Raw genomic sequence first — 60,948 nt, forward strand, 5'->3', positions numbered from 1 at the left:
TCATCTTTTTTACTCCATCTTGGCAGATATATTTTCTCACAATACAAGACATCAATCCTTAAAACACATCAATCTCAAAGAACAATATCACATAAGGAAGAAAAGGAAACGAAGCAATCAATCATAGAGGGAAAGAGAAGAGAGAAGAGAGAGAGAGTTAATGAGTAAGTTTTATCTTCTCAAAGAAAACAAAATTAGATATTTGTATACAATCAACTATTCACATCTAATCTTATTGGCACATTAAGATCCTGAATCTCTTAGCAAAATTCAACAATATATAAACATTAGATAAATGAATATAGCTGGGATTTTCCGATCAAAATTAGTAAAAAAAAAATACTTTACGGGCTTTGAGGCAAAACAATTTCAACAGATTATTCGTCCAATTTGATCTCCTTCATGTTAATCAATACTACTTCAAATTGATCAATTTTCTCACAGACAAAAGTTCAAACATTATAAGGACATGTAATGATAGATCAAGGCACAATAACTAATGATACAATGATCAAAATATAATAGAACATTATTTTCATTTCTCTGATGTGTGAACAACAGATAAATGATATAATTTGATGAAGAGGTTTGGAGATAATCTATACTAGATTGGATCACAACATTCTAATCAAATTTGTTTATCACCCAGTAGTAATTTCATCTAAAAATAATAAAAAGGATAGCACTTAAACTGATAACATAATGCTCGTTATATGTTATAAAACATGGCAGCAAAGTAGTTCATTTTTTTATAGTTCAACCTTGCTGGAAATATATTGCCAATGATACGGCAACCATTTTCATTAAAAAATCATTAAGAAATTAAGATTAAAACTTCATATTTATTGGGGTTTTCCGTTGAGAAAAACTAGTAGAAAAACGCATAAATTAGATCGAAATAATGGTTCAATTTATAGTTGGATCTTGCTGTAAATTTATTTATGAATGTTGTCAATCAATTTAATGTCATAATCAGTAGGATCAATGGAATATTCATCGCTGAACTTCGAGGAATTTTTTTAACCCTATGAGACATCCAAGATTTCACATTTGATGGCTGAGGGTAATTGTAATCTCTTTGTATTAAAAATGAATGATCTTATAATATATAAACCCTTTTAAAAATCGCGGCGATTTCCTTGTTATATTGTTGGTGCCTTTTATTTTGAATTACTTTTCTGACCCATATACCATCTTTTTTTTTTTCTTTTTCTTTTTTTTATAATCAAAAGTAGACCTTCTTGATTGTTTTTGGCTCCTCTATGAGATATATACTCATAATTTTCTCCCTTTTTTTTTTTTTGCGATCTAAGCCCATGTATGACAAAATGAAAAGATCAAAATTGTGGAGGTTTTGAACGCTTTACTTAAGTATGATTTAAATCTATGTATGCCAGATTTGAAACAATTTTTCAAAACAATTGATTTAAAACAAATTTTAAATATGATTTCAATCATTGTATTTCTTAAATGATTGTTTTGTTCTTTAAAAAAGATCATTTTTTTATCTCAGTGGTCACTAAAACTTTGATTTAATATAAATTTAAATTCATTAGTTTGTTGGTTGTTCAAAAACTTAATCTAATCGGATCTAAATCAATTTTTTACTTTGGTTTTTCACTTTCAAAATGTACAATAACACCGTTCATTTAAAACTTTTCTCTGGAGTTTTATAATTGAATTAAATCAAATTTTAAATGTTTTGGAAGTTTTGGATCAAAACACTTGATTAAAGGGAAATTTATTAACAAAAAAACGTAAACTACCATTATTTAAGTTTAAGAAAAATTTGAAGAAAAAATCCCAAATTATTTTTGAAGTTTAAAAGTATCCCTTACATTCATTTTACACTCAAGTCCTACATTTGATAATGTCTAATTTTATTTTAAAAATCTAAAAATCAAAACACGTGATTAAAGGGAAACATATCCCAAAAAAAATAATTTACGATATCTTTCACCCATTATTTAAGTTTAAAGAAAATTTAAGGAAAAACTCCCATTTTATTTTTGAAGTTTAAAAGCATCCCTTATATTTTGCATTTTAAACTCGAGTCCTACTTTTTGAAAATGTATAATTTTATTTAATTTTAATATATTATATCACACTCAATACTTCTCACAATCACACATGTAGAAAATACAAAAAAAAAAAAATTGAAAGACATACAATTATCAAAATATTTTTGAATTTTGTGAGCACAATTTGGATAATTTTTATTATTGAATTATTTTTGTTTTATATTGAGAAGTATGGAACCCCAAATTTGAGCTTAATCTGATTATAGAGATAAAATTAAAACTTAAATATAGATATATAAAAGTGGGACTTGTCCGACTATATTTAAATTTTAAAATAAAATAGGTTTCTTGTGTAAATTTCCTTAAATTTAATTTCAAAAGGCTCATGTCTAACCTAGAAATTTCATCTAAGGAAAAATATAATTCTAAGGAGGAGCACTTTTCAATTTTTCCCTTAGGGAAACCATGACTTCTACTTTTATAAATTCAAGATATTAGTTTGCCCCTACTTTTATAACCATGACTTCTGCTTTTTTTTTTTTTTTCTTTGTTTTTTCGTTTCTAGGTTAGTCTCTATTTTTTATTTTTTCTTTTTTTTATCTGTACTAGGTTGGTCTCTAGCTTGAGTACATCATATGCCAAAAATTTGGGATCGATAAAATACTCGCAGTTAAGGTTTTTACATAGAGGGTAGGCCGCACAATAAAGCTCAAAGAGCATGGAACAACTAATGCTTGAAAATTAACCTGGAAGGAGGGCCAACTTTTGAAAGTACCCTCGAGAACTTCCAATATATTATAAGTGTTGTTTTGCAAAAATTTTAAAATAAATATGGACTATTTTTAAATTAAATTTAAAAATGTATATAATGTTAAGTAGTTAGTAGACACTTTTTATCGATTTCCCTTGACTTAAAATTAGTTTTAAATGAATTTTTGAAATTTTTTTGGTATAGAAAGGTCGAGCAGAACCAGAAGATTGATTATTTTGAAATAGACCTTGATTTTTTTGTGAGAAACAAGAGGGTTTGTGAATACATTTCCCAAACAAAAGATCGATTTTTTTAAAAAAACTAATTTTCTATGCAAAAAATAAAACATAAACTAACCCATCCCAAAACTATTTAAGTCCAAGTCCCTGTATTTCACTGTAGATATTTCGGGACGTATGCTATTTAGATCTCTCTCTCTTTAGAGAGACCAATATTATGTCATATTTGATATGGAGGATGGAGAGAAAGCAAACCCGACTATAGCACAAAGCTTCACCCGAAAAGCCTCGTGCCCTACACGTGAAAATAAGTTGGCCCCCCACTGTACCTTAAATAAACCATAGTTATCGAGACTTGACCGAACCGATGATATGACCAGTCAGACTATTTATATGTGCCTTAGTCTCATCCGTTGTAAGAATTAAATTTGGTAAACAAAACCAAGACAAAGCCAATATTTGATCAATTTTGGTCGGTTTGACTAGTCGGTTTTAACGGTTCAAATGCTAAACAAAGAGGACAAATTCTTTTTCTAATATATTATATATTTTTTAACTATTATGCATAATTTTTTAATGAGTAATGATCTTATGAGACCCTCCCACACCATGTGAATAGAACTTCAAAAGATCACTATTAAATTTGGCACAGCTATATAAAAAAGTCAAGTCACATACTTATGTGATAATTTTTTTAGAGATCTGTGCCAAATTTAATAGTGATCCTTTGAAATCTTACACATGGGTGTGGAAAGGTCTCATAAGATCATCACCCTTTTTTAATATATTTTAAAATCCAATCAAAACCGTTCATCCCACAATTTTTACTGGATTAAACCTCCTCATCTATTTGATGTCCTAATAATAGTTCTAAGATTATGATATTTGTAAGGTTGTTGAGGTCCCGGATCCTTAATCTCACAGTGTTTGCTTGACCATTTCTTAGTATCCCTAGTTTCAAGCCCCTTTGAAAGGGTTGCATTATTCAAAAGATGGTGACAACTATGGCTATTGAAAACATTGAAAAAAATTATTAAGATAACTTGTCTCAATATTATGTTGAGACTTTCTTCTTACTATTTGGTCTTTCTTTTTTTTCAATTGCATAATATAAGACTATTTATTTTTAATACATAGAGGTCACAATCAATTCTAACCATTGGATATAAGTTTAAGAAATTTTATTTTAGACTTTGTGTCCATTTAGTGACACACCCTCAAATACCCAATTTCACATCTAATGATGAATAAGATTTATAACTTCCTTGTACTAAAAAAAAAATAGTTTTATTGCTGTCACACCCCAAGAATTTATAATACTGATATTCTTGAGATGTGGCAGTCAAAACATATATATACATCTCTTTTTAGGAAAAATTTACAATGGCGAATTTTTAAAAAGTAACAAAAGAAAGTTTAAGCACAACTTCAATATCTTCCCAAAGTTGATCCTGACGAGCACTCAAATGAAACCGCAGTTATCCTGAAAAATGTTTATCATAGTTTGATGAGTTTGGTTACTCAGTAAGTGATCATCATAATCCTAAAAATAATCATGATTGAAAGATATCAATATTTTCCAAGATGAAATCTATTAACAGAAATGCATCAACAGTTTCACTTTCAATAAATGCATAATTAAGTATAATCCAAGTAATTGAAATGCTTATAACACTTTTAACGGCAGTGCATAATTCAAAGGATTTCACAAAATACCCTACTGGCGTCCCAAGTAGGTCACCTATATACCCCATCAGCGTCCTGATGGGTCCACTTAATCCCTATCGGCGTCCCAGATAGGTCCACTTAATCCCTGCAGGTCCACTTATACCTCACCGGCGTACCGGATGAGTCCACTTAATCCCTACCGGTGTCCCAGATAGGTCCACGTATACCTCACCGGCGAACCGGATGAGTCCACTTGCATACTTAAATTATTTCTAAATCCCTTTAAACATTCGAAAGCAGCAATATCATGTACTCAACATATCACTGAAATCATTAATATGAATTTCATTTAAACCATTAATAACAGTCACTCTCTATAACATTTCAAAAATAACCAATCAAATATTTTGGGCTGAAATTTAGAAAGGTAGCAATTTGTAAAGGCATTCTAGCAGAATTGCCAATTTAATATGTATAGAAAAACCCTTATAGAAATTCAAGAATACGGAATTATCACAATTTATGGGATATCAATCTACAAATAAACATTTCACAACAATACTATAATCAATTGTAAAAATGTCAATTTTTAAATAATAAGGCAGTCATTTGCACATGAATTTTACAATGTCTAAATATTCAAAACAGTAGAAAGAAATATCACAATTTTACTAAAAGCAGAAATATCACATTTATTTCTAATAATTTGATAGTATCTAAAATTTTCTAACAATAGCCAAGAAAAATAAATAAATTTATTTTCCTAAGAATTTACAGCATTTAAAATTTCTAACATAGATAAAATATCACAATTTTTTTTTGAAAGATTATTTTTCAAGATAATGAGGTCGTGTGCGCATAAAATTTATCGCACCTAAAATTCATGATAATAAGCAGAAATAATTATTTCATTTTATTTTTAAAAAGAATGGATTATTTTTCGAGACAATGGGGTCAATTACACACAAAACTTATAAAATAACGATCCTGGAGGGAAATATCACTATTTATTAAAAACAGACTATTTTTCAGGAAGACGATGTCACTTACTCACAAATATTTGATAGGGAGCTTCCGATAAAAATTCGGCTCGAGAGAGGAGTTCACTGTGTTTCGACCAGAGAAAAAATCTCAAAAGTTTTCTATGGTAGGAGTCTTCACCTCTCTGAATTTAAATTCTACTAATATGTTATTTTATTCTTTTATTACGTTACAGGTGTGAGCGTTAGTTTACGCTTTAAACACCTCAAGCTTTTATTACGTTACAGGTGTGAGCGTTAGTTTACGCTTTAAACACCTAAAGCCCACATCCTTTAGTGGACGTGGCAAGAGCAAGGAAGCACAAAGCTTTTCAACGAAAGGCTTTGAAAAGTAGCGATGGTCCCTAAACACCATCATGTTCAAACGAATCATCATGTATTAAAAGTTTATTTTTTTTTTTTTTTTTTTTTTTTTTTTCGAAAGTTTAGGATTGTTACAATTGCGTACTTTCTTTTTTTTTGCCTTTTTTCCTCTCTCCTACCTTTCCCTCTAATTTATTTTCCAAATGCATAAATCTTTTTGCAAATTTTCCTTTGAATGATTAGTCTTACTATTGAAGAATGGGATTGTTTAGAAGAAGACCATTTATCTTTTTGTACATCAAGGTCACAACATTCTCACTCATTAAATGTCAAATTGGATAGTTTGTGGTGAGTCACAAAGTCTTAGAATATGTTTTTTTGGAACTTTGTCTATTCAATGACACTCTTATAACCATTCATTTTGAAATTCAAGAGACAAGAATACTTATGACCGCTATGTGCAAAACATAATTGATGTAGATAATCCCTTAAAAAATTCCCTCATAAAACATTAAAAAATGTTTAGGAAAGATTTTTCTTCGGATGTGGAAAAACTGTGAATGACTTTGACTGTGACCTACAAAAAGAGAAAAGGAGGCTTTGAATTTGAACATATGGCTAGAAACTCTCTTGTTAAAACCGGTCCTAATCGTTAACATAAAACATGTCAATATCTTATTCCCACTTTGCATCTCTCTCTCTATATATACATATATATAAACCACTACACAATGTTTATGGATGAAAATGAACAATGTTTTCATCCATATGCTTGGTGCTGTCCGATTGTTTTGGACGGTATGGATTAAAAGACCGCAACGGATATAGTAGGTCCATTGCAGCAGTAAAAAAACACGTGGAAACGGCCACAGACTACACGCTGTCTATTGCGGCCCCGTTCAATAAACCGCCATGGACAGAATGTCCGTGACAGGGCGAAACATTATTTAAAATCGTCTATGTGCCTTCATGAGAAAAACATACTCCTAAAATTTCACGTGATTTGGATTTGTACAAAGGAAAAAGTTTATATAAGGATGCTACCTTAAAATGTAGAACTACGGATGCCCTTCAAAAATCCATCGAAAAAAGTAGTTTTAATGTTGAAAAACCCTTTGATTGGTCATCTCGACATCGAGATGTATGACTATGAAAAATAAAAAGATTTTAAGTCTCAGAAATAGTGCATTTTACAACATATTATCGACACCGTCCATTTTCATGATTTTCATATGTTAAAGATCTACTTGATTTTAACCACTTTTTAAAATTTAAATTTTATAATTAGATATAAAAATAGATTTTGAGATAATCTTAAGAATATTTTACATCAAAATTATACACCATGATAAAATTTGAAGGTGCACCTTACCTCTTCACCTACAGATGCATCCGTATGCAAACTGCACACTTGTACAAAACGAATTAAAATTCAAATACAAAATGGGGTCGTGTCCATCAGATCGACCCAGATTGAATCTGGACCGATGGGCTCATATATGGTTGTAGGCCCAATGGCCTATGCTATAGCCCACTAGCTCATATGAACATATGAGCCCAACGGCCCAGATTGAATCTGAGCCGATCTAACGATCACAGATATCCGGTAGTATTTGAATTTTATTTATTTTTATACAAATCCAAATTACTTGAAATTTTAGGCATGTGTTTATCAAAAATAGGTGAATCTTGAAAAATATCAAAAAACTATTTTACATGAAATAAATTGATCAAAATACTCTCGAAAGTTTTTAAAAGGTATTTTGGTCATTTTTTTCATGAATAATTGTTTTTATATTTTTATTATATATATATAGAGAGAGAGAATTATTGAATAGGTTTAATTAAGATTATCGTTGATACGTATAGAGTTGTCATTCTTAATCATTTATTTAGCCTCTTCAATGTAGGGCCATCTTTAACTATGGAATCCAAGAAGACGGATTTCACTTAAATTATTTATTAGATTATACTAATATCATATAAAGTTTAGATATATCAAGAACGTAAAACATTACTCGTTCAACCGTTTTTATGGAAGTCTTTGGATTTCAAATTCTCGTACTAAAGAGAAAAAATAAATATTTGATCATAATTCTCTTCTCTTTTAGCAACAGTGGGTAAATACCAAGTTGCAAGGCAAGAACGGTAGTCTTAAGGAGAAGTAAACAAACATAGTATTATTTTTTGTTGAGAGACCGTTTATATATGACTCACAATCACTTTTATATGTTAGATTTTAAATTGGATGGTTTTAAATTGGATGGTTGTAAGAGTATTATTGACTAGTTTTAACCGATACCCAAATAAAATTCCGAAAAGAGCCGCACCAAAGAATCTTATGCCTAAAATTCAAGAAATGGCACCTCCATGAATTTCGACTTTTCATGAATTCTTTAACCGCAAATGGTTGGCAACGCAAAACTCCATCTTGGAGATAGATTAAGGCGAATTACTTCATTTAGGGTTCCAACTATTTTCTTTTCCGGATCCAAAGATGTGGAGGTCCATAGAATAGGTTTTTGTCCTTAACTTATCTCATCTCTCTCTCTCTCTCTAATCCCAAGTCCAATATACATACCTAATTTCCAGGAAAATAGGCACATTAGTATGAGGCTGCTCAAGGGCATTATAGTCAAATTTATCGATGATTTGGCGTGGGAATTATAATTTACAAGCTCATATACCATGCTCTAGCAAGAGCTTTACAAGCTCACATACCATGCTCCAGCAAGAGCTTTACAAGCTCACACACCATGCTCCAGCAATAGCATATTGTGCACTTACTCCCTCAATTGGGGAGGAATTTTCCAGTTTGAAATTAACGGATCCACCTAAGAATTTGGAAATTGGCATGGCGATTTGAGTTTTCATTTTATTCTTTTTTTGGTTTTACAGATTAACCATTAAGTTGAAGATAACTCTGACAGGGCCAATCCCAAGCGGGTCATACATGGTCCAAAATTCGGATAAAAGAAGAGCGTTTTGTTAGGTAAAGTAGCTAATGTAAAACTTTGCCACATCTTTTCATGAATATTTGGTCACTAGGTTGAAGATGTCTTAGGAACTAAAAATCAATATTATCTTATTCTCTTCAGAGTACTATTCGTTTTGGATTGAAAAGGAGGTACTTTGGTTCTTCTATTACTTTGGTTCTTCAATGTGCGCTCCGGCAATAAAGTCTCTAGAGTCACAGCACTCCGGTAATGGAAGACTGTGCTCCAGCAGTATAAACAAGCGCTCCGGCATTCTGAATGTGCGCTCAGGTAATGCAGGTCTGAACCACAACGCTCTAGCATTATGAGAAAGCGCTCCAGCAGTGCAAAGGCACGCTCCGACAGTGCAAAGACGCTCTCTGACAGTACGCTACTTGGGACCCGCTAATTGATTTGGTTTGTACGGGAAGGGCATTTCTGTCCAAAAATTAACGACTTTTTACCTTGGGGGTTTTTGCAAGGAAAGGTTGTTTTGGGGAAAAAAGCAAGAGAAAAGATTGGGGTGGGGTTAAGTTGCATAGATAGTCCATTTTAAGGTGTTTTTAATAATTTTCTCTTAAATTAACAAAAGAATATCATTTTAAAATAAGGGGTTGTGTACTTTAAGACCAATTACTTTTTCTACGGCCTCGATTTAAATGGCCACATTAGACAATAGAATATCATTTCAAGATATGGGGTTGTCTAGTCCAAGATCATTTCCTTTCGGTATATGGAAGTCACAATCATTCTTAACTATCATATGTGAAATATTACACCTTAGGATGTGTTACAAAATTCAAAAAAAATATTTGGGAGTTCTAGTAACAGTCATTGGTACTCCATTTCACATAAAACATTGAGGGTGAATGTAACTTCCTTATACAAAAGGTACTAGTAATATGCATGTGTGTTGTACGTGATATTTAATATTAATCACTGAAACATATTTATCATTGAATAATATTTTCAATAAAATATTTATAGGTTTCATATTATCTATTTTTCTTCCTTTCACGTAGCAAGGTTTTGCGCTTTCTTTTTTTAAGTTTTTCGGTTACTTTTTTGGAACAAAACTTAGTTATAATTATAATATCGTTATAAAATTCGAACAAAAATTAAATTATCTTTACCAGTATCTAATTTTTATAATTATTATAGAAATATATGTGTATCGAAATCGTACTTAGACTTTAGGGAATCAAGGAAACATTATAAATGTAATATTCTAATAAGAATAAATTATTCTCACGTAAATTTAATTTATTATTTACTATACCTATAGTTACATTACATTATTTTACAATTTATTTATTATAAAATAATAAATATACTATATATCATATTCATTATCCAATCATGAAGATAAAGAGGACAGAGAGTACACATGAAAAAGTAATAAATTTTTAAAGATTAAAAGTTTTAAAATAATATCATTTGTAATTGCAATTATAGAATCTAATTATAACTGTAACATTCTAATAAAAATAAATTATTATTACTAATACTTACTTTTTACAATTATTGTAGAACCTTTCATGTAGTAAGTTTTTTGTTTTTTTATTTTATTTTTTGAATTACTTTTTGGGGACAAATATTAGTTATAATTATAAGATTCTAAAAAAAAAAAAAATATTTTTACTAATATATAATTTGATAATAATTATAAAAATTGAACTGGGACTTGAGGGAATCAAGGAAAAATTATAAATATAATATTCTAATAAGAATAAATTATTCTACTTAAATTTAATTTATTATTTATAATAATTATAATTACATTACATTATTTTATAATTTATTTATTACAAAATAATAATTGTAAATATAATATGTATATCATATTTATTATTCAATCATGAAGATAAAGAGGAGAGAGAGAGAGAGAGAGAGTATGTATGAAATAATAATAAATTAAACTTTTAAAAATAATAAAATTTGTAATTAGAATTTATAATGGTATCATTCTAATGAAAATAAATTATTCTTACTAATACCTACTTTTTACAATTATTATAGAAATACAATATAAAACACTCATCTAAAACACAGGAACACATAGATTTCTTAAATTCAAATCATACATAGTTGGAACTTTAGGGTTCGTTTGGGTTCCTAGAGAAGCATGTCCTGGGATAGAGTTGTTTGCAGTTTGGATAGCATGTGATAATAAATATGATGTGCATGTCCACTGTTTGGATTGCCTAGAATAAGTGAATCCATGGAAATTCAGCTGTAGTTTTTGTATTATTACTCTTCATTTAATTTTTTATATTAACTAACTTTGCACACTCATTCCAAACTTCAATATTATTTCTTAACTATGATGAAATCTTTATTTTTTTTGTTATTCATTTCCATTGTATCTTTATATATAAATATTTGACGTACCAAATATTCAATTAACGTCAATGTTTTGGAAAATCATGAAGTTATATACTTTACTATTTTGAGACTTAGAATGAAATTATCTCTAATTCTTGTAGGGCAAACAATGCAGCTTGTGAAAAAGAAAGAAGAAATAAATTTATTCCAATATTTATTAGATGAACAATTGAAATTCCTATTCATAATTTTTGTTTTAATTGCAAAACATCCATCACAAAACACGTGATTGTTTTTTTTTTAGGGATACATATTTTGATAATGTTCCTCAAAAAAGATTGTGGTTCTCCCAAGGGATAAGCATATTTTTATAAGATGATTAAAAGATGGTATAGATTCTCAATCAACCGAAAGAGCTCCAACCTTGTTGCATTGGTGTACTCTCCCCCTCTCCCTCTCCCTCTCCCTCTCCCTCTCTGTCTCTGTCTCTCTCAGAACGGACGATTTAAATAATTGAATGTTATTTGTAATAAATTTCTAAGTATTAAAGTCAATAGAAGTACAATCACAATGAGAAAAGGCAAGAAGGGAAGAGAGAAGTATATCACAATCAAATTTATAAATATTAAAATCAATGGTAGCACAATCAAACCACAACATAACTATTTCACTTGAGATCTGAGTAGTTCAATAAGTTGCATCCATTCCTAGTATAGTAAAATAAAATAATTTATGATAAATGAAAAATACAATATGATAACACACATATGCATATAAAAACTACTGCGAATGTGATTGTCTTCGATGCACTCCCACTGGTATGACGAATTACACGGCCCCAACCTGTAGGCCTAACTACATGTCCATGGCGACTTTGATAATCTCGAAATCATTCCACTATCTCCTCTATAGTGGGGTAGGAGCAATGCACAATATTTGAGTAGCCTAGCACTTGCTTAGAGCATTTTGCCCACATCATATACACCCTGGGGTTGTGGCCGACATACACAACATATACTCTTGGCATTTTCTGCAAGATTTACCAATGTAAACACAACAGTCAAACAAGATGGACACCAAAACTAACTTAGATTTTATTGCTGACCTTTTATAAGGTCCAAGACTTTCCAGAGAAATGAATGTGGATGAATGCGCAGTTGGCGCGGGTAGACGAGTGCACATGGAGCATGGGTGGATAAGTGTGCCGTTGGGCACGTGTGGTGTTTGGTGGGTTTAGGGTATTTCTCCCCTCTCGTACTCATTCTCTCTCCTTATGTATGATTACTTGAATGCCATGTGATATATACATGCTTCCACCCCTACCATTGTGCTTCTCAAGCATGCCTTCTCTCTCCTCATTCATGATCACTTGGGTGCCATGTGGCACATGCACGCTTCCACCCCCATCATTGTGCTCCTCAAGCATACCTTCTCTCTCCTCATGCATAATCACTTAGGTGTCATGTGACACATGTATGGTGTCATGTGACACATGTATGCTTATACCCCCCATGCTTATATCTACCCCTCATCCACTCATAAATTTGGTTTTCTCTCTCTTTCCTCACCTCTTCACATCCTCGCTTGCCCCTCTTTCCCCCTTGGCCTGCCCTTAATATTTAAAGCTTGAACCCAATCCACTTGAAACTTGGCAACAAAAGTGGAACTTATTGAACATTTCATCTTGGGAGTTTCTATTGGAGTAGGTAAGTAGATTTAGTTTCCATGATTTCATGATTACGAGAATGCATGTTTCGTTACGCAATTAAAATGTAAAATTCGAGTGTGGGTGTATGCTACTAAAATTTTGTTAAAATGTATTCTAATTTTCAGAAGTATGGTCGTTGTTTGAGAGATTGTTAGGATACCTTAAACATTGCCTTAGACTATGAATTTTCGTGGGTCAGTAGTATATTAGATTTATTTCCACATGGAAAACACCCCTTGTTAATATCTAATTTAATTTGAGAGCTATTAACTATTTATTGAAGCAACCAGATCTGTGAAATGAAATTCTAGGGATTTAACATGCTTTTGCGTGAAGCTTTTAACTAACCAAATTTTACTATAACGAGGCCAAACTACTTTTAAATTTTAGATATATGAGTCTATTTTAAAATCGGTTTTGGACTCGTAATAAAATTTCTTATGGTTTGAAAGTTATGGTCATTTTTCAAGTAGGGTGTCACCCTGGACTTTTCTGCTGCGTAAAACAAAAATTTCATCCGAGAACATCAAATAGTTTGATAAAATTTAGACCAATATTTAGTGTTATTTCTTATATGAAAGTTGTCTTTTTATGAGTCTAGATTGTCATAAAATTTATTGCAAGGTTAAGTGATCTTTAAACTTAATGATATGCTCTTAAGGGTTGACAATATTCATCTTGAAAAACTAGAAATATGACAAAGTGATGTTTATTACATTGATATATAGCATGCTATCGGCATGATAATGTCTCTTGAGATGATAAACTTAATAATATGACATAGTGATTATTCTTATGATTATATGTATAGCATGCTCTGGATATATGGATATTTTTGTGATTATATGTATGATGTGCTTCTAATCAGATATGTGTGCATGGCAACATGCTTCTGATAAGATATGTGTTCATGGCAACATGCTTCTGATAAGATATGTGTGCATTACAACATGCTTCTGATAAGATATGTGTGCATGGCAACATGCTTCTGATAAGATATAAGTGCATGACAACATGCTTCCGATAAGATATTTGTGCATGGCAACATACTTCCAATAAGATATGTGTGCACGACAACACGCTTCTGATAAAATATGTGTGCATGGCAATATGCTTCCGATAAGATATGTGTGCATGACAACATGCTTTCGATAAGATATGTGTACATGGTAACATGCTCCTGATAAGATATGGGCGTATGGAGACATGCCCCTGTAATGATATAATGAGATATTTGTACTGACAGTTGGGACTGTTCCCTAACTCTCTATGACAGGATGAGATTTACGAGTGTGTGTGTTTGGGTGGTCACTCCCCAAAAAATTTTGTGAGGCACTACTCATTGGGACCCCTTTGGTAGTGTAACGCTCTCTCGCCATAAGGGCACATAAGAGGGTCGTGTCTTGCAAGGCCATTACCTATCAAAAGCCCCAAAGCACTGGGGACCGTGCCTGTGTGTGAGGCACTACGCAACAAATTTACCCATTGGTGATGCTTCCCTCCTGGTTGTGATGGTAGAGGCTCTACGCATCAGGATTGACTAGCCTGATGGGTGGGGCTTCTACTTAAGGAGTTAGTTGGTATCTCTTGATCTTGATTATGCTTATTACATACATGCCTAACTGTTTTGAGTTGTTATGACATTCATGCCCGAATGATTTGATCGACTTCTTATTACATTCATATCTGGTGAATCTGATTTATTATTTCTCCACCATGAAACAAATCATGCATGACACATTTGTTTAAATGTGAATTTGACACATGACTTCGTGTTTGTAAGATTTGCATAAAACCTTGATTATTATCATGATATTGTAAGCAGGATTGCATGGCACCTAGATCTATTTATTGGGCTTTACAGCTCACTCTTTTAAATTTTTCATCCATGTAGAGTGATACCTAACATGTTTGGAGTGACGTGTCTTGGTGGTCGCGCGCTTAGGTCCCTTACTCCCTTTCTGTTGAAGCTCCATTTTGCAATATACATTTTGGTTGGTTGTCTAGCCATATAGTCCTTTCTAATTTGGGTATATGTTTTGATGTTGGGCTTTTTGTGCCTTGGACCTATATGTATTATCTTGGACTATCACGACCCCGCCCCCGACCGCCTTGCCACTCGCGACGAAGGGTTATCGGGGTGAACTCAATGCCATTATTTTGGTAATCAAAGCAAACCATGGAAAGATAAATACATCAATAATACTATATACAGGGGCAACTTTTTATTTGAAGCTCCATACATTAACAAAAGGGCTTTACATAACATTCTTCCAAAAATATTACATTTGAGTCTAGTGCATCAAGGCCTAAAATTTCAGATTCATGCAAAAAGAAAAAAACAAAATCTAGGGCTAGACTGCCCAACCACATACAAGGTCAAGATCCCACCTCCAAAAAGTCTGGCTTCAACCTTCTTCAGGAATCCCTTTCGTTCCAACTCTTGACCTGTTGTTATCAGTCTACAAGGAGGGGAGTAAGAAATGAGATGAGCTATACAGCCCGGCAAGTAGGTCTAAGCTCTATGCATCAATAATGAGCCTTCTCATGAATCATAAACAATTTATTTAACTATACATAATTTCAGTGCAGTAGTCATCAGAATCAACGATCATGTCAATGCATCAATTATAAGCATTATATCCATATAGTAGTTATCATTCAATCGATTCAATTATCGACATTCACAATTACTATTCAATCATTACCCACTCATTCCCTAGCTCACCTACTCCTGCAGTAGAGGCTCTATCCATCGGGTTAAGCCAATCCTATTGCTTAGGACCTCTACCATCTCCCAAAAGGGAGGGCAATGACAAGTGGGGAAATCCACTTCGTAACGCCCTCATACTCACACACACAGCCCCTCAGCATGTATTGGGGGTTCGATAGGCACTTACCTTGCAAGGCGTCAGCCTCTAGTCCCATTTCAGTAAATCTCGGGGGGTGCGATCCTCCCATTTCACTTTCTCCTAACTCCATCCTATCATTCAACAAGTTATGGGAAATAGCCGGCATCACTTTCCTTAGAATAGAAATCCTCACTATTGATGGGTGCCCCATCGCGCAGCGAGCAGTACCAGTAAAACAATATCCACTTCCGATGGATGCCCTATCGCATAGCGACCAATATCAATGAACCAATGGCTAGTATCATAATATTATTATAGAACAGTGCCCACTACCAATGGGTGTCTCATTGCGTAGTGGTCATTATTATGGCCTCTTATCGTGCTCAAGCATTTAATTTCATTCATACTAAATCAATGGATTACAACAGACAAATTAAATTTTCATCATGCAAGAATGAAGTCTTACTCGGAATCATCCAGCATTCACCAAACATTATAACATTTATCATGAAGCATCCATTGCATGAGCTATCACATGACATTTACGCTTAGACATCATTAGTAGCAATTCGACACTTATTATGTAACATTCATCACAGAATAATCACATTAGCTTTGCACTTACCCATTTATCACATCACACATAGTTGCGTAGCACCGTCCACATAGCACTATGGCATTCGCATGAAAATCATTACATAATACTCACATTTATTACTTATCAAAGATGTTACATAGCTACTTACATAGCTTAATGAGTAATTCTGAGAAAGGTGGCAGAAGACGAGCATAACACTAATTCTGTGAAGTGTAACAGTGACATACCCCTCTTCTCGGGGGTGTAATTTCCCAATCTAAGGAGAATTTTGAAACACTTTAAACATAAAACATTAAATTCGTGCTCGGAGCTTTAAAATGGCAGTGATTTCAAAGAATTTGAACAACTTCTGATAGGTCAAAAGCCCGGCTCAAAACGATTGAGAGTTGCTGGAAATTTCCTGCAATAGTGGGCAATGACGTACCCACACATTTCGGGGCATAACTCTCAATCTACGGAGAATTTCAAAATTATCAAAACATGCAACTTTAAGCTTATTCACTGATCTTTCAAATGGTAGTAGTTTGAAGACGTTTGGACACCGTTTGATAGGCCAAAAGTATGGCACAAAAGAGTCACAGTTGCTGGAAAATCCATTTATCCCACGTTTTACCATGCTATCCAAATGATACACACCATTCTCGAGCCAAAATAAAACCCAACACAAGCCTTATTCTTGTCAAGCGATTTAAGCAAGTTTTATAAGGAAACTACTCTATAAATTTATCAAGCTCATCACTCAATACTCAAGCACTCATTCAGACCCCTTTTTATTCATTTATACTCAGACACCTCATTCTATCATCTTGCTCTTCATATCAACTTAAATTTAAATTCGATGGAGTGAAATGATTCAAGGCACTAAACCCACTTACATGTTCCTCAAGGTATCTTCAACCCTACTCACTTCCTTCTCAGGCTTCACGAGCTTCACAAGGGGCTCCCTTCCACTGGTGGCAGTAACCTCCTTGGAGAGAGAGAGAGAGAGAGAGAGAGAGAGGGAGAGATGAAAAATGAGGAAAAACAACGTTGGCAGGGGAGGAGAGGGACTTATATACTCGTGGTGGTTGAAGAACATTGTGGCTAATGTCACCGTGCGCGACGCTAACAGGTACGTCAAGGCGCTGACACGTACGGCGGCCGTACGCTTGACTAAGACATTCACGGTGCTACCCTCAACTCACGCATGACATTGCTCATTTGTTGCCTTCACAGGCGGCGATAGCTACCTACACACGCGGCGATGCTCCAAATGGCACTACACTCATGGCGATGCTAAAATTTTCACTCGCGACGTTGGTCTTCTGTCTCTCTCTTCACAACAAACGGCAATGCTCATCCATATCTTTACGCGCAGCACTGACTTTTCATGCACGGCGCTGGTTCTCTCTCCTCTTCACTTCACAGACGGCGCTAAGCTCTTATACATGCGTGGCGATGCTCCAAACGGTGCTAGGCCTCTATTTCACCCTCCATCGTCGTGCGCATCTCTGGACTGGGAGAAAATTGGGGTCCTTACATGAACTGTTATATGTATTTTGGGACTTGTTTGTCCAGCAGACTATGGTTACATGTATTGTGTTTTATTTTTCGTTTCTTTTGTGGTTGGTTTTGACACTTGAAATTCTTTCTCTTCATAGGACACTATGAGCACTCCAGCCCAAGTGGCACTCGCTACCTGTGGTCGTGACCCCACACCCTATTGTCCTTCGGTGGGCCCAGGCCTAGCCCTTTGTAGGTTTGGAGGGGACGGTAGGGAGCAGGGTCGTGACAAGTAATTATGGTATCAGAGCAGCCAGGATAGGATTCTTGGTCTAGAGTCTTAGATTGGCCCTTAAGGTATTATAGGGATAGGCTACTAACTAGCATCTGAGTATTCCTGTTTTAGGTCAAGATATCGAGGGCTCGTTCCAGCAATTCAAGTGCAAGTAATGGGAACACTGAGGTTTTTGGGGAATTCTTTAGGACGCTCGGGGCCATGACTCAAGTTATGAAGGATTGTATGCCGGCACGGGCCGTCCCTGCCCTAGGTCATGTAGATCGTGGAATAGTTGAAAGGTTTAAGAGATATGTACCACCAGCATTCTCTAGGCAAGGAGGGGCAGAAAAGGCCGATAGACGGAGGAGGCAAGTATAGAAGATCTTTGAGGTCTTACAATGCTCGGATAAACAAAAAGTAAGATTGGGCAACTTCATGCTGGAAGGGGATGCTAAGCATTGGTGGAATTCATTAAAGCAGTCTTGGATGGAGTCAGGGACGATGGCCACATGGGAGAATTTCCTTATGGAATTTGACAAGAAGTACTTCCCCGACTCCGTCCGAGAAGGGAAGGAAGTAGAATTCATTGAGTTACAGCAAGGGAGGATGTCGGTAGAGCAGTACGCAACCAAGTTTATAAAACTTTCTCGGTATGCGTCGCATATTATCAACACAGAGGCGCGTAAGGCTAGCAAATTTGAGAGGGGCCTCAAACCAGATATCAGGGGGAGAGTGATAATAGCCAATCTTAAGGTGTTCTCCCCATTAATGGACCTAGCTATGAAGATCAAGAAGGACTATGAGGAGCACACCGACTAAGGAAGGAATGGAGAGTAAGGACCCCACCATCTGGTAATTATGGGAGGAAGGTTCGGCCACCGCCTAAGAGAGACTTTAGGGGAAAGACTAAGTAGGGCAATGTGAAGACCCATAAGACTTTCCTAGGCGATGTGAGGAAGAACCAGTGTCCGACATGCTTGTATTGTGGGATGAGCAACCGCTTTGCAACTGAATGCTACAATAAGACAAGAGCGTGTTTTGGATGTGACAAGTTTGGCCACCTGATCAAGGACTGTCCTATGATGAAGCTGGAGAACAAACCAAAGACTTAGGGTCGGGTGTTCACACTCACGAAGCAGGAGGCTAAGGCTTCTACCTCAGTAATCCAAGGTATACTATTTGTTTGTGATAGAGAAGCTAGAATTTTGATAGACCTTGGTTCTCATTCTTTTGTTGTACCTCATTTTGCATGTCATCTAAATGTTGAACCGTCACTTGTTGACTATACTTTAGAAGTGTGCATGCCTATGGGGGACTCTATGGAGACTGATACGGTGTACAAACAGTGTGGAGTTTTGCTTAAGGGGTGTGCCCTACCTATAGACTTGATACTCGTAGATATTCAGGACTTTGATGTTATTTTGAGCATGGACAAGTTGTCCACACACCATGCCACCATTGACTGTTATAATAACAATGTGACCTTTAGACCCCCTACTCAGCCTGAGCTGCACTTTGTTGGTGCCAAAGATGCTTCTTGAGTACCCTTTATTTGAGCCCTTCGGGCTCATCTTTTTCTAGCTAGAAGAGGCGTCGGGTACTTAGCCTATATGATAGAAAATCAGGGCATCCAGTCTGAGCTGGAGGAGGTCCCAGTAGTAAGGGAGTACTCCGAGGTTTTTCCCAAGTAGTTGTCCTCTCTGCCCCCAGTTAGAGAGATAGAGTTTGTTTGAGATAGACTTGGTCCCTAACACTTCTTCCACCTCTAAGGCCCCATATCGGATGGCCCAACAGAATTGAAGGAGCTGAAAGTGCAATTGTAAGAGTTGTTAGAGAGGGGGTTCATTCGATCCAGTGTAGCTCTTTGGGGTGCACCAATCCTTTTTTTGAAGAAGAAGGATGGGTCCATGAGGCTTTGCATCGATTATAGGTAGTTGAACCAAGTAACAGTGAAAAATAAGTACCGTGTGCCTAGGTTTGATGACCTTTTTTATCAGCTTCAAGGGGCTCAAGTGTTCTCTAAGATTGACCTCCGAACGGGTTATCATTAATTGTGTGTCAAGGAGAGAGACGTTCACAAGACCGCATTCTAAACCTGATATGGTCACTATGAGGTTCTTGTGATGTCGTTTGAGTTGACCAATGCCCCCGACTGTTTTCATGGACCAGATGAATATGATATTTAGACCCTTCTTGGATAGATTTGTAGTGGTCTTCATTGACGATATTTTGGTGTGTTCGAAGAGTCAAGAGGAGCATGAGCAGCATCTGAGAGTAGTCCTTCAGACTATAAGGTCAGAAAAGCTGTACACCAAGCTAAGCGATGTGAGTTCTGGCTTCCTAGTGTGGCACATTATTTCTAAGGACGGCATTGCAGTTGACCCTTTTAAGATTGAAGTTGTGATCAAGTGGGGGAGACTGACAAACGTTACAGAAGTCCATAGCTTTCTAGGGCTAGCAGGATATTACAAGCATTTTGTATAATGATTTTCGAAGATAACGCTCCCTCTAACTCGAATGACCCAAAAGAGTGTGAAGTTTGTGTGGACTGATGATTGTGAGAAGAGCTTCCAGGAACTAAAGAAGAGGTTGACCACAGCTCCGATACTAACCTTCCCCAAAGGAAATGAGGATTTTGTAGTTTACACCGATGCCTGTCACAAAGGGCTCGGATGTGTACTTATGCACCAAGGGAAGGTCATTGCATATGCCTCCAGACAGTTGAAATTGTATGAGTAGAATTATCCAAACCATGATTTGGAGCTTTCGCCCATAGTATTCGCCATCAAAATCTGGAGACACTATCTCTATGGAGCCAAATTTAAGGTGTTAACGAACCATAAGCGCCTCAAGTACTTGTTCTCCCAAAAGGAGTTGAACATGAGGCAAAGGAGATGGATGGGCCTATTAAAAGATTACGATTGTACCATCCAATATCACCCGGGCAAGACTAATGTGGTAGCAGACGCTCTGAGTAGAAAGCCCGTGGCATCAATGGCTCATCTAATGATCTGAGAGATGAAGTTGTTAGAAGATATAGTGAGTTGATATCCGACTCTGCCCCTTAGTCGTGTGGTGGGTATGACTGCTTGCATAAGGGTGGAACCCATCTAATTCAACGGGTTCGGCTAGCATAAAAGAAAGACCGTCAACTCATGAAGATAGTGGAAGAGATGAAGCTGGAAAAGAGAGATGAATTCTCTATGTAATGATGACTTGATGCGATTCAGAGATCGAGTCTTCATCCCGAATGATGAGGGTGTAAAGAAAGCTATATTAGATAGAAGAAGCACACCACTCCCGTTATACTATACATCTCGAAAGTACTAAGATGTACCAAGACCTGAAGAAAACGTTCTAGTGGAATGACATGAAAAGGGAGGTGGCATTATTTATGTCTAAGTGCCTTAACATGCCAGCAAGTGAATGCTGAGCATTAGAAGCCTGTTAGGCTGTTGCAGCCCTTACCAGTGCCAGAATGGACATGGGAGCACATTTCAATGGATTTTGTCTCCAGCTTTCCCAAAACAAGTTCAGGACATGACAGCATCTAGGTTATTGTGGATCGGCCGACCAAAGCTGCCCACTTCTTATCGATCCACATGACTTACATTTTGGACCGACTGGCTCAATTGTACATCAAGGAGATAATGAGGATGCATGGAATTTCGGTCGGTATTGTGTCCGACAAAGACACTCATTTTACCTCCAGATTTTGGGCTAGTCTGCAGTCTGCAGTCAGCCTTGGGGATGAGATTTATCTTTAACACTGCCTTTCACCCCCAGACTGATGAGCAATCGGAGAGGGCCATCCAAACCTTGGAAGATATGCTAAGGGCTTGTGTCACTGACTTTATGGGAAGTTGGGATGACCATTTACCCTTGATTGAGTTTTCCTATAATAACAGCTTCCAAGCCAGTATTCAGATGGCACCATTTGAGTCCTTGTATGGAAGGAAGTGCAGGTCACCCATTTGTTGGGACCAGATTGGTGAAAGAAGGCTTTTAGGGCCAAAAATCATCTAGGTGACCTCAGATAAAATAGCCTTGATTCAAAAGAAGCTAAGGATACCTCAAAGTCAGTAGAAGAGTTACACCGATAACCGAAGAAGAGACCTCGAGTTTAAAGTGGGTAATCGGGTCTTTCTGAAGGTGTTGCCAACAAATGGCATCATGAGGTTCGGCAAAAAAGGGAAGCTAAGCCTGTGCTATATCGCACCCTTTGAGATCCTGGAGAGGATCAGAAGCATGGCATATCGACTTGCCTTACCGGTCGAGTTGACAAACATCCATAATACCTTTCATGTATCATTATACCCATGTCCTAAGATATAAGCCTATACCGATCAGAGAGGACCTGACCATCATTGAGCAGCTAGTTCAGATACTGGATAGAAAGGTGCAGGTGTTGCGCAACAAAAGAGAGCCCTCTGGTCCATGTATTGTGGCAGTATCATGCGATGGAGGAGTCGACCTGGGAATGGGGAGATGAGATCCAGGAAAAGTACCCTCAATTATTTGAATAGTAGATGTATGATTTGGACGACTAAATCATTTTCAAATGGGGGAATGATGTAAGGTCCGGGATTTTTTTGGAGAAATGAATGTGGATGAATGCGCAGCTGGCACGGATAGACGAGTGCACGTGGAGCGCTGGTGGATAAGTGTGCGGTTGAGCACGAGTGGCGTTTGGTGGGCTTAGGGTATTTCTCCCCTCTCATGCTCTTTTTCTCTCATGCATACCTTCTCTCTCTTCATGCATGATCACTTGAGTGTCATGTGGCATACGCATGCTTCCACCCCCATCATTATGTTCCTCAAGTATGCCTTCTCTCTCTTCATGCATGATCACTTGAGTGCAATGTGGTACATGCATGCTTCCACCCCCATCATTGTGTTTCTCAAGCATGTCTTTTCTCTCCTCATGTATAATTATACATGTATGCTTCCACCACAATGCTTATCTCTACCACCCATCCATTAATAAATTTGGTTTTCTCTCTCTCTCCTGACCTCTTCACGTCCTCACTTTCCCCTCTTTCACCCTTAGCCTTAAAACCCCTCCTAAGCCCTTAACCTCTAAAGCAAACCCAATTTACTTGAAGCTTAGCAACCGGAGTGGAACTTGTTGAACATTCCATCTTAGGAGCTTCTATTAGAGTATGTAAGTAGATTTAGTTTCCATGGTTTCATGCTTATGTGAATGCATTTTTCCTTACCCAATTAAAATGTGAAATTCGAGTGTGGGTGCATGCTACTAAAATTCTGTTAAAATGTATTCAGATTTCTAAAAGTGTGCTTCATGTTTGAGAAATTGTTAAGATACCTTAAGCCTTGCCTTAGACTATGAATTTTGGTAGGTCAGTAGTATATTGAATGTATTTCAACATGAAAAAGACCCCTCGTTAATATCTAATTTAAGTTGAGAGCTATTAGCTATTTATTGAAGCATCCCAGATCTGTAAAATGAAATTCCATGGATTTAACATGTTTTTGTGTAAAGCTTTTAACTGACCAAAATTTACTATAATGAGGCTAAACCAATTTTAAATTTTATATATATGAGTCTATTTTAAAATAGGGTTTGGACTCATGATAAAATTCCTTATAGTTTGAACGTTATTATCATTTTTCAAGTAGGGTGTCACCCTGGATTTTCTGCCGCGCAAAACAGAAATTCCATTAGAGAACATCAAATAGTTTGACAAACTTTAGATCAATGTTTGAGGTTACTTCCTATATGAAAGATGTCTTTTTATGAGTCTAGATTGTCATAAATTTTATTGCAGGGTTAAATGATCTTTAAATTTAATGATATGCCCTTAAGAGTGGACATTGGACATCCTAAAAAACCAAAAATATATCATAGTGATGTACATTGATATATAGCATGTTATCGACATGACAATGTCTTTTGAGCTGATAAGAATGATAATATGACATAGTGATGGTTCTTGTAATTATATGTATAGCATGCTCTTGACATGTTGACATTTTTGTGATTATAAGTATAATGTCCTTCGGATAAAATATGTATGCATGACAACATGCTTCTGATAAGATATGTGTGCATGGCAACATGATTCTGATAAGATATGTGTGTATGACAATATGCTTTTGATAAGATATGTGTGCATGGCAACATGCTTCTGATAAGATATGTGTCGTGGTAACATGCTTCTGATAAGATATGTTTGCATGACAACATGCTTCTGATAAGATATGTGTGCATGGCAACATGCTTCCAAGGCGTTAGATACAACCAAGATTCTTGCAAAGACAAAGAAATAGGAAATATTAAGGAACACACTTAAATCTTAAATACTTGCAAATGACTCTAACATAAAAAATTATTGGGTGAGAAAAAAGATTGAATATTAAGAATAATCAAAAAAATTATGCAATATAAGCTACATTACCTTTGGATGGGTGGGTCGCAATAAAATTAATGGTTTCCCATATAGTAAAATCTAGCCGAGATAGCAACCAAAAAGATTTTTTACCTATAATGAAATAGAGAATGAGAAATCAGCAGAGAGGGAGAGAATTTGAGAAAAACGTAGAGAGAAGAGAGAAATTTAAGACGATGATATAAATAAGAGGGAGAACGTAGGAGAGAGAAAAAAATTTAGAGAGGGAGAGAGAGATTTCTAGAGTTTGTTGGAGAGGAAAAAACTTCCAAATTTTGTGAGAGATTTAATAAAAGAGATGAGAGAGAGAGAGGACGTGAGAGAGATAAATTAGAGAAATATGAGAGAGAGGAGATTTTATGAGTAGAGAAAAAGCGAATTAGAGAGAGAGGAAGAGAGATGCATGGAGAGAGAATTATAGAGAGGGGGCGAGAGAGATTTTAGGAAAGAGAGAGTGAGAGAGAAAGATATATACAAATTATAATCTTTAACGTCTATATCTATCAAGAAAAGATGGAAAAAGGGGAGTGGATGAGACATTTTAAAAAGAAGAGAGAGGAAAATAATGTTTATTTTTATTAAAAAAAATAAGAGAGAGTTAGAGAGAGGGAGAGAGATGCGTGGAGAAAGAGTTATAAATAGGGGGGAAGAGAGATTTTAGGAAAGAGATAAGAGAGATTTTAGAAAATAAGGAGTGAGAGATATAGAAAAACCATAGAGAGGAAGAGAGAAAAATATGGTGGAAAAAAAGTGAGAGTGGGAAAGAGGAGATTATAGGAAAGATTATCTAATATAAAATTAGAAATCATGCTTATCTTTTGATAAAGAGATGGAGAGAGATACATGGGATAGAGAGAGGGATAGATGTGTTACCTTGAGAGAGAGAGAGAGGGGGCAATTTTGAAAAAAGAAAAGGACATGTGATGCAAGAATAGAGAGGGTATCCCTCTTGCTTAATATATAAAATATTAGATAGATAGATATGGTCTCTTTTCGTAAAATATTAGTTCTTTTTGTTTGGAAAAGTTAAAGTATGGAATAGGCTTTATAGAAAAAGTTAAAGCCACAGCTCAAAACTCACGGAAAATTATAGTTTAGTATTAAACAATCATCTCAACCTTAATCATTATGATTGTGAAAAAAATTAGGATTTCAAGTCTCAAAAATAATGTTTATTGTAACACATTATCTAGACCATCTATTTTCAGGTGTTTAAGAATACATAAGATTTATACTATTTTTTGAGCTACAAATTTCATAATCGATGGTGGAAATAGATTTTAGAGCCATCAAGGATTTTTCATGCCTAAAGTGTTTTCTAGACAAGATTCAAGATGAGGCTTTGCTATTTTTTTCATGCCGCCCAAGCCTAATAAAAAGTACATTCTATTTGGCTTGTGATTCTTCCTTTATATTGAAATTATAAAAAGGGAAAATATCTCCGTAAACCATGTTGTTATGTTTTCATTTCTCAACAGATCTAAGGTTTCAAAACATATCTATAAGCATAGATCTTTTATATTCATTTCTAAACCCCCCTTATCTTTCTCTTCCGTTGTTTCTCCCTAAACCTGCTTTTTTCGATATTAAAAAAAAATATTTTTTCAATATTTTTTTTTAAAAAAGAGAGGTTTGGAGAGAAATATGAGAGAGATAATGGAGTTTAGAAAGGAATAAAAAAAAGGATGTCATTTGAACGTTTGATTTTACTTAAAATATAGGGTAAAGTTGGTCGAGAGGGATAAAAATATAATTCATGGGATCTCTATGCAGCCAGATATGTTTTGAAGCCTTGAGTCAGTTGAGAAATGAAACCTAAAAGATATATTTTGAAACATTGGATTTGTTGAGAAATGAAACCTAAAAACAAGGTGAACGGGGATATTTTCACTTATAGAAAGACTTTTATAAATTGGATTTGGACCCTGATTTGCTGCGATTGATTTTGAGTAGACAACCCAAGATAGGTTATTGCATGAATATAACATATTTTTTAAAAAATCAAAGTAAAAATTATGAGATTAGTTGCATTGTAGGATATTTGAAATAAAAATGGTCCAATTACCCACTCCATGGTGATTCAGATGATTCAAAGTCATCTAAGAGATTTTCAAAAGGGTAGATATAAACAACAAACTTATCAAGACTTTTCCCTTGAAGATTTTTTCTCATGTACTGTATATATAGACATAGAACTCACTCAATAAAGGACACTCCTATTAAAGACTTCCACTAGGTACATGATATCTAAAGATGCCATGGCCATTATATGTCATGCCATATCGAACGGTTCAGATTCCCCTTGACAAGATCGTGAGCCATGAGATCACAGCAATGAGCAATTACGAAGGATACTCCTGATATTAGGCATTGTTCAGACTCCCTAATACGAGGTCGCCTCATAGATGGGGTCCAATAAATCCTCTCGTCTCTTTGTTATTGGACTTTTTACCCAAAAATTGCCAGAAAAATGATGAAAATACCCCAATTTTTTCCTTTCCTTTGATTAATGATAGCACCTACAAAAAGAGATGCTAATAAAAAGTTATTATACAAAGCGATAGTTTCAATAGGGTTGTAACCTTAAACAATCCAATTAAGGGCATACCTCTAAATTTTGTCATAAATATAATTTTGGTATAAAAAAGTCTTACGATGGCTTGAGAATCTATTTTTATCTTTAATTATAAAACTTTAAACTCTAAAATGGTTCAAATCTAGTAGATCTATACACATGAAAATCTTGAAAATAGACGGTTCAGATAATGTGTTGCAAGATACACTATTTCTTGGACTCAAAAGCTTTTTTTCTTTTCATATTCATACATCTCGATGTCGATATGATTAATTAGAGGGCTTTCCAACATCAAAACAACCTTTTATGATGGATTTTTTGAGGTACACCTTTAATTCTACATTTTAAGGTTGCAACCTTATATAAATTTTTTGCCTCTTCTTTTGTACATGGAGGTCACAATCATTCTTGTCTTTTAAATTTCAAAATGGATGGTTGTAAAAATGGCATTGAATGAATACAAAGTTTTTAAAAAAAAATTCTTGAATTTCGTGACTCACCATAAGCCATCCAATTTGGCATATAATGAATGAGAATAATTGTGACCTCCATATACAAAAGACAAACAACCTCTTTGTAGACAACCACATTAATTAATGAGCTCAGGAGCATAGTTTACTTCTACTCCTTTAGTCCAAAGACCTATTTATGAAAATTTTCAATGTGAAATTTTGGGAACACTTAAAAAATATTTGGTGATTATTCTTAGAAAAAAATAAAATTTGTGTTTCTAACACTTAGATCTCATCATCTAAAAACTGGATGTTCTCTATTTAATCTCAAAAGTTTTTTGTTTTCAAGTGTACTAGATACTACAACTATAAATTTTTATTTTTATATTAATCCATAGGTTTAAGATATTCCATCTCCAAATTGAAGAGTTCTAAAATTAATTCTAAATGGCATTCTATCTGAGGGAATAAATGAACATTTTACTCCCGAGGGAGTAGAATATCTTTTGGATTAATTAATAGAGTAATGATCTTATGAGACCCTCCCATACCCATGTGTGTAGGACCTCAAAGAATCATCATTAAATTTGACACAAATCTCTAAAAAAGTCAAGTCTCACACTTATGTGATAATGTTTTTAGAGATCTGTGCCAAATTTAATGGTGATCCTTTGAAATCCTACACACATAAATGTGGGAGGGTCTCATAGGATCATTACTCGAATTAATAATGTGGGTTACGATGGAATGTTATTTAAAATCATGAAAACTTATTCAAAGTTCAAGGGAAAGAGGCAAAAGAAGGATAATGCAACAATCTCAATCTTTTTATTCTTCTTTTTCTAATTTTGGGGACTATGGATATTCTTTTTCAATCCCTTTCTCCATATGAGAGAGAGATAGGAGGAGAGGGAGGGAGAGAGAGAGAGGGAGGCAATTTTATAATGTTTTCTAAAGAGAGAGAGGGAGAGAGTTTTATAATGTTTTCTAGAGAGAGAGAGAGGAGAGAGTTTTATAATGTTTTTTAATATCTTTTTCTCCCCAATCCAAATAGAAGTTTGAGAAGATAGGAAATTGAGAATACTTTAAAAATTGTGATATTAGCATAGGTGCCACCACATGGAAGCATCAAGTCTTAATACCCACCCAATATAAATCTCCTACTTTATCACATATATATCGTATTATTTTAAAATGGTGCAAAGCATGGGCAATAGAGATAAAACACTTGGCAATGCCTAAGAAATAAGAGAATAAGGCACTATCTTCATTTATGATTCCTATTCAGGCCTCATGATTTATTTGCCCTTTAGGTTTCCCACAGGAATTTTGAAAATAAGACTTTAGATTAAATATATGCTATTGTGTTTATTGGCCAGGGTATTTCTTCTCACCCTAGAGAAAAAGAGAAAAGAATAATTTATACATAGTAATTTGCTTGTGAGCACTAATATTATAGTAGGGAGTATAGTTTACTTCTATGCCCTCGGTTAAAAGACCTATTAAGGAGGATTTTATCAATATGAAATTTTGGGAATCAATCAACAGTTACTATATAATTTTTTTCAAAAAAAAAAAAAAAAATTGAAATTTTAGTTATCTCACCATCTAAAAATTAGATGCCCTCTATTCAATCTTGACATTATTTTTTTCAAGTGTATAAAAGAGTATAATTAGGAAAAAAAATTATTGATGACTCTATCGGTTGAAGAGGTTACGTACTGTTTATACTTGAAAATGCAGTCCCCACCTTGGTTTCGAGCATAAACTCGTCAAAATAGTCGATAGAGAAAGAGTCATGTCAATTTGTGTTCTGGACCAGAATTAGGCCACAAGATCTTATCCTGCTCAAAGTGTCAATAAAGCCTACTTCCCACACACCTTGGCCTTAGAGTTTGAGAGAGGTTTTTGAAATATTTAATCAAAAGAGGAGGGGATTTTATAAAGAGCTTAGAACAAAGCTAAAGGATGCAATCAAAATAAATGCTATTAATGAAATCAAAATAAGAAAGAAAACGATACCTTAGGCCGGGCCCCTAGTCCTGACGCTCAGAGTTGGTGCCGTTTCAGAGTCAATAATTGCACGACTAGTTCCGATCCTTTAGGTTTTCACCGGTCAAAGCTATGGGTGGAAGACGGCCCGAAAAGTCGGATTATCTGGACCGCCTTCGGTTTGGATTGAATTGGATGAGATTCCTCAGATTTGAGATATGAGGTTTGAGTTTGGTTTTAGGTGTTGGACAGGCTCGAGTCTGGTTTGGCATAGCTTACACACATAATCACAAAATTTCAATTTTTCTAGCTCGAAGAGGAGCTCTATGTATATAAACAAAACAGTTCCACGATCACCATTGGGCTTTTTTTATGCAATATGGGCCTTCAAATTCTGGCACCATTGGCAATGACGCCCAATCAGCATTACTTAAAATCAGCACAATTAAATACTCCAAGATCATATGATCTTGGTCCTGGTACAACTTTTTGTGGGCGAGGTGTTAGATGGTCAATGTTAGTGGTAGTGTCGTTGGAGGCATTCAGAGTGACTTTCTGATGCAAATTGCTACATGTCGTCTTCTGGACATTCTTTCGTACAACTGACTGACCTATCACATTTCAGCACCATTCTGATTATTGTTGGTGCCATTCCCAATGTCGTTGGTGCCACTCAATAGTTTGGATGCCATCATATGATTAACGGCTGATGTGACATTATATTTAAAGAATCTGAGAGTGGCACGCTCTTTCGTACTGACATCTAACATGTTTTAGCCCTCGTTGACATGTGTTAGTTTATACTGATACGTGACACAAGTTCACACATTTAGCATGTATCCATCTTTAACTGATAGAATCCTGAAGCGGTTGTAAGTGGTGTTGGGGCCACTAACAATGTCATCGGGCCGATTTTTTTTTTTCACTTGTCATCGTGTCTATTTGGATTGTCAAGTAGTTTTCTTGTGTCGGCACTGGGAGTGGCAATGGTGTTAGAACTTTATGCTTCCGGACTACTTCTAACTTGGTTTTGATATGCCATGCTCGTTCTCAGGTTTATTCCTCAGAGCTTTGAGCATTGCCAAGTGGTCTGGGTTCATGGGTATGGTTGGTGGTCAACTCAGGATTGGTGTGATTAGCTCAAGTTCCAAGGTCGCTTGCATGGAGTATTTTGGTCTTCTACAACTTCCCAAGTGGTCTGGGTTCATGGGTATGGTTGGTGGTCAACTCAGGATTGGTGTGATTAGCTCAAGTTCCAGGGTAGCTTGCATGGAGTATTTTGGTCTTCTACAACTTCTTCGATCGGGATCATAGTGTCTATACATACTCAAAATTTGGGATCCTAAAATTAATTATAGGTGGGGTTTTACTTGATGGAGGGAATGGACATTAAGAGTAAAATATCTTTTTGCTTTACTAAAAGATTACATACTTAATATACATGTGATATGGGGTTTATAGTTATTTTATGTGTATTGTAGCCTAGTATCCAAAAAAATAAGCTTTTATGTGCCATGAACTTACTATGCCATGTATAAACAGATACAAAAATATACAACTTTTCATAACAAGTACAATTTATGTTACTTCTCTAAGATATGCACTCTCTATGATGGAGGGTGGAGATTAGTGCTAGGTGGAGATGACAAACACACACCCAAGTAAATTAAGTGCCAGACGCCCCATGGTTTCACATATATAATATATCAATAAATGTATATACTTAACCCAGTGTTTTAAAACTAAATGACTTTGAATCATCGATCTTGATCGAAAATCGACTGAGAGATCTAACATTGAATGACCAAAGAAAGACCACAAAGAACACATCTTAGAATTACAATAATCGATCAAAATAAAAATGACATGACACTTTCAGGATTTAGGGGCACAATTGTCATTTTTCCATGGCAGGGGCGTTTGGGACCTTGAGAAAAAGTTAAATGGTGCGATGGCATTTTAGTCATTTTTACCATTCTCAGTCACATTATTTCTCTGCAAATTGACAAGCTGCTTTTGTTGTGCACGAAAAGCCTCTCCTACCCTCCATTAATATATAAGAAAAAAGAAACTTCTCTTAAGAAAAGGATAGAGAGAGATAGAGACTTAGAGAGAGAGAGTTAGAGAGAGACAGAGACATTAATATATAAGAAAAAAGAAACTTCTCTTAAGAAAAGGAATAGAGAGAGAGAGTTAGAGAGAGAGACAGAGACTTAGAGAGAGAGAGTTAGAGAGAGACAGTCTTAGAGAGAGAGTTCGAGGGGGTCTTCGCTCGTTGTTGCAGTCAGCCGAGGGACAAAATGGGCCGACATGCTTTCTCTCTCTCTTTTCCTCTTTCTCTGCAACCTAATAAACCTGCCCTTCTCAATTCTCTTTCTAACCAACGCACTTAAGAGAGAGAGTGACTTAGAGAGAGAACAGTTACAGGGATAGGTGACTTTAGAGAGAGAACAAATAAATGGAGGGAGGACTTGTAGAGAGAATTTAGAGAGAGAAAAAATAAGGCTTTTAATAACAAGCAGTCGTTATGAATCTCAAAGAGACCCATTAATGGAGAATGCCCAATTGCTTTTAGGGAAGAAAGCAGAAGGGCAACTTGGCTTTCAAATCCCTTTCCTGTGAGTCCACAGCCATTCTCTCGCTCTTCCTCTTTCTCTCTCTTTCTTTTTTTTCTTTTCTTTGAGAAATTTCCTTGTTTGTTCCTTATAATTTATCTGTCATTCTGGGCTTTGTTTTTTAGTATTTATAAGTTGAATTTTTAATGCCCAATTTTTTTTTTTTATGGTATTAATTTACTGCTGCGTTTTTAGAGCTTTTCTCGATCGTTTCAGGTCCCTCTACATAAGGATTTTAAGTGTATGGCATATATTTTGTTCCTTCTTTATTCTACTCTTATTTTATTTTTATTTACGGGTTTCATTTTTTTTTGTTTATAAACACCTCATTTCCATTGGAAACCAGTAGAGGTGCCTTTTCTTTCACATCGGGTTTTCTTTTTTTCTTTTTCTTTGGGTCTCTCTTCTTTTTTTGTTTTGACTTTTTGTTTTTTACATTTTACTTGTCATTGAAAGCTCTCATGTATTGGGATTCTGCCTTCCACTACTATTTCCTCATTTTTAACGTATTTTTTCTTCGGTTTCTATTTTTGGTTTTCTTTTTCTTTTTCTTGTTCCCTTTAATAGTCGATAGCGTTATTCATTTTATCTATATATTTGAGAATTTGCTATAACTCTCTCTCTTTCTCTCTGAGAATTTGCAGTAATCTTCTCTCTCGCTCTCTCTCTCTCTTCCTCGTGTATATATTACTACTACATTAGAATTATATCAATATCTTGTCAACAGAGTTTCTCTTTCTACTGAAACTATTTCTTGATGGGCTTGTGATTCTCATTAGAAGTGTTTGCCTTCGGCGCTACTAGCCTATGTACAAGCTCTGTGTTTCGAGGGACCGTGAAATCATTTTATCATCTGAAACTTCTGATATCTACAAAAATAATTATTCTTCATTTTTGTTATTTCTATGATTTTGACTTTGAAACATCAAGTTTTGCACCGGGGTTTTGGCCTTTTTGTGTTGTTGATTTGGTGTTTTGAATCAGGGTTGTGGTGTTTATCTCAGAGAGTGCAGAGTCGATAGTATTCTTAGGGAAAATCAAATGGGCAAACAGGGTCCTTGCTGCCATTGTGGTGTTACAAGTGAGTCTTTTCTTTTTCAGTTTGAGTGTTGTTTTTTTTTTTGAGCTTGCTTTGGTTACTCTGAGTAAGTCATTTCATTGTGTAAACTTCCATTGTTCATTTGACCATTACACGCATGTAACCATGAATCAATACATGCTGCATCCAATCGAATGTATTTTTCGTCAATAACAAAGTATATGCAGAGGATATTACTATGAAATTGGAGATTCGTGATGGGTCTGTTCTGATGTCCTGAATTTCGTTTGGACATGGATTTCTTTTTTCCATTAAATTGTTGCATAGAAGTTGTGGAAGTGTCTAAAATATGGAGCTTTTGAATGTCAATAGTTTCTACCTTCAATATGACAATGTTTATAGTTTAAATCATTTGATTTTTTCTGTTGTCGCCAAAGCGTCATCAACATGGAAGATTAATTGCAATTTGGTCTCGAAAGAGTATACTGAACTATTTCCTGTCTGAAATTAGGCTTCCTTCCCCCTTCCTTCAATGAATGTAGAATGTCTGGATCTTATATCTAAGAATGTTGCAGTACTGGTTGCTGCATATCTCTACGGTGATGGAGTATCTTGATTTTTAGAGCGGTATATGGGGGTTCTTGCAAAAACCAAGCATTATGAATCTTATGACTTTTGGTATTATTGTTCTATGGCCTCTCCTAAAGAAATTGGGAAACAAATTCTCCACCAGACTTGTTCTCATTGGAGGCTTGGCCTTGTGGTCAGAACCAATAACACCAAAAGCCAAATCTTTTTCCTACATTTCCTTCTTCTTAGCCCCAAGAAACTTGCAGAGCTTCTTAACATGCCCTTATGGATCAATTTAGAGTTCCCCTTCTCCTCTCTTGCTTCTTTCTTCTTTTCAAGCCCAAAATCCTAATGATTTACTCCATGCTTGCCTCGGGTAAAATCCTTTGATCTCCTTGAGCAATAGCCAAAGTGGCATTTCATAGTGACAATGTTACTTCTATGAGAAAAGTGAGATAAAATATGTGAAGGTCTGAATCCAAAATGACAAGGACACCTTGTTTCATAAAAGGGAAATTCTGAAGCTGTCATGTTGACTAACTACCCAAGGTGTTTCTCCTCAACCATTGAATCAATGGTCTCAGGAGCCTAGCAAGAAGACATGCCTGCAAGTGTCTTCAACGAAGGACCAAAAACAACTACAAATAAAAGTGATGGAGAGGTTGAGGTGACATGTCGGTCCTCATGGCGGGTAGCCCATCGACAACTGGGGTATTCACAACTTCCTCAGCCACGAACGACAATTAAGGCTTATGGAAGAGGCAGGAGAATGAGTCATAACCTTTTTTTGATGGATACAGTTGATGATAATAGTTGAATGTTTCATTAGGATACTTATTGAGAAAACAAAAGAAAAACTTTGAACTGAGTGGATGGAAATGGACCTTTTTGCCCTTAAGATAATAGATTTGAAAATCCAGGCATCCATACTGATGTTCCCTCTCCTTCCATAGTATTACAACCCCCTTGTCTCATTTCTTTGGCATTGCATCTCCTTGCTTGCAAGGATCATGGTGCCTTTTTTTTTCTTTTTTCTTTCATTTTGAATGGGTAAGATAGAACTTAAATTTCTGCTTCAGCACTCTCCATCACCATTAGTGTAAGCCCATCTTCCCACAGTCCCACTGAAGTAGGCAACTGGTTCAACTAGAGAAATTGGAATTATAATATTATAGGTCTCTAGACATTTTTCCCAATACATGGATAATCTATTCACCATGTTCATATCTTGTGATTGGTGTACCCTTCTTTCCAGGTCTTCTTGTAATTATTACTCCCGCTGGGGTCAACATTGTTCTACTTTATATGTGTGTATACATGTAGGAGTTTAGTCCTTTATGTGTATGTCAACTTGTCAAGTCATTCTTCTAGTTCTTTCTTTTCTGTTTATAGACTTCAACTTGAAGGGTTTTGCACAATCATGTAAGCTAGCATACATTATTTTTTCCATCCCCGATCACTGTGCTAAAACTTCAGATTGGAAGGGGAAATTTTGATATATGCCTGGGCTTTGGGTCCTTCAAAACTTCAGGTTTTACGTTTTCCGTTATATAAGGCTATGGTTGAGGTGTTCAAAGTCGTTGCACTAAATAGTCTCTTACCATATGCATTTCATGTCTAAGTTTTGGTTTTGCTTCTAGTTTTAAATAAAAGTAGAAGGGCCATGGTTGCTTTCTGATGGTAAACTCTCTGGATTGTACTTCTCAGTTGCTATGCAGATGCTTTCGTTCTTTTCTTCCCAAGATAACTCCTCTCTACTTGGCAAAACAATCTTGATGTTAATATTCTTCTGTCACTAGAATCGTCATCATTTTTATTCCAATACTTGAAATGTCCCGATATGCATTAAATAGTTGTGTGGGGCTCCTAATGCGTTACATATATTAGATATCATGTGCCTTAACATTTTTATATGATTTCCTTAATGTTGAAACTTTTATGGAGCAGGTACTCCACTATGGAGAAATGGACCAGCAGATAAGCCAGTGTTGTGCAATGCATGTGGGTCAAGATGGAGGACAAAAGGTAGTCTAGCAAACTATGCTCCATTACATGCTCGTGGAGTCTCTCCCATTGATACCGAGAATCACAAAAGTCCTAGAGTGGACAAATCACCTTGTAGATCAAGGCCACCTCAATTTTCAATGAGAACAAATCAAGATGATAGGCATGCAGAGAGAATTGAAAGGCTTCAAGGATATGACCCTGGTCCAAAGGGTCTTGAAGATGATACAAGCAATAGGTCTAGTTCGGGGTCTGGGATATCCTACTCTGAGAGTTGTGTTCAATTTGGAAGCACAGATGTCAATGATGTGACAGGTTGCCTCTTGTTTTTGTAACTTCTAAAGTGGACTTTTCAAGTGAGGGATATGGGAAAGTATGCTATATCCGATGGACTATGATACATTCACAGTCTGCTGGATCATTACTGTCCTTTGAAATGACGAATGGCGATGGGGTGCTAGTGGACCCAAAAAGAGCAAGGCAGAACCGAATGGGTCTTGCCCTCTCGCCAACACTGTCCGTTTCAATCGATGGCGATGAGTCCATTGCCTTTGTTTTCTCTGTAGTCCATTCCTCTCTAGAATATTTCCCCATAATTCTATTTCTGTTTTGTCTATGGTGTGCCTGTAATTGAACATTCTCCCACTCATAATATAGGTTCAGCACAATCACATGTATGGGACTCGCACGTACCTTCAAAAAAGAGGACATGTATCACACGCCAATATTTGTCTCCAGTTGAAAAGCTCAGAAAAGATCTCTGTGAAATTCTACATGAGCAGGATTCCTCCCAACTATCTGGATATTCTGAAGATGATGTTCTGCTTTTTGATAGTGAAACCCCAATGGATTCTGTAGAGATCGGCCTTGGCAGTGTTCTTATTAAACATCCACTTTCAACATCAGGAGAAGAGGAATCAGAAGCAAGTTCACTTGTGGCTGAAAGCAGATGCTGCATTGTAAATGAGGCCTACTCAGGGTCTTCATTGTTTCCTGCGCCAACCCTGAACAGGGAAAGAGGTTCAATTCAAGTTGATGATAATGCAGTGAAGTTCAGAGAAGGGGAGATGGACCGGATTTTTCATGAGAAAATGCATACTCTCGCAAATGAACCTTTGTAAGCTGATGTAGTTTTGAATGTTACATTCCACTTTCTGAGTATCCATGTAAATTCATCATAGAAAACATCCCACACACACACACTTGTGCGTGTTCATGTGTTCTGGGTCAATATAATTTGCACAAGTTATAGTTAGAGAAATTCATGCTAATGTCCCTCTAAATTATCACTATTTAGGAACTCCCCACCAAAAAGTTTGATTTTACATTCAAACCCTTTTTTTGTATTTTTTATTTTTTCCCATATTACCTCTAGATCAGACCTGGAACGTCCGAGGTGTAGTTTTTTTGCACATAAACTTACTTTTTAACTTGAAGGTCTGAAGTTGTCTCAAATATCAACTTCGGACCTTCAAGGTTTGTAGTAGCTTTTTGAGAAACATCAACTTCGGATTTGAAGGTCCTAAGTTGATTTGAGACCTTAATTGTGTTTGATGTAGAGTCGTTTGGATTTAAGTGCAAAAGATACTAATTATGTACCCTGTCATGTAAACCATGCAAGTGGGGCTAGATTTTACACCCATGTGGAAGATAATAGTATAAACAGCATGCCATTCGTGTACCCCATTGTCATGCATCGTGTAAAGGGGGATATATTTTACACCCATGTGGAAAATATTATTGTAAAGGAGCATGCCGTGATGTACCCAACTTCAGACCTTTAAAGTCCGAAGTAAGAGTAATTTGGTGAAAAGTAAAAAATTTGAAGAGAGGGGTAATGAATGTAGAAACAGAAATTTTTTGGGGACTTTCTAAATAACGGGAATTTGGCGGGATATGGTTGAAATTACCCTTCATAGTTACAAGTTACAGTACTTCCTTTGGTTGTTAGATTCATTGCATATTTTCATAAGATGCTGCTTCTCTTGAACGTCTCTATTCTTGCCCCAACTCATGACTCATTCTTACTTTGTATGTTTTTTCAGGGAGAGCTTGCATTCCAATAATTTTGACACTCTAGGCAGAAATGACTCTGCTTCAAGATACATTGATCCAAATGTATGACTTCATACCTACCTATTCCAGTTCATTAAATTGTTCTCTAAACATTACATTTCAGCATAGGATATGCAGATGCACAGATCCATGTCTTTATGAAAACTGCCAGGCATGCTTTTATAGTTCCAAACTACATGCCTAGGAAAGAAAAACAATGCCTCATATTACGGTACTCGAGTTTTTTGAACAATCTGCACTTTTCTATCATTAGTGACAAACATTCACTACCCAAGTTTCTCGTAATTTTCTAAATGAATTGTTAAATCTGTCAGATGCCTTTCTGGGTCGTAGGTTGAAGCCATGTACTATTTTAAAACCACTTGGGTTTTTAACTAATCTAAATTATGTGCATCTCCTTTCAAGGTAAAAAAGAATAATGAATTTGCTGAAGGCAAAGGGGTGCCTTCCTGCTCATCTGGTCTTGTTGCGGGTGGTGTCTCCACAGCAGTCAAGAGACCTCTTGATTGGGAAGTTTGCAAAAGCATTGAAGGTATGTTCCTATGTTCTTTGTTACATTTTACAACTTTGAAGAACTAATTTGAGGCTTATGAAAATCCTTTGATTCACACTTATTTCGATAAATTAGTTTCATACCTTAGGATTCACCCTATGCGGTAGGGACATGGAGCTTTTTGTTCCTACCATTTGGTTGTGGATCCTGCAGTTCTCTGTCTTAAAAAAGGGAAATGTGTCACCTCACTTTTCAATTATTTAAGACCATCATCATTAGTATCATCCGAGCCTTATACCAACTATTTGGCGGCTACGTGAATCTTGTTTCAGCATTCTGCTCTACACGCAGTTAGGACCTTCAATTATTTAACATTTTTCGCCTTTTCTATTATTTCAACTCAAAATTATGTGTATTTTAATTGGTATTTTGAAATTACATCGAACACATGGGTAAAATAGTTAGTATATTAGGGGCATTTTTTACAAATTTCCCTTAAAAAACGAAAGGAAATGGCGTGGTAATAAACTAAGCACAAGTCTTTTAGATGGGTGATAGGTTTAGCCATTCCTTTGCAGGCATGCATCCTAGTCTGCTGAATGAGAGCTGCATCAGTGAAAAGAACAAGGAATCAACTTTTGCGAGGCATTTTTTATCTTACTTTGTACTCCATTATAATATATCCCGAGTTTTATTCTATTTTTGTTATTCTGCCCTTTCCTACGTTTGATTATTCTAGAGGTTTGATGTTATGAGATTTAGAACCTTCTGGGAATATCGCCTTTAGGTTGACATTGATGTATCATGTGTTGATCAGTGATGCTGTCAATTTATTCCTAGTTTGAAGGGTATGGGGGTCCTTGGAAAAATACAGGTGTCTGGTTTATGCATGTTAACAAGAGAGAAATCTGGGAAAATATAAAATTTTACAAACAGATCTCCTTAAACACCAAGATCATGCACCATGAACACCTACAAGTTTAGCCCTTAGAAGAAAGGGAACAGGATAGAAGTTTTGGAACTAAAGTTCAGAAGAAAACAGATGGAGATACTTGAGAAAATTGGAAAGAAGCAATATAGTCATGAAACAAAGCCCCAAAAGTTTATAATTTCCAACGAAATCAGACATATCAATACTCAATCCTGGAAATTTTACAAAAGGGAGCACTATTCTTTTTGGTTTGAGCTCTTAATTATATTACATATTTGTTTCTAGATCTCAATCAATTAAAATAAATTTTCAAAAGTAGCCAAAAATGAGAATATGAGAAATGATTGCCTGATTGGTGATTCTCCAACCACTCTAAATTGAACCCAAGATATGCATGTTTCAGGTATAATAGCTAGAACTAAAGAAAAATAGTGAACTCTGAAACTCACTTCTTTTTTTGAGATCATGTAATGTACAAAGATGATGTTAAGTGACTATACTAAGCAATGAAAGGAGAGAATACTCTCATCATGTGCGTATGGTTAAGAAACAAGACTACTAAGATGCCCCTTCTGCTCACATTCTATTAATCAGGAAGTGTGCATAAGGCTTTATGTGAATTTTTATGTCAGTGTCTGTAAAATCTCACTGGTTACCGATTATTACTTCCTCATATGGGGAAATGATTGAGTAATATTGCTATGAGATTTTGCATTCATCTTTGCATGAGTTGCTTCTTTAGCATTTATGGCTTGATTCATTCTACTATGAATCAAAAAAAAAAATGATCATGTCAACATAGCGATACTAATTCCCTTCATAGCAATAGAAGGTTAGAATCATTTTAATCTCTGGTGCTTCAAACCTGCTTGAAAATCTTTTCCTGGTTTAGTTAATTTGTTGGAGTAAATGGATTTTTTTTTTTTAATGAACTAGTAAGTGGGTTTGCTTACTCTTTAGAGTATTATCGGATGTTGATTTCCTTTGTTTACTCTTTAGAGTATTATCGGATGTTGATTTTCTTTGTTTACTCTTTAGAGTATTATCGGATGTTGATTTTGTTTGCAATTGTTTTGGATATTTAATCCGGTGTACTCTTAGAACTGGTACTCTTCAATCTTAAGACATCGGCATCCTTTACAGTTTCAAACTAATTCAACTTCCTTGGCTACCCTGCGCACTTGCATATACCAATAATATAGGCTCAAACTAGAGGGATCATGCTGGCCTGCTCGCCAATTAAAATGACACTTGCCTCCTTCAAAAACTATTCATTATAGGGCAGGATCTAGTGCATCCACCTTCCAAAATGCATCTTGGAGATGGATTGAGATCCAAAACTTCACAACTCTTATCATCCCGACCTCCACTATCTTGAATTGAAAAAATAAAAAAATTGAATTTTAAGCCTTTAAAACGATCCACTTTTTATTACTTTTTTTATTATTATTTTTATTCATTTCAATTTTTCAATAATCAGATCTGTGCCATTTTAGAGCTCCAAATTCATGGATTTGAGCCGGCAAGGTCCTAGCATCCTTGAAAGCCAGGAGGGATGCATGAGTCTGTGGGCTTACTAAAAACATTTCCTTCATGATCTGTTTACACTTTTGGAAAGACTGGTGGTAATTAACATTTCTCTGTTTGGTATCTTGTTCTTAGCCATAATTTTAAATTATTGGACTGCAGGTGCAATAGAGAAGCCAAAGAGCAGCCTGAAGAGGCCTTATAGTTGCGATGATTTGAGTGGTCATCCAACTAAGTTTCAAAGAATTCATAGTGGTGCCAATAAATCTGTGAGAAGTGGAGAATTTTCTGATCAAAAGGAGCTTCTGCAAAATGATGGGTTCCTATCTGAACCTTGCAGCAAAGCTCCATCTTAAAATTAAGGCATCTTTCCCTTTGGAAAGGAAGATTTAGAGGCTATGCTTTGTAAAGGCTTTTCATCTAAGAGTGTATTATAGCAATTTCCCAGGCATTGTGAATAGCTTTCTTCATGCTGTTCTATCAGTGCATCCCCAAGATGGTTTTCGAGATTGGTTTTCATTCCCTCAAGAACTAGTGAGATAATATAAGGCCATGCCTTTGCATTGTTCATGTGCATAGCATGTTGGAGATTGCCCGGTTCAGTCTCTAGGCATGTCAACAAAAGTTAGTACTTTTTACACGGATACAAATTTAGTTTTTTCTCATGTCATGGTGTGGATAGTTGTATATGTTCTTGTTGTCAGAGAATGCTTAGTGGTGATACTTATCCTTTATCCATCGAGAAAGCAATGTATCTTTTTTCTTGGTTATCGAAGTTCGTGGATGAGAGATTTGAATGATAATGACTAGTGTTTTAAAGCCCAGAATTGGGTCCTTACACATGTGGTGCGCGATGTGAATTGGCAGATTCGCTGAGGTGAGTTTTAAAATATAAAAATAAAAAGTTAAATTCAATGGTAAACGTTTTGTTCTACAACCTGGAGTGCCAGTTCTTGATCTTATCACCCAGTTTTTTGACAGAACATGGCAGGTCTCTCCAAATTGAACCAATTCCTGACTCCATAAATGAACTGCATCAGTCCAATCCTGTTTCGAATCCTCACTTCCCAATCCAAATTGAAGACTTTTAAAACATGATTACGACAAATCAACACTCATTTAAGCTTGGAACTAATGGATAAACTAATTCTCCCTTGCCATCCGTTTTAACTCCCCGCTCTTACGTTGCTAACGCAGCATCCCATTGTAGCGATAGGAACAAAAGTTAGGAAATTTACAGTATTCACGCTCTCTCAAGTGAAGGTTTCAAAGAATGCCTCATCCCAAATATTCATATTACTTCATGCCGCCCTACTGTTAGACCCCAGCTCGGTGTGTGTATTGGTCGAGGGTAGGGCCAGGAAACCTCCTCGACCTAGCCGACACAAGAGAGTGACCATCCTGTGTGCTATGGTACACAGTGTCCACTTTGGTGTCTTGAATTGCCAGTCTTGGCGGGTCAATTTGTTAAACCTACATGGCTGCATAGGGGGAGTGGATAAGCCTTGGGTTGATTGGGTGGCCTGGTGCAAGACAACAAGCTAGAGCCCATGCCCTAAAGCCAGGCCAGCGCGTAGCAAGACGGTGAGTTGGACCATGGACTTCGTGGTGCACGACCGGCAGATGTTCGAATTTTAATTTTGGTGCTGGCCGATGCTGTGTGTTGGCCAAAGGTGGGCAGTGCCCGTCATGACGCGGCCAGGGCTCATGGTATTCCAATGGTCACTTTGGCAGGTGCGGTAGAGGTTCGCTGCTCAGTGTTCATTTGTATGTTGAATTTCAATTCTTGTACAAGAGTTTTATATAACCCCAGGCCCAGACTGTTGAGGGGCATCATACCCTTGTAACTGTAAAGAGCTTGGATAAATTTGGGTCACGGCCCTTCTGAACTCTCGTGGTCCCTACCTGTGTATACTTGTGTGTATCGGTGGTGCTGGGTGTAGGTGTTGAACTTCACTCAAAGTAGAACGGGCTTGGAGCCAAGGCCGCACAGTGTGGCTAGTGAGTAAAATGATAATAAGAGTGCCTACGTAACGGTTGATGTCAGAGCCGAGCTCGTCCTTCTCGAAGTGACGGTCCCAACAGTGACTGAACGTGTGGCTGAGTTAAAATGGCGACTATAGTAGGTGGACCTCGTGTTGCTTGAGTGGTTTTTAGTGGTTTAAAACATAGATCGGTGTTTTGGATCGGATAGCCTAAAAACTCATCAGGATAGGTGAATCGACAATTTGGATCGGGAATCGGCCGAATCGTTCAAATACGGCAATAAAAAAAATTCAAAAAAAATATTAAAAATCATTATAAATATTATTTTTAAGGAATTCAATAAAAATGGGGGTACTACATTATTAACTTTCATTTTTTTTATCAATATGTGAATATTGAGATGTTCTTTCCCTGTATGAACTTATGTTTAGTCAACATTAATATAATATTATTTTAATTATAATATAGTATTATTATAATCTAGATATCTATATAACTATTAATTATAATATGGTATTATAATATTACATCAAAATAATTTAAAAATATTAGAAAACACTTTCATATAATTTAAAATTATTTTTAATGTATATAAAAATAATTATATTGACATAAATTTAATATAATTATATTAAGTTATTAACATAAATAAACAACAACTTCATATAATTATGTTAATTTTTGTAAATTATTATATGAAATTTTATTTTTGTAATTAAAGATTAAGTATATACACTTTATGTTTGTATATTATAGAAAATAAATAAATATAATTAATCTTAAAAAGAATTATAGACCAGTTCATTTGATAGATGTCATTGTATAAGAGAGAGATCTATTTATAGAGCATTTAATTTATACATTGTTGTACATATGAGAGAGAGAGACCGCACACTATATATAAATTATAGGATTTTCTTTAATGATGTTCGCACGCACATATTTTCAACGCACATTGTTTGATGCCATGTAATCTATATAAAAAGGTTTAAGAAGTGGTTGTGCACTACAAAGGGTGTGCATTGAATTAGCCCACATCGAAGCTTTACAGGCCAATTCACTATAAAAGGTTTGTAGCACGTGCAACTTGAAACGATCGCGGGACTAGGACGTGGTTGATATGATTGCGTGAGTGGGAAACAATCACAACGGACAAATGCCAAGGTAACGTGGGCAACATAAGCCCTCAATTTTGAAAAACATTAAAGAGCTACCCTTGTAAAAAAAAGTGCAAATGAACTGTTTGTGTAGCAAATCGGTTGGCCAGATCCGAAACTGTTCTGCCAATACCCGATCCGGATCGTCTGATTCCAGATCAGATCGATGACTTTTAAAACACTGGTCACTTCTATTAAGGAGAGTGGAGAGGTTCTCTCCTCTAGGCTCGAGGAAATGGTATGCAACATTCATATAATACTCCAGAAGCGCATCTCCACTTCATCCACCTACCTCTAATTTTATACACAACATCTTCCTCAATATCTTCATTCTTATAAATTATCGATCCAAGATATCGAAAATGATTTATTTAAGATACTTTTTGGATATCAATTTTAACTAGTTCTATGTTTCTACCCTTATTATTATTAAACTTGCACTCTATATATTCTGTCTTAGTCCAACTAATTTTAAAATCGTTAGATTCAAGCTTCCCTATAAAGTTCTAACTTTGCATTAGTGTCGTCCCTAGTCTCATCAATCAAAGCTATGTCATCTATACACCACAGTACATCTTCTTGTAAGCGCCTATTTAAGTCATCCATCAACAAAGTAAATAAATATGGGCTCAGCGTTGACCCCTGATGTAGGCCTACTGTCATTGAGAACTTGCCTCTCCATTAATTATCCGTATACTAGTTAGTGCTCCCTCGTACATATCCCTCAATTCGTGAAATTCTAAAGACTCATTTCTTTACCAACAACTATAAATTAACTCTTTCGGTACCCTAGTGCATGCTCCTCTAAATAAATAAAGACCACGTTGAATTCTTTTTCCTTCTCTTTAAACTTCTCAATCAATTGCTTAAATAGGAAAATAGCCTCAATGGCTGACCTCCTTGGCAAAAACCAGATTTGATTTTGTGATACATTCATTTCATGTAGTGGTCCTTGCTTCTTTACTCTCTCTCACAACTTCATAATGTGGCTTATAAGTTTGAACCTCTCATAATCGCACAATTCTGTATATATTCTTTGGTCAAGTAAATAGATACAAGAATACTTTTTCTCTACTTGTCTAGCATTTTTTTTATTCTCAAAATCATGTTGAACAGTTAGTCAACCAGAATATGTTACTCTCTCTTATGCACTTCCAAATCTATATTAATATACCATCTGGTCCTAAAGTATTTCATATTTTCATCTTTATAAAGCTTCTTTCACTTCGAATATTTTAATGCTACAAATATATATATGACTTCCAACCTCATTTACTTTAAAGGTTTGTCATAATGCTATGCTTCCAAAGTGGTCACCATTTAACAATTTTTTAAAATAAAAATTTCACCTTTCATTGACCCCGTCATCCTTCACAAAGACCATATAATCGATACTCTTAATGCATTGAATATGATCAAAATCAGTGCACTTCTTCTCTCTCATGTTTGCCAGTTTGAATATGTCTTTTTCACGTTCCATTGTCCCCAATTTGTTGTATAAATTTATACGGTATATATATTTTATCAAGCTTTGTAATATGATTGTTTTTTCACCAATGTCCTATTTGATTCCCTAGAAATCAGTAGCTTGGGGAGATGCCTCTCCTAGAACTATTATATCATGGAATTAGCATCTCTTGGAATATGGATATTTGCTGTTTGGATAACATCTAGTGAGAGAGCTAGAAGATGCCTATCCACTATTTGGATAGGTCGCACAACTCTGTATATCTCTTTTGTTCAAGTAAATAGATACAAGAATACATTTTCTCTACTTGTCTAACATTTTTTTTGTATTCAAAATCATGTTGAACAACTTAGTCAACCATTATATGCTAATCTCTCCTATGTACTTCCAAATCTATATTATATTTGGTCTTAAAGCATTTCATATCTTCATCTTTATAAAGCTTCTTTCACTTCAGATATTTTAATGCTACAAATGTGTATATGACTTCCGACCTTATTTACTTTAAAGTTTCTTCTTAATGTTAAGCTTCTAAAGTGGTCGTCATTTAATAATTTTTTAAAATAAAATTTTCGCCTTTCATTGACCCCATCATCCTTCATCAAGACCATATGATCATACTCTTAGTGCATTGAACATTGTCAAAATCAGTGCACTTTTTCTCTCTCATTTTTGCCAGTTTGAATATGTCTTTTTCACCTTCCATTGTCTCCAATTTGTTGTATATATTTATTAGCTTTCTTATTGAGATTTCTATATTCTTCTAAGTTTTAATCATTTCTATTCCATTGTCAAGCTTTGCAATATGACTTTTTTTTCACTAAGGTCCTATTTGGTTCCCTAGAAATTGGTCCCTTGGGGAGATGCCTCTCTTGGAATTAGCATCTCCTGGAATACGGGCATTTGCTATTTGATAGCAAGTGAGAGCTAGAAGATACCTGTCCACTATTTGGATTACCTTGAAGATGAACGCAAATTAAAAAAATTTATTATATCCTTGTTTTTATTAAGTTTTACCATTCTCCATATTATATAATTCTTATTATTGTGGGTATATTTTTTTCAATAGTTTTTTACAAGTGAGGAATAGCTAGCAACATTGCTGAGTTTGTGTCCGAGTTTATGACGTGGTTACACATAGTCCAACTCAAATAACATCAACAAATTAACTGAACTAGGAGAGAGGGAGAGAGAGAGAGAGAGAGACGAGGGGGGGGGGGGGGAAGGCAAAGATAAAGACACCGATAACGGATTGACAAACAAAGAGTACATAGATAGAGAGAGGAAGGAGATGGTGGGAAAGAGAGATAAAGGGAGAGAGAAGTTACAAAGATAGAGAGGAGAGAGAAATGAAAAGAAAGAGAGATTGTGGGTTGATATAGGGAGAGAGGGAAGAGGTTACAAAGATAGAGAGAGGAGAGAAAGAGGGAAAGATAAAGAGAGTGGGTCATAAAGAGAGTGAGAGAGAGGGAAAAGTACATAGATTACATAAATTGAGGGAGGGAGAAAGGTGAGATAGTGATAAAGATACAAAGATTTGGGGTTGAAAAAGAAAGAGAGAGAGAGCGGGAGAGAGAGGGAGTGAAAGATTAGGGTTCGAGAAGTTTTTTTTTATACAGATCTAAACCACTATTAAAGTTCAGTTACCAGGGAAAGGGAAAGTGACAGAGGGGGAAAGAGAGAAGAGAAAGAGAAAAAATAGAGAGGGAGAGATAGAGAAGAAGAAGAAAAAGGACCGAGGGCGTAGCCCCCGGTCTGAGACCAAGAAAGGGAGGGAGAGAGAGAAAGAGAGAGAGTGAGAGAGAGAGAGAGAGAAGGGAAAGAAAAAATGAAAGAGACAGAAAGAGAGAAAAAGAGAAGAGGAAGAGAGAATAGAGAGAGAGAAGAAGAGAAAGAGAGAAAAATGTGGGGACACAAGAGAGGGAGAAAAGAGAGAGAGAGGGAGAAAGAGAGTAAGCCCTCGATTCGAGACCAAGAGAGGAAAAGAGAGAGAGAAGAATAGAGAGAAAGTGAACATGGATCAGGGGCTTAGCCCCCGATCAGAGACCAAGAAAGGGAGAGTGATAGAGAGAGAGAGAGAAGGGAAAGAGAAAGTGAAAGAGAGGGAAAGAGAGAGAAAAAGAGAAGAGAAAGAGAGAAAAGACAGAGAGAGAAAGTGAAGAGAAAGAAAGAAAAGAGAGAAGCAGGTCGGCGGCTTAGTTGGGTGTGGGAAGAGAGGGAGAGAGAGAGAGAGAGAGAGAGAAGGAGAAAGAGAAAGAGAGTGAAAGTGAGGGGACTGGGGGCTTATCCCCTGCTTCGAGACCAATAAAGGGGGAGAGAGAGAGAGAGAGAAAGAGAGAAGGGAAAGAGAAAGTGAAAGAGGGAAAGAGAGAGAAAAGAGACGTCGGTCCAGTTGGGTGTGGGGAGAGAGGGAGAGAGTGTGAGAGAGAAGGAGAAAGAGAGATAAGCCGGAGGCTTAGCCCCCAGCCTGGTTGGGCATGGGGAGAAAGAGTGAAGGAGATAGAGAAGAAGAAGAGAAAAAGAGTGGCGAGCTGGCGGCTTAGCCATCAGCCCAGTTGGGTGTGGAGAGAGAGAGAGAGAGAGTGAAAGAGAGAGAGAAGAAGAGGGAAAGAGAGGTGGGTCGACGGGAGAGAGAGAGAGAGGGAGTAAAAGACGAAGAAGAGAGAAGGAGAGGTGGGCAGGCCGACAGCTTAGCCACCGGCCCAGTTGGGCATGGGGAGAGAGAGAGAGTGAAGGAGAGAGAAGAAGAAGAGAGAAAGAGAGGCAGGCCGATCATCGGCCAGGTTGGGCATGGGGAGAGAGAGAGAGAGGGAGTGAAAGAAGAAGAGAGAAGGGATGTCGGCCCAGTTGAGTGTGGGGGGAGAGAGAGGGGGGAGTGAAAGAAAAAGAAGAAGAAGAGAGAATGGGAGGTTAGCCATCTGCCCAATTGGGCGTGGGGAGAGAGAGAGAGTGAAGGAGAAAGAGAAGAAGAAGAGAGAAAGAGAGGCGGGCCATTGGCTTAGCTGCTAGCCTGATTGGGCGTGGGGAGAGAGAGAGAAGAAGAGAGAAGGACTACCGGCTTGGTTGGGCATGAGGAGAGAGAGAGGGAATGAAAGAAGAAGAAGAGAGAAGGAGAGGCGGGCCTACGGCTTAGCTCGGTTGAGCATGAGGAGAGAGAAAGATAAGAAGAAGAAAGAAAGAGAGGCGAGGGCCCGGTTGGGTGTGAGGAGAGAGGGAGAAGGAGAAAGAGAGTCGTCGGTCCAGTTGGGAGTGGGGAGAGAGAGAGTGAAGGAGAGAGAGAAGAAGAAGAGAGAATGAGAGGCGGGCCGGTGGGAGTGGGGAGAGAGAGAGGGAGTGAAAGAGGAAGAAGAGAGAAGGAAAGGCGTCGCTAGCCCGATTGGGCATGGGGAGAGAGAGAGAGGGAGTGAAAGAGAGAGAGAAGAAGAGTGAAGAGGTCGTCGGCCCAACTGGGTTGGGAGTGAGAGAGAAAAGAAAAGGGGGAGGAGAAGAGAGAGAAGGAAAGAGAAAGAAGGGAGAGGGGGAAGAGATAGGAGAGAAGGAAAGAAAGAGAGAGGAGAGGAGAGAGAAGAAGGAGAGGAGCAGAGGACAGGGAAGAGAGAGAGCAATAGATATAGAAAAGAAGAAGAGAGAATCAAAGAGAAGGGAAGGATTGGAGAGAGAGAGAGAGGGAAAAGAGAGAGGAAAAGAGAGAAAGAGAGGAGGGGTTACCTAGTTTGGCCCTTGAATCGGACAGGGGGCTAGGTTGGGAGTAGGGAGTTCTAGTGGGGAGTGAGAAGTTCTAAGGGTAGTAGCTTGTGGGAAAAAGTTTCTCTCTCCTCTCTTTGGGGATAGGGGTAGAGACAAAAATATTGCAAACCAAAAGAAACTCAAGCCAATCTCATTAATTTTGAGCTTATAAACTTATGGTCTCCTTCATCTTTTGAACTTAGGGTTACAAATGATTATATAACATCCCCTTGAAACAATGGTGGATGCTCAAAACTAATCTAAATTGTTGAAAATTACACTTTTTATTATTTAAATTTAAATCCCCTTTTTTGGGTAAAATGACTATTTTGCCCCTAACCACGATCCTAGAAATTGCAAGATGGTCCCAAAAAAGGGGCCATAGGCTATGGTAGTCATTCGGGGCTCATTTCGGGTCCTTTCGACAACCTTCTAGTGAAAAGAATGCTACGAAAGTGATTGTCTCGGCAAGGCGATCGTTTTGACATATTACTTGATCCTCAAATCGAATTGTTGAGCTCTTGACAAAATTCAACAAAATATAGGAAATTTTCGATCTTAGATCTTGTCTATTCTTTGACGTTTTGGTTTGATCTTTCCATCGTAGAATGACGAGAAAGCCGCCATGATTGTGTGTGACAAGAATGGCTCGATTTGGTGACTAAACCACCACTTTCCAAATTAGGGAATTCGTCGGAATATGGATTCCGGTCACTAGAAAATAACCTTCTTGCAACATCAAAATACAACCTTTTCGGTCATTTATCACATATGATGTTTACTTTGAATCAAAGCCCTCGGCGTCACGATCGCAACAGACCTATTTTCAAGTCGATCCGAGGTCGGGGCTTCGTGATATGATCATTTGATTGAAGGGATATTCTCTTTACAAAAATTTGCAATACATGAGGTTTCTTGAACAACTTCTCTCTAGGATTTCTTCTGTCTCGGACCGTGCCATATATCAAAATGTGCGCGTCGATGAGACGAAGAAGCTCCTGAAATTTGGGCTCGATCTGATTTAAGATGGAGAAGTGATGGAATTTTAAAGGTGATCCTGAAATCTTAAGAGTTTGCATAAATGGAAACTGGTTCACCGAGGGTGCACAAGAATAGTGTGTAATCCACCCTTTTTGGGTAAGTTGGTTGCAGAATGGTCCACAATCATCAGAATGAGTTGAAATGTGATATTTGGGTTTTTTTGGACCTTCTGAATCTAACAAAAGTGGTCGGGTTCTCATCTGATGCCCCGGTGATAGGGTTGTAGTTATATGGTGTCTTTTCAACATGTCAAGGGCTGAATTTGAAAATTGGTTTTGTGTTTGATCAACTTTAACTTATCAGATCGCGACAAAACATGGCAGGCGTTATTAGGGAGTGAATTCCTACCCCCACATGATTTTTGGGACCGATCCAATGCCTTTAAAAAATTCACTCCAGATCAGGGTTTACTTGAACAGTACTTTTGTAGTCCGCAGGCATTTTGGTACCCACCGGCCTAGATCACAATTAACTTCCTCTTTATTTGCATCTGGGATACAAGTGTCAAAAAATACCCTATAACAATTAGTACTCAGGTAACTTAAGGTGTAGAGGGGGTAGAGAGGTCGCAAGCGGTGGAGATTGAGAATGTAAGTTTGGGTTTGGATGATTTTAAGAGAAGGAAGATATTTGGTGATTTGGGAGCATCCTTTGATGTTATTATAGGTCAGGTGCTCCAAGTGATGAAGAAACTACGGTGAAAAAGATGAAGGAGCGCTTTAAGGTGAAAAAGAAGATCTTAGTAGTGGTTGATGAGAAGTTGGAGGGGCGGGTTGAGGAAAATTGTGACAATGGGAAGAAGATGTTAGAGGGAGCAGGTCCTATTCAATCCTCTTCTCAAATTTTTGCCAAAAGAGCTAGTCCGATGAACCAAGGAATTATGATTCTTGGACCTATTGATTAGGCGGTCAATCCAGGAATCAATGAAGATAGTGGGGTGGTTGATGAAGGTGGTCTGTCATCCAATATTTTTTATGAAAGTTCGTAGTTGGAATGTGTGTAGTTTGAGAGAATTGAGGCCTAAAAAAATTTGCTTCCTGTTGGTCAACATAAACCAGAAATAGTCATATTATAGGAGACTAAGCTCCCAAAACCATATGTTAGTGGTGTTAGGGAGGTATAGGGGGTGGTTCAGTGGGTTTTGAAAGTGTAGAAGCATTAGGGGCATCAGATGGCCTTTGGGTTGTTTGGGATGCGTCAGTCATGGTGTGTCTTGAGAGGGAAAGGTTTTTGGGTGTGGTTTTTGATGGTCAAGGTGGATTGTCTAAGTGGGTTTTGGTAAATGTGTATGGTCCTCATATGAATGTATTAAGAGAATCAATGTTGAATGAAATTTTTGTTTTAGCTAATGATTTAAATTTACCAGGGTGCTTAGGGGGTGATTTTAATATGGTAAGGTGGCCTGATGAAATTTCTTCTTATACTCCGATCAATGCTTCTATGATATGTTTTAATAACTTTATCCTGCAAAATGAATTGATTGATTTGCTAATTAAACGTACATGGTGTAATATTATTGGACCAGGCTATTTTGGGTTTCAAGTTCATAAGAAATTGATTAATGTTAATATAAGTTATTGCAATGGAGGAAGGAAAACAACTTTTCAGTTAAGAATAAGATTGACAAATGTTTATGGTGCTTGGATGAGATTTAGAACTCTATTCAAAATAGGGGCTTTATTGTGCAAGAGGAAAGACTTAATAGGGACATTTTGCTAAGTGAGTTGAATAAGAATTTACAGTTTGAGGAGATGTATTAGAAGCAAAGGTCTCATGTCAAATGGTTAAAATAAGGCAATACAAATACTAAGTTTTTCCACGCTATAGCAAGTTCAAGGATGAGATAGAATGATATTTCAACGATTGCTTTTAAATGGGTTGATGGGAATGATGCGAAGGAATGGCAGTTAGAGTTTGTGAAGCATTTTCAGAAAGTTTTTACTAGCGAAATGCATTTTAAAGTGAAGTATCAAGGGGTGCAATTTCGGAGATTATCGGCGTATATGGCAGCTAGACTTGAGGTGATGGTCACCGAAGAGGAATTAAAAAGTGCAAGTTTTACGTTGCCTGGTGACAAGGCTCCGAGGCCAGATGTGTTTCCTTTATGTTTCTTTCAAATGTTTTGGAATAATGTAAAAGTGGATATGTTGCTTATGGTGCAGGAGTTTCCCCATATGGGATTTGTTTATAGAGGAATAAACACAACTTTTATTACGTTAATTCCGAAGCATTCTAGTATTTCTAGAATTTCAGATGTTCGTCAATTAGCTTATTAACCAGCCTTTACTAAATTATTGTAAAATATTGGTTGAAAGGTTAAAAACAGTTTTACACTATATTATTTATGGGCCTCAAATAGCTTTCATTAGAGAGCGAGTGATTACTGATGGCATATTGATTGCACAAGAGTGTATCCATTCAAGAAAGTTGAGTGGTGAACCTATAGTTGTATTGAAATTGGATATGGAGAAGGTATACGATATGGTGGATTGTGAAGTACTCTTGAAATCATGAGAGAGATGGGTTTTGGTGAAAGGTGGATATCATGGATTAAGGGATGTATTTCTAATGCCCATTTCTCAGTTTTAGTAAATGGGAGTCCAAAAGGTTTTTTTGGAGCGACAAGGGGATTGTGTTAGGGAGATCCCTTATCCCCATTTTTCTTGACCATGGTGGCAGAAGCTTTTAGTTTGATAGTGTCGAATGTGGCTTTGAGGAAGCGGTTTTAAGGATTTAAGGTTGTCATAAATTCTGATCTAGTTGTATCACATCTATAATATGTCGATGATACTTTGCTCTTTTGTGGGGCGAATGTTGAAGAAGTGGCGAATATTAAGACTATGTTACAATGTTGTGAGATGGTGTTATAATTAAGAGTGAACTTCCAAAAAACATCAATGGTTGGAGTGGGTTGTCCGCAAGATCTAATGGAGACTTTGGCAGAGGGGATGGGATGTAAAGTTGAAAGTTTTCCTATCAAATACTTAGGAATACCTATTTGGGATTCTAAACTACTTAAGTCAATATGAAATGCAGTAGTGCAGGGAGCATACTAAGCTGGATCTTTGGAAAACAAAACATTTATCGATGGGATGAAGGCTTACTTTGATCCAAGCATGTCTTTCCAGCCTTCCAATTTATATGATGTCGTTATTGGTGATGCCTTTTTCAATGTGTAAACATTTGGAGCAACTTATGAGAAATTTATTTGGGGGTCATATGGTGATAGTCGTAAATACCATTTGGTTAGTTGGGTGAGGGTGTGTACACCTAAGAGAGATTGGGGGATAGACATTAGAAGAGTTAAGCTAGTGAACCACGTTTTATTGGTAAAATGGTGGTGGCGCTTCAGAATGTGTGGGGAACAGTTATTGTGTAAAGTTTTGATAGCTAAATGTGATGTGGATAATGCTTATCAGTTGCCAGGTAGAGGGAGGTGAGTGGCAGACTGCTCTTATGTTTGAAGGGGAATTCTAGGTTAGTAGTCTGAGGTGGATTCTTGGTAGTGGAAATACAATTCTATGGAAATAGGAGGGGTTGGGGGAGAGGAAATAATGAAACAAAGAGCAACATGAGTGAAATGAAATAAAATCTATAGTCGATTCAATGGGGTTTCACGAGCAAAAATAGACAGAAGAAAACAGAGAGAGAGAGAGATAGAGAGCTTTTTAAAAGAGAGAGGAAAAAGTTCCAGTTTTCCTTGACCTTTGGCAACTTATTAGTTTACATTGAGAACTTCAAGTTTGTGGTATAAAATATTATTTGTATGTTAAAAAGTATTTGTTGACCTTTTTATGATTTTGGAAGAGCACAAGAATATAAAGAAACTATTATTTCTCTTCAACAAATTATTTTTTAGCAAAACATTATTGTTTAATCTAAAAAAATAATGAATAAATCAAAACATACAATGTGCGTTCTATTTCTACTAACCTTAATGGCTACCAAGAGCCATTCCATCATAAGGTTGACCGTCGAGCAAGTTTAAGCCATGCTTACCATATCCATCCCTCCATTTTGCAACTTGTTTCAATTCATCAAATTCTTCTTTTTTCTTTTTTTCTTTTGATTATGTCATATCATTTTCTATTCGTCTAACTCATTTGATATCTATTGATCCTCTTTGCCTTCACCTATTTAACTCATTCCACTTTTTAAAGCTTAAAAATTTATTAATTGCTTACTTGCACTAAAAGATTTAAATTTGCCCAAATAGTGTGTCATATCAGAATGTCTCATAACTATAATATCAAAACTAAGAATTGGATCGCCATTGCAATGGAAGTGATGGATTTCATCTCTTATATGGTATTTCTTAATATCCCTATTCTAACAGCCAAAAACCATTATAGAAAATGTCACCAATTATTAAGAAATATTTAATGTTTTATAAATTTTGTTATGAATAGCCAATACCTTGTAATTGTTTTCCTTTGCATCAACTACCACAGGAGAATTTTTTGGATGGAAATGCTCCTTAGTCTAGTCAAATGTGCGTGAGAGATCATTTTTCCATTTTATGTTTTATAAAACATAAAAGTCAGTTCAATGCTTGGCATTTTGAACTAACCTTAAAAAAAAACATTAACCAAACTAATAAGAAAATCATTAAACTTATTTCCACATGTTGATTGTGTGAGGCATCTTTGTTCAAAGTGGCTAAAAATTCACCCAAGGAAGTTTGATGCAAAAGAAAACTAAAAAGGTATTAAGTGTAATAATAAACATAGTAAGGGTCTATGTGTAAAAGTACATAGGTTTATGTAATCTCCCCATATCTAAACGGGTGCTTGCTTTCACTCATGGAATTTTTGTAACAAGTTATACTTAGTACAATTTTGACCCATCTCCAGTGCCATACCACCATCTAACAAAGTGACTCTTGAACGTTCTATAGTGCTAGGATTTAAGAACTCTCTTATACGTAAGAAAATGAACCTTGAATATCAGATCCCACCAAGATATTGTATTTAACCAGTTAAAAATGAAATCAGTAATTAGAATCCCTATTACGGTCATAAGAAATAAAAGATATGAGTATGTGTACCACAAGAACACAAGATTTACATGGTTCGCCTCAAAGGGCTATGTCCATGGGTAGGAGACAAAAAAATTCACTAAACTGAAATACCAGTCTTCTCAAACATTCTGGTGGATCTAAATCACCAATCCCTTTTTTCTATTTCTCTCATACACCAAAGAGCAATATCGAGAAGGGATCTTACATTTTTGGGATTTACTTTCTCTTGCCATCATTTTTTCTTCAAGAGACTATTTCCCTGGTATTCATTCATTCTGCAAGATAATATTTATCTTGACTTCCTTTATCAAGAGAAACTTTTTCTCTCTTACATTTCTTTATTAAGATGATTTATCTTTCTTCGCTTCCTTCATTAAGACGCACCTTCCCTCTTAGTTTCCCATATAGTGATCCAACTAGGGCGCATAGAACCGACTCCTAGCTTGATACTTAAGCAACCGAAATATTTAACGAAAATATATTTTTATCCCCTATTTTTAACTTTCATGTCTCATGAGACCTACGAATTGAAAATATTACTTGTAAGCAAAAGATATCTATCTTTTCTATCTTACAACCCCTTGGACCATAAATTTTTGACCCAAACAAATACTAAAATGACACTCTATTCAAACTCCATCTCTCTCTATTAGCTTCTCGATGAGTTTACCAGCCACGGGATTTAGCTTGAGCTCGAACATGAGCACACCTTCTTATGTGTGAGAGAGAGATGGAGTTTTAAAGAGAGAGAGATTGAGTTAGGATTTTAAAGAGAGATGGAGTTTGAGTTTTAGGGAGAGAGATGGAGTTTTGAGAAAGAGAGAGAGACGATAATGTATGAGAGAGGGATGGAGTTTAGGTTCTAGAGAGAAATGGAGTTTTGAGAGACAGATGGAGTTTTGAGAGAGAGATGATAATGATGTGAGAGAAAGATGGAGTTTTAGAGAGAGAGAGAGAGAGATGGAGTCATTTCATAAGTCGTTGAGGTCAATAATACATGGTCAAAAAGGTTTAGGGGGTTGGAAGATAGAAAAGATGGAATCTTTTTGCTTACAAGTATTTTCTATTCTTGAGTCTAATGAGATATAGAAGCTAAAAATAGGGAATAATGGGATATCTTTCCAATTTAGAAAACAACATTTTATGGGGTGGTGATTTTGTTGCCTCCAGCCCCAACAATCTCCTTCATAGTCATGACAACAAAATCACTAGATTGTCATTCTACTCCCATCAAATAGCTTTTTGTTTTTTTTTTTCCTTCAATAAAACTCGTTATAATTCTTGTTGAAGAATATCATATTTATCGTATTTCCCCCTCACAAACCAAATACTCATATATTGCATCATATACTTTTCTTTGATTCAAAGCACAAACTCTAACATCATATAGAACCATGCATTTGGCTACTACTTGGTAGGATTTAAAAGACCTCCTATACACAGAATGCTTATTAGATTCAATTAAGATTGTGTAATTACCATGCTAGAAACAAAATTAGCAAGTATAAACTATAAGACAAAATTGAGAAATAAAGCAGAAGCGTATACACTACAAAAACACAAAGATTTACATAGTTAGAGTTATGTCCACTGGCAAAGAGACAAAAGATTCACTAAAAAATAAGGATTATATTATTGAGCAAAAATACCACTCTTATACATTCTGATGGATCCAAATTGACAACAAAATCACTAGCTTGTCATTCATCTCTCATCAAATAGCTTTTTTTATTTATAATAACAAGTCTTTATAACTCTTGTTGAAGAACATTGCATTCACCATCGTATTTCTGCCCCGCAATTTAAAGCACTTGCATATTTTGTCATACACTTTTCTTTGATTCATTGCACAAACTCTAGCCTCGTATAGAACCATGCCTTTTTATGTCACTTGTTAGGATTTAAGAACCCTCTTATATGTAGAAACCGAAACCCTGAATATTTGGATCCCACTAAGAACTTATACTTGCCTAGCAAGAAACAAAATTAGTTAAGTACAAACCATAACTTGAGCATGATAAATAAAGCATAAGCGTGCACATACCATGAGAACAAAAAGATTTATGTGGTTCACCCCAAAAGGTAACGTCCATGGGCAAGGAGACAAAGAGATTCACTAAACAATGAGTACACTATTAAAAATACCAATCTTCTCAAACATTCCAATGGATCCAAATCCTTGAACCTTTTCTTCTCTTTCTCTCTTTACATTGAACAACAACACTGAGAAGATATTTTCTCTTCAGGGCCCACTTTGTCTTACCTTCATTATTTCTTCAAGCAATGCTTCTTTTGTATTCACTCATTCTTCAATAGACTCTTTATATTGGCTTCCTTCATTAAGGGCGTGTTTGATAACAGGAAGTGTCTTTCTGGAAGTGGGAACTTATTGATACTGTTTATGTTTCGTGTTTAATAACAAAATGGAAGTTCAAATAGGAACTTCACAGTACTGTTCATCTTCCTATTTCGCGTGTAAAAAAAGTTCCTACCAAAAAGTTGGAACTTAAAAAGAGGAACTTTCTCTCTCTTGGATGCTTCATCAAGAGAATTTCTCTTGGCTTCTTTCATCAAGAGGAACTTTCCCTCATAGCCTCCTATGTAATGACCCAACTAAGATACACAAAACTAATTTATATAAATGCCTTATATAGACTTTCTTTAAACTCTTATCTTGTTCCTCAAGCAACGCATAGAGATATTGATTTTCTAAAATATTAGGATACATTTCACAAAATAGAAAATAACGTCAATCAAGTGTTCACAAGATATAAATAAAGATAATTGTGTCTATCATTCTTTTATTCAAGTCAATCTTTATTTAAGAAATAATATCCTATAGGGCGGTGATTTTAGTATTACCAACCCCAATATAAATCTTACATATAAGATCATCATCATTATAGCTTTTTTTCAATGAATTGAGGTTAGCTACATGAATCCTGGTATGTCATTTTGCTTTATTAAATGACATACCCTCAATGAGACTGTAAGTCTTCATATCTTTTCGAACTAGTTCCAATCACGTCTTTTTCGGACAACCCTTAGCCCTTTTAAGTCCTTCCACTTGAATTAACTTGCATTTCCTAATATGTATTGTACTTGGTTGCCACTACACATGGTCAGTCCACCTAAGTCTACTCTCTCTCATCGTAATGCCTATTGGTGCCATACTTAAATTCTCCCGAATTGATTCATTTCAAATTCTATCCCTTATTGTCTTACTACTCATCTTTCTCAACATCATCATCTTCGCTACATTCATTTTATGGGTATATTATTTTTTGTCCACTCAACATTCAACCCCCAAAGCTGGTCTCACAGCTATCCTATAGAACTTGTCATTTAGATTCATTGGTATGCGGTGATCATATAAAATTCTAGTTGCACATCTCCACTTCGTTGACTTAGCTCTAATTTTGTGTGCAACATCTTCCTCAATCTTTCTATTTTCCTGGATTATCGACCCAAGATATAAAAAATGTGGTCTTTTTTGTACTTTTTTATAGTCAATTTTAACTACTTTCTCATATTTACTCCTATTATTACTAAACTTGCATTTTATTTACTCTATCTTAGTCTTGCTAATTTTAAAACTTTTGGATTCTAAAGCATCCCTCCAAAGTTCTAACTTTGCATTGACTTCATTTCAGATCTCATCGATCAAAACTATGTCATATGCGAATAATATTTAAATATGTACCACGGTACCTCTTCCTATAGGTGCTTAGTTAAGTCGTCTATAACTAAGACAAAGAGGTACGGGCTCAATGTTAAGTCTTAATGTAGACCGATGGTCACTGAAAACTCACTCTTCTCCACTCATTGTTCGTACACTAGTTAGCATTCCATAGTACATATCTCTCATCAAGTCGATGTAGTGTCTAGACGCTCATTTCTTTTCCATCACCCGCCAAATCAAATATTAAGATACTCTATCATAAGCTTTCTTTAGATCAATAAAGACCATGTGGAGATATTTTTCCTTCAACCTAAACTTCTCAATCAGTTACCTAAGTAGAAAAATAGCTTCAATTGTTAACCTTGACATAAAACCAAATTTCTTTTCAGAGACACTCATTTCATGCCTTAGTCGTTACTCAATCACTCTTTCCCCGAGCTTCATAGTATAGCCCATAAGCTTGATCCCTTGATAGTTCACACAATTTTGTGTATCTCATTTATTCTTGTAAATAGGTACCACAATACTTTTCTTCCATTCGTCTGGCATCTTCTCTTCTCTTAACACCTTGTTGAAATAGCTTCGTTAGCCAGTCAATGCCAATCTCCCTCGTGCACTTCCAAGCCTCTATCGAGATACTATCTGATCTAAAAGTATTTCCTATCTTCATCATTTTCAAAGTTTCTTTCACTTCCAACATCATGACCTACGCACTTATTTGTACCACTAGTTCCTTCTACTGCTATGTTCCTATTGTGTTAGTCATTTAATAATTTTTTAAAATAAACTCTCCACCTTTCATTGACCTCATCTTCTTTCACTAAGACTATTTGATCATCACTCTTAGTGCATTTAATATGGTTTAGATCCCTACATTTTTTCTCTCTTATTTTCGCTAATTTGAAGACATATTTTTTACCTTCTCTTGTTCTTAGTTTATTGTATAGATTATCATATACCTTAAGTTTAGTTGTACATACTATTTGTTTGACATTTTTTGTAGCATTTTTATTTTCTTCTAACTTTTGATTGTTTATATTACACTCTCTTTATAATATGACCATTTTTCGCTAATGCCCTTCTGAACCTCATCACTCCACCACCAAGTTTCCTTGTCGGAGTTTATTTTCACTCTAGATTCTCCTAAAACTTCTTTTGCCACTTTTTTTATACAACCAACCATCTCATTCCATATTATATTGACATCATGTTCAGAGTTTTATTTTTCTTCTTCAACTAATTTATCCCTAAGTAAGTATATTTTTTCATATTTTAAATTCTACCACCTAGTCCTTGGGCCCTCATTACTTTCACCCCTTCTCTTTATATAGATCAATCATTATATAAAGACGTCCATAACCATGAGCCTATGTTGGGTAGTCAAACTCTCTTGAGATAATTTTGCAGTCTTTATATGACGATTGCTCTACCTTTGAAACGAGGAAGATGTCAATCTGGCTTTTATGTGATCCACTTTGATACGTTATTAAATATTAATATCGCTTTTTAAAGTAAGTGTTTCTTATTGCTATGACTTATGCCATAGCAAAATCTAGAATAGTCTCACCCATCATATTTCTTTTCCTAAACCCATATCCTCCATGTACTCCTTCATATCATCTATTATCCTTCCCTACGTGACTATTTAAGTCCCTCCTAAAAAAAATCCTCTCTCCATTTGATATATCTTGGACTATTACATCTATATCCTCCCAAAATTGTCTTTTAATTATATCATCTAATCTTACTTGTGGTGCATAAGCACTAATTATATTAATTATCTCTTCCTCTAATTAATAAGTCTATCACCTATTCTTTTTCACATTAACTCCTTTATCTTTTAAATCTTTGTCTACTGTTATGCTTATGCCATTTCTATATTATCCTTTTTTGCATACTATAGTTTATAACAATCTATTTCTTTAGTTTTTTTTTTTTTAGTTTC

General features: G+C 36.0%; 1 protein-coding gene across 4 annotated transcripts; it reads left to right on the forward strand.

The window, feature by feature from the left end:
• The first annotated feature begins 32,228 nt into the window (after positions 1 to 32,228).
• On the forward strand, positions 32,229 to 41,747 carry LOC18423203 (GATA transcription factor 26). Of its 4 annotated transcripts, none has more exons than XM_020673400.2 (8): positions 32,229 to 32,286; positions 33,268 to 33,364; positions 35,840 to 36,211; positions 36,554 to 37,013; positions 37,942 to 38,014; positions 38,378 to 38,504; positions 39,044 to 39,110; positions 41,086 to 41,747. In XM_020673400.2, exons 2-8 carry the CDS (start codon positions 33,325 to 33,327, stop codon positions 41,126 to 41,128), a joined length of 1,182 nt encoding a protein of 393 aa, XP_020529059.1. In that variant the 5' UTR covers positions 32,229 to 32,286; positions 33,268 to 33,324; the 3' UTR covers positions 41,129 to 41,747. The 4 variants fall into 4 exon arrangements, with proteins under 4 accessions (XP_020529059.1, XP_088721034.1, XP_011626314.1 ...); XM_088864908.1 differs by having other exon boundaries at positions 38,387 to 38,504; XM_011628012.3 differs by lacking the exon at positions 39,044 to 39,110.
• The last annotated feature ends 19,201 nt before the right edge of the window (positions 41,748 to 60,948 follow it).

Source organism: Amborella trichopoda, chromosome 4, assembly GCF_054954075.1.
Source record: "Amborella trichopoda isolate Santa Cruz 75 chromosome 4, AtrichopodaSantaCruz75HAP2 v2.0, whole genome shotgun sequence".
In the NCBI taxonomy this organism is placed as follows: Eukaryota; Viridiplantae; Streptophyta; class Magnoliopsida; order Amborellales; family Amborellaceae; genus Amborella; species Amborella trichopoda.

Coding starts and splice junctions, on each gene's coding strand:
- LOC18423203 (XM_011628012.3), top strand. CDS start 33,325: ATGGGCAAACAGGGTCCTTGCTGCCATTGTGGTGTTACAA. Junction 37,014..37,941: donor ACTCTCGCAAATGAACCTTT/GTAAGCTGATGT, acceptor ATGTTTTTTCAG/GGAGAGCTTGCATTCCAATA. Junction 38,015..38,377: donor CAAGATACATTGATCCAAAT/GTATGACTTCAT, acceptor TCTCCTTTCAAG/GTAAAAAAGAATAATGAATT.